The 72,089-nt window shown below is 46.3% G+C and overlaps 2 protein-coding genes across 2 annotated transcripts; both read right to left on the minus strand.

Annotated features, from left to right (window-relative positions):
• Positions 1–28,161: 28,161 nt before the first annotated feature.
• On the minus strand, positions 28,162–28,790 carry LOC147960966 (uncharacterized). Its single transcript, XM_087537753.1, has 2 exons — positions 28,714–28,790; positions 28,162–28,621 (listed from the first exon to the last, which is right to left on the minus strand). The coding sequence occupies exons 1-2, from the start codon at positions 28,778–28,780 to the stop codon at positions 28,251–28,253; spliced, it is 438 nt and encodes a 145-aa protein (XP_087393879.1). The 5' UTR covers positions 28,781–28,790; the 3' UTR covers positions 28,162–28,250.
• Positions 28,791–31,471: 2,681 nt separating this feature from the next.
• LOC147960967 (uncharacterized) lies at positions 31,472–35,127 on the minus strand. Its single transcript, XM_087532580.1, has 3 exons — positions 32,564–35,127; positions 32,379–32,469; positions 31,472–32,290 (listed from the first exon to the last, which is right to left on the minus strand). Exons 1-3 carry the CDS (start codon positions 34,975–34,977, stop codon positions 31,472–31,474), a joined length of 3,324 nt encoding a protein of 1,107 aa, XP_087388706.1. The 5' UTR covers positions 34,978–35,127.
• Between the last annotated feature and the right edge of the window lie 36,962 nt (positions 35,128–72,089).

Genomic DNA, 72,089 nt, shown 5'->3' on the forward strand with positions numbered 1-72,089 from the left:
GGACTCCGTTTGGTATTGATTTTCTGCGAAGTAAAAAACAACAACTGGCACTGGGCACTATGTCAATAGATTAGTCCAAAAAAATGATATAAAGTTGCTATAAAATGATTGTAAAACATCCAAGAATGATAATATAACAGCATGGAACGATCAAAAATTATAGATACGTTTGAGACGTATCAGCATCCCCAAGCTTAATTTTTGCTGGTCCTCGAGTAGGTAAATGATAAAAATCGATTTTTTTTGATGTGGAATGCTGCCTAACATGTTCATCAAATATTATTTTCTTTGTAGTATGGACATTTGGACTTTTATATGATTCAAGGCAATAGTCTAGTTTTGACATGAAGATTTCAATACTCAAGCATATCAACAAGCAACCATGTCTTTCAAAATAAATATAAACACTAAAGCAAGTTATCCCTAGCCCATCATGCTCAATCATTGATCCATTCATGAAACACACTCGCATATTAGCTACACCCAATGCTCAAGTACGATCATAGTGCCCCTTAGTTGGTGCTTTATTAGAGAAGATGGAGACTCAAATAAAAATAAAAATTGCATAAAGTAAAAGAGAGGCCCTTCGCAGAGGGAAGTAGGAATTTGTAGAGGTGTCAGAGCTCAAAGCAAAAAAGATAGAGATAAATACATTTTGGGTGGCATGCTTTTCCTATCAACGAAAACGATCGAGTATTTCCCAATACTTTCCATGTTAGATATTTCATAGGCGGTTCCCAAACAGAAAATAAAGTTTATTCCTTTTTCCACCATACTTTCGCTTTCCATGGCTAGCAATATCCACGGGTGCCTTCCATACCAACAGTTTCCAAGGAATTTATTATTTGACAACATATAGTAAATTAATTTTCCATTTCGGGACTGGGCATCCCCAATACCTTTGCCATACTCTTGTGCAATAACAAGTGAATAAACACTCATCTTGAGAATAACACATCTAGCATGGAAATATATCAGCCACCCCCTGCCGTTTCATGAGTGGTATGAGCACACAAAAGAGAAATTTATTTTAAAAATTAGAGATGGCACATACAAATTTGCTTAGAACAGCAAAATAATACCGCATATAGGTAGGTATAGTGGACTCGTTTGGCAAAACTAGGTTTAAGGATTTTGCATGCAAAAGTAGTGATCATACTCAGTGCAAATGAAGGCTAGCGAAACATTGAGAAGCATCCAACCAAGGAATGAAAAATCTCATAAGTGAGCATTAGTCATAACTAACACCGAATAATGCACCACAAGTAGGATGTACTTTCATTGCATTACTATTGACTTTCGTGCATGCATAGGGAATCACAAACCTTAACACCAATATTCTTATTAGAGCATAATTACTCATCATCATGACTAACATATTATATCAACACATCACAAAACTATTACAAGGAATCAAGTTTATTTTGTCTAATGATCATCATGAAAGTTTTTATTATATCCCTCTTGAATATCTATCACTTTGGGACTAATTTAATATGTTGCTTTTGATAGCTCAAACAAATCTAAGTCAAGAACATGAGCATAAAACAATTCTTCTCTCAAAATAATTTAAGTGAAGCAAGATATAATTTCCTAAATTTTTTACTAACTCTCGAATAAATCTAAGTGAAGCATGAGAGCATTTCTTCAAAAATACTAAAGCACATTGTGCTCAAAAGGATATAAGTGAAGTACTAGAGCAATTCCATAGCTCAAAAAGATTTAAGTGAAGCATAGAGAACAATTCTGACAAGTCATAGCAAATTTTGGCTCTCTCAAATAGGTGTGTCCAGCAAGGATAGATGACTTAAAATAAAATGAAAAATAAGAAAAGACTCATATCATACAAGACGCTCCAAGCAAAACTCATGATATGTGACGAATAAAAATATAGCTCCAAGTAAAATACCGATGGTTGTTAGAAGAAAGAGGGGATGCCACTCGGGCATCCCCAAGCTTAGTGATAAACGTTATTGTATGAGATGATCATGTTTTGTAAGTTATCGGCAACTGACAGGAGCCTTATGGTTGTCTTTTTATTGTATGAAATGCTAACGCCATGTAATTGATTTACTTTATCACTATGAGTTAGGAATAGTTCCATTTTAATATGTTTTTAAAACCAAATAAAACAATTCAAACAAAATTGTATGCACTCGAATATTTGTTACATTTTATTTTTGAAAGTAAAAAAAAAGTTACCGTTGGGTGGCAGCAAATGCCCGCTTTCAGCCCATCTGGACGGTCCGAGACAAGCGGCCCAAATGGCGCCTATGTATGCGCATCGCCGACCGAAATCTAACTTTAGTCCCACCTCGCCTAGCAAAGCTCGCCCTCACATGCTTAAATAGCAGGCGCCGCCCAATCCGCCATATCCCTTCTAATAAAAGGCCCCCTCGCCTACTCTCTCATCGCCGCCAAGTTGGGCTTGTGGGTCTTGGGGGGTCGAAAAGCCTTCCCTTTCGCCCTTGGCCTGGTCAGGATCGGCCTACTACGCCTCACTAGGCACCGGGCCGGCGATCTTTTATTTATGTCTTTTATTTTTTTTCCAATTTTATTTATTTATTTATTTGGTTTTGCTTCTTTATTTACTTTTGTAATTTTCAACTTTTATTTTTATGTAATCTTTAATGTCTTTTTGTTGTTTTTCACATATTCCATTTAAAATTAAATTTTTTATTTTAATTTGAAAATTTAAACAGTTATTGAACAACATCCATTCAAACAAGCGATATTTCATTCTAGTTAATAGAAATATTTTACATAATACTAGAACTTAAACTTAACTAAACGACATTACGAAAATAATTTAACTTAACTAACAACATTCCGAAAACGAAAAAACCCCTAAACTACTCGTCCTTGACGCAATCGAAGTCCTCCTCGTTGAACAGTAGCTCGTCCCTGTCGTCGTCGTCGCAGCCGCTGCTGTCGACGGGCACCACGGGCGACGCCATCGAGTCCGCCACCACGGCATGGTACCCGGGGAAATCCGGCGGGTCCTCTGGGTGCCTGGCGGCCGGGGCGAGCTGCATGTACTCCTGCAACAAGGGTGGCGGCACAGGCGTGTTCTCCGATGATACATCCCCGTCGTATCTACTTTTCCAAACACTTTTACCCTTATTTTGGACTCTAACTTGCATGATTTGAATGGAACTAACCCGGAGTGATGCTGTTTTCAGCAGAATTGCCATGGTGTTATTTTTGTGAAGAAATAAAAGTTCTCGGAATGACCTGAAAAATCAACGGAGAATTATTTTGGAATATATAAAAAATACTGGAAGAAAGATCCACGTCAGGGGGCCCACTACCTGTCCACGAGGGCGGGGGGTGCGCCCCCTGATGCTCCACCGACCTCAACCTTGATTCCATATATTCACTTTTGGGGAGAGAAAAAATCAGGGAGAATGATTCATTGCGTTTTACGATACGAAGCCACCGCCAAGCCCTAAACTCTCTCGGGAAGGCTGATCTGGAGTCTGTTCGGGGCTCCGGAGAGGGGAATCCGTCGCCATGGTCATCATCAACCTTTCTCCATCACCAATTTCATGATGCTCACCGTCGTGCGTGAGTAATTCCATCGTAGGCTTGCTGGACGGTGATGGGTTGGATGGGATTTATCATGTAATTGAGTTAGTTTTGTTAGGGTTTGATCCCTAGTATCCACTATATTCTGAGATTGATGTTGCTATGACTTTGCTATGCTTAATGCTTGTCACTAGGGCCCGAGTGCAATGATTTCAGATCTCAACCTATTATGTTTTCATGAATATATGAGAGTTCTTGATCCTATCTTGCAAGCCTATAGTCACCTACTATGTGTTATGATCTGGCAACCCCGAAGTGACAATAATCGGGACCACTCCCGGTGAGGACCGTAGTTTGAGGAGTCCATGTATTCACTATGTGTTAATGCTTTGGTCCGGTACTCTATTAAAAGGAGGCCTTAATATCCCTTAGTTTCCAATAGGACCCCGCTGCCACGGGAGGGTAGGACAAAAGATGTCATACATGTTCTTTTCCATAAGCACGTATGAATATATTCGGAATACATGCCTACATTACATTGATGAACCGGAGCTAGTTCTGTGTCAACCTAGGTTATGACTGTTACATGATCGATCGCATCCGGTATAATTCTCCATCACCGATCCAATGCCTACGAGCTTTTCCATATATTGTTCTTCGCTTATTTACTATTCCGTTGCTATTGTTACAATCACTACAAAACCCAAAAATATTACTTTTGATACAGTTACCTTTTGCTATCGTTACCACTACTATCATATTACTTTGCTACTAAACACTTTGCTGCAAATATTAAGTTATCCAGGTGTGGTTAAATTGACAACTCAACTGCTAATACTTGAGAATATTATTTGGCTCCCCTTGTGTCGAACCAATAAATTTGAGTTGAATACTCTACCCTCGTAAACTGTTGCGATCCCCTATACTTGTGGGTTATCATCCGACACACGGATCGCCGTCAGGTACCCCGGCATGTCATTCGGGTCGCTGGCCTCCGCCGCCAGACGCCTGTACTCCGCCACCAGAGGCGGTTATGGCTCCTACTCTGGCTTGGGCGGAGGGGCACGGCTGGACCCTGCGCCGTCCCGCGCTCCTCCTGCCGCCACAGAATAGCGATAGCAACTACCGAGGTGGACAGAGCCGCGGCCGCTGCGGTCACCGCCTGTGCCAGCATGGTGAGCACGCGCGCCGAGGACCACGCGGGTGGACTGCACCACACCGCGACGGAACAACTCGTAGCCGGCGCTCGTCGGGGCGGGGAGGGTGTCGGCGGCCGCCTGTGCGCGGTACGGGGTGATGACCTCCTCGAAAATGCGCCCATCCCAAAGCTGGGGCCGCCGAGTACGGTTGAGCTTGATGGGCGGCTGCGTGCCGGCGTAGGCGTGGAGGCGCTGCTCGCCGTCGTCGGTGAGCCGATCCGCCCAGCTGGGGTTATTGGGGGCGTAGTGGGGGTCCTCAAGCTCCTCCGGCGACTGCCGCACGCGATAGAGGCCGACGGCGCAGCGAAAAGGTTGATGCCAACCTCAGGCACCGGCACCCCGTCAACGCTCAGCCGCCACCCCGACGGCAGCCGCACGTCGGGCGCGGCCGGGATGGTGAAGTGGGCAAGCTCCTCCGCCTCCTCCAGCGTCAAGTTGGGGCGCGCCATCGCCGGCGAGAGAGGGAGAGGGAGGCGCGAGCTAGAGGAGCGATGAAGGCGAGGGGGAAGGCGAGGGTGCTGCGAGTGACGGCGCCCTGGTCGGCTTTTATAGCGACCTCGGCAGGGCGGGGCAGGTCGCGGCGATTAATGGCGCCCCCGGTGGCATGCGCAAGCTAGAGGTCGGCGTACGCAGGCGGTCAAAGCGCGTGAATCAACGTCGTACGCGGATCTATGCGCCCAGGTACGGCGGTCGATGCGACTCCTCGCTGCGCCACGCCCAGCTTGGGCGGTGATGCGACTCGTCGCTGCGCCGCGCCCAGCTATGGCGTTTCGATGTGACTCCTCGCTGCGGCGGCGTCATGGCTTCTCCGTAGTCCGCGCCCAAGTAATTAGGGCGGCGGGCGGCGACTAGGGTTAAGTGCGCGCGGGGGCCACCCACCGTTTTGACAAGGCGTACCGGGGCACGTACGGGCGTACAACGCATCGTACGACCACACGGGCCACGTACGGCGCGATACGCCCCGCGCACTGGATTTTCCATCCCGCCCTTCTTTACGAAGGGGTATCTTCTAATCTGGGCAGTTGAAGTGTATAAGGGGTTGTACCGAAGATGAAATGAAATTCATTAGCTTTTCAGGTCCAGGTCAAACATCTATTTTTTCCTGGCACAGAGACGAGGTCACAAACCAAACACACTCATAATCTGCACCAAACACACTCATAATCTGCGTACGGCCATTTAACCCCTCCGAAAGTGAGAAGTTTGTAGAAGTATGCCGTTGTTGCATCTGTAGCATAGATAGATATAACCCTGTGGTCAGCACCATTTTCATCTAGCTCAACCTCTTGCAGCCATTCCATAAGGGATTGATGCTCGTGTGTAGCCATGGTGGAAAGGTTTGGATAAAGTTGGATGCTCCACCCATGTTCGGCACTAAACTGGGAGGCGACAGTGCATTCTTTGTTCTTTGCAAAGGTCAACAGGTAAGGAAACAGTGAAGGAATCTGCCCTTACCAGGCCAGTCATTATACCAGAAGCTATTAGTCGTCCCCTTGCCGGTTCAGCAATTGGTGGCCTATGTGATATTACACTTTTGATGCATCTCCTGATTTCAGTAGTGCACGTTGTATATAGGTCAGCATATATATTGTAGGGTGTAAGAACGTACAAAAAAGAGTAAAATAGATGTGTACGCCGGGACGTATGTACGCGGCTGCTGCTGCTCCGAGTACGAATCCCAGTTTGATTTGGTTTGGTGGGGCCGGAGTATGCTGACGGGCAACCGGAATCGAAGTCCCATGTATATTAGCAGAGGCTTCGATGCACAGAGGCACAAAGCCACGATCAGGAAAGCTAGTACGCAACTCTGCCGATGGATCGATCAAGGCTGGACATGGACACGGAGGGGCAGCGGTTACAACGACATCCCTTGTTTTCGCGGCTCAAGTGCGGCGAGGAGGAGACGCTAGCACCTAGGAGCACCGACCAGCGCCTCTTCGTCACCGACGTCGTCCTCGTCCGCCCGGGGAGAGCAGCGGGCGGCCAGAGCGTCGTGGCCGCCTGCGTCGAGATCGGCACGCGGAACCTCATGCTCGGGACGCTGTCGGCGGAGAACCCCTGCGTGAAGCTGCAGACGCCGGTGGAGCTGGACAAGGAGTTTTGCTTTTACGTGGTACGTATGGAAGACGGCTACGCCGCCCACGATGACGCTGACGCCGACACCGACGTGGACGTCGATGCGGCAGTCGTCGAGTTCCAGGGTTTCGCTCTCTCTCCGCCGTCTCTCCACACGGAGGAGAAAGACAATAACGACCACAAGGAGGGGCAGAAGACTGACGGCGAGATTGACTCAGACGTGGCCAGGGCGAGCAGTGCCGGCGGCAACGGCAACGACGTTCGACAGGTTGTAGCTAGAGGAATCTTTGGAATTCTTACGCTTGTTGTTTCTATGCTGGCAATGGCATCAATTATGTAATCTTGAATTCTTCTATGGATGAATTGCATAGTACGTGTATAATTAAACGGATTAGTTATGGAGCAAGTACAAGGATTTGGGAGGACCCATGGATCCCATCTAAGTTCTAACCATGGGCTTAAGCCAGTTGTTCGGATAGCTAATGCTACTGTCATAAGGGTGGAAGAACTACTGGATCATGTAACAGGAGGTTGGAATGAAGAGGTTCTGGAAGCAAATTTTGTTCCCATTGATGCTCAGGCTATTATGAAAATTCCAAAAGGAAGGCTAGCTGAGGATATTTGGGCGTCGAACCTGGAGAGGCATTCTAATTTCTCTGTACGATCAGCTTACAGGGCCCTCCTAGCAGCGAACTCGACAGTTAATCATTTTATTGGTTCAAGAGGAGCTGAACAATCCTTCTGGAAGAAACTATGGAGAATGAATGTGCCTCCTAAGGTTCGTCTGGTGGCGTGTGATAAAAGGTTTTATTCCCTGCCGTGCTAGACTGAAGGAAAGACATATTGATAGGATCTCGTTCTGCCATTCATGAGGTCGGGATGAAACCATCATGCATGCATTATTTGAATGCACCTGGGCGCATCTTTTTTGTCAAGAACTAAAGGCAGCTACTTCAGTTAAGATTCCAGAGCTTCATTAGAATTCTTGGGCAATGGATATTATAGACAGTGAGAAAGTTTCTTCACATGATGCAGTGATCATATTGTGTGGTGCTTGGGCAGTGTGGTCCGAACAGTGACACAGTCGGTGAAATGGACAACTGATATTGTGAATGATCTTGTTGTGGTGAGTGGTAAAAATATTAGACATGATGTCAAGAAACCGGACAAATGGCAACCACCTCCAGTGGGAAGGCTGAAACTGAAAGTGGATGCATGTCTTCTAGAGACGTCAGGTGAGCGAGCGGGTCTGATATTGCGTAACCACGCTGGCGTTTTAATCAGAGGATAAACTGGTTGGTATGCTCAAGCTGCTAATGCTTTGATCATGGAGGCTCTTGCTGTTAATAAGGATGGATTAAAGCTAGTGTCTGAACTTGGTCTCAGGAATGTCATGGTGGAAACTGATGCAAGTGAAGTAGTCAAGCTTTGGAGGAATCGGGACGTTCGGAAATAGCAATGATTCGCCAGGAGATTGAAGAGCTCACTGGCAATTTGGACCTCTTCAAATTGAACTTCATTGGTCGGGAGGCTAATGAAGGGGCACATCTTTGTGCCAAGCAGGCGTGAGCAAATAGAAGGAGGTGTCTTTGATCAATTTTGTACCTACTTTTATAATTTCCTGTCTGCAGAAAGATTGTAAGCCCGCTGGTTAATTAATGAAAGCTCTTGATTCGCTAAAAAAAGTCCTGCTTCTTCGACGCCGGACCCTCAAAATGCACACAATTTATTGGTCCAAACTATCCGGACACAATTTGTCATTAACATGGTCTAGTATTTGTCCGCGACCGCATCTGCCTGTCCGTTTCCTAGCAAATCGGTAGCAAACGAAGGTGGCATTGCGGGAGTCCGGACCTCCGGCCGTGCATTGTTATAAGCAGTCCGTATTGTTTCGGCGCTAAAACCCGCACTTCCCCACCCTCTCCGCTCCAATTATTTCTGCGCCAAAAGTTGAAGCGGAAAGGGGCGCCAGTCAAGATGACGGGGAGGTCTGAGAACATCTTGGCGAAGAAGGAGGCATAAGCCACGCGCTATGATGTGTAGGGAGAAAAGAATGTGGAGAGGTTTAACATGTTGATGGCGGCGACTGAGAAGAAGATCAACCTCGAAGAGGAGAAGACCAAATTCGAAGAGAAGAAGGTTGAGCTCGCGACCGCTTCAGAGGATGTTGACGATGAGGAGTTGACGACTTGGATCTCGACGCGGTGATGATCGTGTGCTTCGTCCATGTTAAAATGTTGAAGCTTTTGGCAGCCGCGAGGTAGACGTCCCAGAAAGAGGTGGATTGTGAGGAGGAAGCGGTGGCAGAGTCAGTGAAGAGGGTCAGACAGCAGGTATAGGAGGGCAAAAATATCATTTTTTGCATGGACTGTCAGGTTCTTTTGTGATCGGGTGTATGTAGAAACTGTAAGCATCCATCTCTTTTTGCTTGTGATTGGGTGCTATGAATACCGCACTATTGCTCATATTGCTATGCATTTAAAATGAACGATAGTCAGACTTGGGCAGCTTTTAGAGGATGTGATTGGATCATCAGCTTCCGTATCCATCTTTGTGGACTGATACGGATAAATTCATAAGACAAATAATATGTCAATGTTAGGAACGCGTTGGAGATGCCATTACCACTTTTTTTTAAACGAGGCAAAAGATTTGCTATTTTTATTGATTAAGAAGGAGAGATTTGCCAGGTTAATTAGAGGAAAACCAAGCGAAAACCCATACACAACCCCACAAGGGGGGCACATAGCCGACCTGGCCACAAACAAATGCCAAACAGTTGACCGAAGCGTCAATGACAAGGCAGCTCTGATTTTGTTGAAGAGCTACATAGGAGAAAGTCGCAGCGTCACACCGATCTAATCCAGCGCATCGTCCGCTGAAAACCGCCCTCATGGAGTCATAGTTGCTGCAGAGACATCACACGCAGCTCAGACTTCTCTGTCACGGCCAGAAGCCAGCATAGGCACACCCATTGGCGCACTGGACCTCGACATCAGAAGGACAAGCCGCGAGCCAGCTTTGCATGCCAACATCGTTGTTTCCACACAAGTCACAACCCTAACCACTCACATCATTGGTTGCCCACCGGCCAACCGTGATTCCGCGCACGTCCAACCTGCAGGAAGTACAAAAGAGGCCAAGATCTTCGAAGACGGCGCGCCAAAGAGGGAAAACGACGTCGAAGATGACACCACCGCCCGATCCTTCACACGATCGTGACTTTCGCTCGCAAATCTTGACCAAAGAGCGTTGGAAGCGCAAAAATCCGCGACAGCGCTTCCAAGAAGGATAGCGACACCCACGGGCGCCGCCGCCGCCGGCCGGCAGTTGCCGGCGAGGCTTTCGCCTGGAGCAGCACGACCAACACTCCCACACAACATTCCATTGGCCCGCACACCTCTGACGCAACGAACATGACACCGCCGCACCAGAGCCACCTTCGCCCTCGCCATCTATCTGCCAAAACAGACGAGCCAGATCCAACATTTGGCACCCACCACCACCGCACGAGCACCCCTACGCCGGAGAATGGAGCTCCCAGCTACGGCAGAAGCTCCACGGACGCAAACAACCAGAACCAGCCAAAGCCGGCCAGATTCGACCGAAGCCGGCCAGATCCGGCGAGCTGGCACTCCATCGACGAGATCCCACGCGGGGATGAGCTCGCACAGGCAGGACCAGGGGGCCGCCACCGCGCCTAGACCAGAAGGAAAAGAACCGTCGGGCGACGCGAGGAGTCCGCGACTGCGTCAGACTTGCCAGGCCAAAGAAGAAAATGCCACGCAGAAAGGGGGCTGAGCTACCTCCACCGCGAGCAGACGGCGTGGCAGCAGCACCATGCCCACTGGTAGAAAAAGGGCCTATTGTCCCGGTTCGTAAGGGCCTTTTGTCCCGGTTCTGGAACCGGGACTAAAGGGTCGGTACTAATGCCCTGTCCCTTTAGTCTCGGTTCAATCCAGAACCGGGACAGATGGGCCTCCACGTGGCCTGTGCGCGGAGCCCAGGTAGGAGACCCTTTGGTCCCGGTTGGTGGCACCAACCGGGACCAATAAGCATCCACGCGTCAGCATTTCTGTGGCTGGGGTTTTTGTTTTTTTGAAAGGAGGGGGGTTTGGGGGGTTTTGGGGGGTTAATTTAGGTGTTTCATATATTGTGTTACCTAGCTATAATTAATAGAGAGAAGTGTCCTCTCTTATGTCCGTGCTTGGTCGACGCTACGTACTATACATACGTATAGAGAGGACTAGACACGCTAGCTAGCTAGTAAGCAAACGAAGGAAACAGAAGATCGTCATGAACATATATGCATACAGAGAGAAGTGATATCGACCACCTCTCCTTCTCCGAGAGATTGGTCGAACAACAAGTTCTCGTATATCTATCCGACACTACCAGCTACACATATACAATAATTATCTCTTATAAATATAATCATACCGACTCAGGGTCCACATAGTATTCTCCGTCTTCAGCGATCACGTGGTCAAGAAAGAATGCCGCCAATTCCTCTTGAATTGCTCGCATGCGAGCTGGTGCTAGGAGTTCATCCCGCTTCCGAAACATCTAATTTAAAGAAGGGGGTCAATACATATATATATGAATGAATGAAACTCAACACAAATGATGGTAATAAAATAAAATTGTGAATGTTGTTATTTACGTACTTCATATTGTTCGTCAGTGTAGCCCCGCTCACAGGTCGTGTGGCGGATGGACTCGCAAACGTAGTATCCACAGAAATCATTCCCTTATTCCTGCCACAACCACTTTACAAGAAATAGGGTCAATCAAACTGATAAGCAAGAATGCCAAATGGTATTGATGAAACTAGCGCTTGAATCACTAGTAGATGCGCGGAACATGCTACTATAGTACTTACTTTCGGGTGTCTAAATTGCAGCTCCTTCGGCAGTCCCGAAGCTTTTCTGGTGAATTTTCTCCAAACCCTGCCGGACAAAGAAAACAATTACTTGATATATCAGGAAATGAACAAAGTTGCTGATATGGTGGATAATGATCGATTTAACTTACTTCTCGAGTATTTGAGTCATGTCTGCATAGTCCTGGGGATCTTTTCATCTTGATTCTAAGACGGTTACTAGTCCCTGCTCAAGCTTAATCTCTAGGAGAATATAGTGGAAACTGCACACGCATGCATAACTCATCAATTACATTACTATAACCTTGACTAATATATAAGGGAAACCGAATACGCACAAGACAGTAACACTCACTTGAAGTTGTAAGGAAAGAGTATTATATCTTTGTTTTCATTTATTACCAACGATCGTAGCAAGTTGGCCTCGGTAGCCGCGGCATGAAATTTAATCTGAGTTGCATCTATGAGATATGTGTTAATGAACCAAATATCACCGACTTGTCTTTTCTTCAATTCGGCGATCTTCAATCTGCATAATATAGTGAGGATGATTATAAATACATGCAATGAAAGAGCTGAGCTATATAGAGAGACTTAATGACAGAAGTAGTACTACTTATAGACAGTAGCAGGCGACCGTTGTTTTATCGAGGGCCAATTGATTGAAAAACTGAAAGAACTCCTCAAATGGAACAGGCAACAGTTCAATTCCAACGAGGTCACGCTCCTTTTTAACTTTCACATACAAAGCACTCCTCCCCCAGAGTCTCTGCAGATTTTCAAGTACCAATCATGCAATCTTCGCATCATCGTTGATAGAGATCTTTCATCTTTGACGAGAGGCTTCCCGTACTCGTATCTTTGTATCTGCACCTCCATGGGTTCATAATGTACATCGTCGGGCAGGTAATCGGCAAGATTGCTATAACCGGGCACCATCCTCGGATCTTTAGCGACGTTGTCGCTAGGCACCTTGAGCGGGGGGCACGATTGCTTCGCTTGTTCGCCGAGCTGGGCAATTTGTTTCCCAGCTCGTCGTTCTTTCAGCCTTTGATCACTGACAGTACTTCCCGACCGCTCCGCTTCGGCAAATTCCTTTCCAATAATGCGCTCATAGTTTCCTTTCGGCGGAGACTTGGGTGGTTTTGTCAGGGCAGCCAGAGTGCGCTTCTCTTTCACCGGATCTACCTTCTCCTCCGGAAGTGGATGTCTCTTTGCTTTCAACCCTTGAAACCAGTCATCCACTTCGGTTCGTGCGATCTCGGCGTTCTCCTCCGGGGTCCTCTCGTATGGTAACTTCTCTGGAGTCTTCAGAGAAGGACCGAATCCGTATGTCCTCCCGCCTCTAGCTGTACTGCTAGACGCCGGCCGAGCAGACGGAGCGGTTGTCTTCTTTACTTGCTTACGAGGCGGAGGAGAAGGACTACGACGCGCCGGAGCAGCCGGAGCGGTGGCAGGTCTCTTCCGCCCTTGCTGACGAGGCGGAGAAGGAGGAGGCTGGCTGCTCGGGCGCGTCGACGCAGGCAGAGAAGGAGGCGGAGTGCCGCCACGCGCTGGAGAAGGAGCCGGTCGAGTGCCCTGATCATCACTCGCCGGAGGAGGAGGCGGTGGAGGAGGCGGAGTGCCCTGACTCGCCGGAGGAGGAGGCGGTGGAGGAGGCGGAGTGCCCTGACTTGCCGGAGGAGGAGGAGGAGGCGGAGGCGTCCAGTTCGGAAGGTTGATGAGCTCCTTCCGCCATAGGCATGGAGTCTTCAGAGCAGACCCCGGCCTAGTCTCCCCTTCACCGGTAGGGTGGTCAAGCTGGAGGTCCTCAAATCCCTCCGTTATTTCATCCACCATCACCCTAGCATATCCTTCTGGAATCGGCCGGCAGTGAAAAGTTGCGCCGGGTTCAGTAGGATAAACAGAGCCAACAGCCGCCTTGACCTTCAAATTCATCCATTGTGTCATAAGGTGGCAATTTTGAGACTCCGTGATAGCATCCACGGGATAGCTGGCAGGAGCCGTCAAGGCATGCTCCGGCTGAAGCAGCTCGGTGGAAGCCACGCTGCTTCTCCGCTGAGATGGCGGGGTAGCTTCGGGGGAAGCTTCGGCAGTACGTTTGCTGCGATTTGCTTCTCGTTCCTCTATCGCTTGTACCCTTGCTTGCAGCGCCTGCATTTGGGTCTGCTGCACTTTTTTCCTCCTCTCATGGGATTTGTAACCGCCTGCGTCCGGAAACCCAACCTTCGACGGAATGGAGCCTGGCGTGCCTTGTGTCCGTCCAGGGTGCTCAGGATTCCCGAGGGCCATTGTGAGCTCGTCGTTCTCTCTGTCTGGAAAGAATGTCCATTGCTGCGCTACTTCGATATAGTGCTGAAGCTTCCTGACTGGTATGTCCATTTGATCGTTCGTCCAAATGCACTTCCCTGTTACAGGGTCCAAGGTTCCGCCAGCCCTGAAGAACCAAGTCCGGCAACGGTCTGGCCAGTTAATTGTCTCTGGTTCGATCCCTTTATCAACCAGATCATTCTCAGTCTTGGCCCACTTAGGCCGGGCTACGAGGTAGCCACCTGACCCCGTGCGATGGTGATGCTTCTTCTTCGCAGCATTTTTCTTGTTTGTCGCCGACATCTTCTTACTCTTTTCTGATGTCTTGTGGGCCACAAATGCGGGCCAGTGATCTCTGATCTTCTCATATTTGCCCTTGAATTCTGGTGTCTCATTATTTTTGACAAACTTATTCAGCTCTTTCTTCCACGTCCTGAATAGTTCTGCCATCCTCTTAAGAGCAAAAGACTTGATTAATTGCTCTTTAACTGGATTCTCTGGATTATCCTCTGGCGGTAGGGTGAAATTTGACTTCAGCTCAGTCCAAAGATCATTTTTCTGCATATCATTGACATAAGACACCTCAGGGTCTTCTGTAGCCGGCTTAAACCATTGCTGGATGCTGATCGGGATCTTGTCCCTAACCAAAACCCCGCACTGAGCAACAAATGCGCTCTTTGTCCGGAGGGGTTCAATCGGTTGGCCATCGGGCGCGATTGCTATGATCTCAAACTTTTCATCCGAGCTCAACTTTTTCTTCGGGCCTCGTCTCTTTACCGAAGTTGTGCTTGATCCGGAGGGCTAGAAAAAAGAACAAAGACATAATTAATATGTGTACATACCAAAACAATGAATGCATCAATTAGCTAGTTAGCAGAAGCTTAACTAATATATATACCTGGCCGGACTCGGTTCGGTCACGGGAGACGTCATCATGGTCTCCTTGCACCGGCATTGGGTCACTGGAGCCGTCCTCACGGTCTCCTTCTTGCACCGGCATTAGGTCACCGGAGCCATCATAATCATAGCCAGCTGCTTCCAGACCATCGGTGTCGTTGAGAAACAACGAGCAGATGGCATCACTTCCTCGTGCGATTATGTCCCCCAACAACTCTTCTTGTACTTCGTCTCGGGCGGTGTCCATAGTTTCTACAAATATTGACAACATGGCAATTATTATTCAAACATGACAGATGGAGATATTAGTGGCAAAAACGTAGAACTAATATTAATTAGTGGCCTCGACGCTGCTTCTCTAGGGTTTGGGGTGGCCTCGACGCTGCTTCTCTAGGGTTTGGGGTGGCCTCGACGCTGCTTCTCTAGGGTTTGGGGTGGCCTCGACAACGCTTCAAGGATAAAAAAAGAAGAGGAAGAAGAAAAAAAAGAGGAGAAGAAAGAATAGAGGAGTAAGAACTCCTCTATTCTTTCTTCTCCTCTTTTTTTCTTCTTCTTCCTCTTTTTTTTATCGGGAATGAGGGTCGTCGAGGGTCATCGAGCGATAGAGGAAACCCTAAATAGCAAGTATCGTGGGTGTGAGATACATGTGGCCGTCGGTGTCGGACACTACATCCACGTCCCACAAGTGACGTGGGCGTCGAAGCCCGCGCCACTTGTGGGACGTGGATGTAGTGTCCGACACCGACGGCCACATGTATCTCACACCCACGATACTTGCTATTTAGGGTTTCCTCTACCGTTCGGCGACCCTGACCCTCGACGACCCTCGTTTCCGATAAAATAAAGAGGAAGAAGAAGAAGAAAAAAAGAGAAGAAGAGAAGAAGAAGAACTCCTCTATTCTTTCTTCTCCTCTTTTTTTCTTCCTCTTCTTTTTTTATCCTCTTCTTCCTCTCATGTTCGAGAGGATCGCCGAGGGGTCGGGAGGTTGCCTAGTGTCAAAGGATTCAACAAAACCATGTCTTCATCATTAGGCGAAAGTAACAGGTGCATGATGGTACGAAGCTCTCGAAAGTTATTTTGGAATGGAGTCCCAGATAAGATAATTCGCTTTTTGGTACAAAGTTCAGCAAGAACCTTCCAAATATCGTTATTTGGAAGGCCTTTGCTGAAATTCATACAAAAAGCAAATTATCCTATCCGGGACACCATTCCAAAATAACTTTGGAGGACTTCGTCATGCCCTGGTTACTTCCGGCTAATGATGAAGCCATGGATTTCTTCAATACTTTGACACTAGGAAACCTCTCTCGACCCCTCGGCAATCCTCGACCCCTCGAACCCTCGACGACCCTGGAACCCTCGACCCCTAGAGGACCCTGGAACCCTCGACCCTCGATCCCTCGACCCTATAGAACCCTCGAAGAAAGGAATAGCTAGAGGAGAAGATCGAAGAAAAAAAAGAAGAAAAAAAAGAGGAGAAGAAGAAAGGAATAGTGAAGAAGAAGAGAAAATAGAATATTCTATTTTCTCTTCTTCTCCACTATTCCTTTCTTCTTCTCCTCTTCTTTTTCTTGTTTTTTCTTCTTCTTATTTATTTCTCCTTTTCTTCCTCTCCTCTTGTTCTTTCTTTCCTCTTCTTATTTTCTTCTTTCCTATCCTTCTTTTCCTTCCTTTCTTAATATCACTTAGCAAATGCACTAACCTAAAATGCAACAAACATAAAATGCAACAAACATAAAATGCACTAAATCGATCAACTAACCTAAAATCAGTGATAAAATGCACTAACCTAAAATCGATATCTACTAACAAGTTAAAAAAATTAATACATATATGAAAAAATGCCTATATGAAAAAAAACATCATCATATCATCAACAAAAAAACAGTATTTTTTTCTAAAAATCTATCTTTTCAGCACATACATATACTCATACATACACTCATATATATACATATAATCTGCAGGAAAAAAACATATATGTGTTTGCAAAAAAAAGGGGGAAGAGGGGGCCGGCGCCGACCCAGACCATAGTGAGGCAGAGGCGACGGCGGCGCGGGGCAGCTTGGGCGCGGCGAGGCAGAGGCGACGGCGAGGCAGAGGCGGGGCGGCGACGGCATCGGGGCGCGACGCGGGGAGGCGACGGCGACGGGGCGGCGCGGAGAGACTGCGACGGCGTCGGGGCGGCGCGGGGTGGCGACGGCGTCGGGGCGGCGCGGGGCGGCGTCGGAGGCAGGGTGACGACGGCGACGGCGAGGCGCAGAGGGGCAGCCTGGCGGCGTCGTCGGGGCGCGATGGAAGAACTGAACGAAATTTTTCACAAGTCTTGCTTATATAGACGGCGCATTGGTCACGGTTCGTGGCACCAACCGTGACCAATGCCCCCCTTTAGTCCCAGTTGGTGCCACCAACCGGGACCAAAGGCCGCCGGAAAAGAGGCCTTTGGTCCCGGTTGGTGGCACCAACCGGGACTAAAGGGGGGCATTGGTCACGGTTGGTGCCACGAACTGTGACCAATGCCCCCCTTTAGTCCCGGTTTGCGCCACCAATCGGGACCAAAGGCCTTGTGCTGCCCCACGCACAAATGTTTAGTCTGACCTCGCTAGTTGAGAGGGAGCCGCACCTGTTTATAAGGTGCGGTGCGCCTTCCCTCTCGAGCTCCTCTCTAAAGCGGGCTTTCGGGCCTAACCATGCAATGTGTGCCTGTGGGCCTACTAGGCCTCCTGCGGGCCTGAATCCTGGCCCATGGTAGGGTTTCTAGTCGTATTCAGGCCGTGGGTGCCTAGTAGGTGGCACTTTTTTTTGTTTCTACTTACAACAAAATACTTATTGTTGCTATATTTAATTTTTTCCAGTTTTTTTGTTTTGTTTTCTGCATTATTTATTTTCTTTTGTTTTTTGCTTTTAGTTTTAGTGCCATTAGTTTTCAAATTTGTATACACTTTTTTGTTTTTTTGTTGCTTTATTTATTTTATTTTGTTTCTACTTACAACAAAATACTTATTGTTGCTATTTTCATTTTTTTCCATTTTTTTGTTTTGTTTTCTGTATTATTTATTTTCTTTTGTTTTTTGCTTTATTTTTTAATTCTTTTTGCTTTTAGGTCAGCAAAATTATAAACTTTCTGTTGCTTTATTTATTTTATTTTGTTTCTACTTACAACAAAATACTTATTGTTGCTATTTTTTCCAGTTTTTTTGTTTTGTTTTCTGCATTATTTATTTTCTTTTGTTTTTTGCTTTAATTTTTAATTCTGTTTGCTTTTAGGTTAGCAAAATTATAAACTTTCTGTTAGTGCCATTAGTTTTCAAATTTGAATAGTTAAAATTTGAATTCTTTGAAAATTGTTTGAATCACAAGTTTGTGATTAACTTACTAAAAAATGAGAATAGATGCGCTTATAGAGAAAATTCAACCTAAATTCCTAGTTAATTTCTATGAATTTCAGAGAAATTCACTATGAATTTAGGTTAAACTTTTCTCTATTAGGGCATCTATTTTCACTTTGAGAGGAGCTCAACAAGGCAGAGAGGGAAGGGCTTATAAACCGGTGTGAGCCCCCTTCGGTTGGCGAGATGGGACTAAACTCTGCCCGCAACGAGGACCAACCCTTTAGTCCCGGTTTGTGGCAGAAACCGGGACTAATGGTCATGGGCCAGGGGCGAGGAGCAAAATTATAAACTTTCTATTAGTGCCATTAGTTTTAGAAAGTTGAAAGTTGGCATGGGCCAGGGACTAATGGTCATGGTATTACGAGGGCCGAACCATAAGACATGAAAGCATTTCAAATGAACTCTGAAAAAGTTGAAAGTTGGCATGGTATCATAATTTCACCCAAATAGCATGTGCATGTACAAAACGGGCAATGGTAGCATGTTCGTGTGTTACAAAGTTGGCATGGTATCATCATAATAGTTGCGGGAGAAAGTCTTCACTTTTTCTTCGCTTGTGTCATTTGCTTATTGCGCCGTAACCATGGATAATCTTCATTGTTTATCAGGATGCTTGGGTCAGCCTTGACATTGAAGGGAAGAATTTCATGAAACTTTTCATAATCTTCAGACATGTCTGTCTTGCCGTCCACTCCCAGGTTGTCATTTTTTCCTGAAAGAACTATGTGGCGCTTTGGCTCATCGTATGATGTATTCGCTTCCTTATCTTTTCTTTTTCTCGGTTTGGTAGACATGTCCTTCACATAGATAACCTGTGCCACATCATTGGCTAGGACGAACGGTTCGTCAGTGTACCCAAGATTTTTCAGATCCACTGTTGTCATTCCGTACTGTGGGTCTACCTGTACCCCGCCGCCTAACAGATTGACCCATTTGGACTTAAACAAATGGACCTTAAAATCAGGTCCGTAGTCAAGTTCCCATATGTCCACTATGTAACCATAATATGTGTCCTTTCCGCTCTCGGTTACTGCATCAAAGCGGACACCGCTGTTTTGGTTGGTGCTCTTTTGATCTTGGGCGATCGTGTAAAATGTATTCCCATTTATCTCGTATCCTTTGTAAATCAATACAGTCAAAGATGGTCCCCTGGACAACAAGTACAGCTCATCACAAACAGTGTTGTCACCTCTGAGACGTGTTTCCAACCAACTGCTGAAAGTCCTGATGTGTTCACATGTAATCCAGTCGTCGCACTGCTCCGGGTGTTTGGAGCGCAGACTGTTCTTGTGTTCATCGACATACGGGGTCACCAAGGTAGAGTTCTGTAGAACTGTGTAGTGTGCTTGAGACCAAGAATATTCGTCCCTGCATATTATTGAGTCTCTTCCAAGAGTGCCTTTTCCAGTCAGTCTCCCCTCATACCGCGATTTAGGGAGACCTATCTTCTTAAGGCCAGGAATGAAGTCAACACAAAACCCGATAACACTACAAGAAATATGTCAACTTGTGACCACCACTATTGGTCACTGAATGGTCACAAATTTCCATTTGTGACCTTTTTGTAACCAAAAACATAAGGTCAAAAGCTGGCCGTCATAAACTGACTATAGCAACCTTTCTTCTGGAATGGTCGCAAACATTTATGACCAAAAAATGTCGTAGATTTAACGACCAACTGTTTTGGTCACTAGCAATCCGACCACACCACGTCAGATCCACCGTGGCAAGCTGACGTGGCAGACTTACGACCAAATGAAAAGGTCGTAAAATAGAATCAGCCCGGTCCATTTCAGCCGTCTTGATGGGCCAAGCCCAATAATTCAGCCCATTTAATTTTTTCCCCTTTATTTTGCTTATCTGCATGGGCCTGGCCCAATAATTTGGCCTTTTATTTTTTGGGAATGGAGCCTTTTTCTGATGAATTTTTTTTATATTCCACTATTGTTTTGGGGCACAGCCTTTTTAGTCTAGTTCGAATTTGGGCCTTGGCCTTTTTATTTTGTGTTATGCAGCCTTTTGTAAATTTTTTTCTTACAGTCATTTCTTTTGTTAGGCCCAAGCCTTTTTAGTCTAAATCTTGTTTGGGCCTCGGGCTTTTTAGAGCCCAGGTTCTTATTTTGCATAACTATAAACAGAAAGGCCCAGGTGCACAAGTGATCCACAAGCCCAGGTTCAAACAGCAAGGCCCAGGTGCGCAAGTGATCCACATAACTTCACAGAAAATAAACAGAGGTTCACAAGATCACATAACTTCACAGGTTCACATAACTTCACAGGTTCACTAGATCACATAACTTCATAGGTTCACATAACTTCACAGGTTCAAACTAGGCAGCAATGCAACAAAATGCTCAAAGACAAAGAGGTTCACAGCCATCAAACTAGGCAGCAATGCAACTACCTTAGCAGCTCAAAGACAAACTGCACAGCCATCAAACTGCCTTAGCTCCAAAGAGAGCCATCCAGTGGGCTAACTGCTCTTCCTGCTCTTGAGACTTCTTGCGCAGCAGCTCAAGTTCCTTGTCGCGTGCAGCTTCAGATTCTTCCGCCTTCATCTTGATTGCCGCCAATTCTTCTTGCATCACTTCAGCTTGAAGCTTAGACCTCTCCAGCTTCTGCTCAAGGTCACGAACATGAGCAGCAACTTCAGTTGTTGCTTTGCGGGAGTTGTTCCTAGATGACTAGAGCCCAACATTCCTAAGGAATGTGCTTTGCTTGACTTCGGTCTTGAGGACTTGTTCAACAATTTCAACAGCAGACTTTGGCTCTTCACCTTCTGGTACCGGCGCGTCCTTCATTTTTTCCATCTCAAGCTAGCATATGGAGGAAAATGATAGGCATTAGTGGGAGATCTATTTCACATTTTGCAAACCAAACCAAGCAAGAGAAACCAAACCAGCACACAAATGGATTATTTGAAGTAACCAAACCAGCACACAAAATCTATACAAGAAGATGATGACTAGTGACCTGGAGACATGCAATTGGAACAATATGATCACTTCATTAAGCCTAGAATGGTGGTTCTATATAAGATGGCTTCCCGAGTGAGCCGATCATCAAACTAACATTCAGATCAAATTTCATCATATCATAAAAAATGCATCAAATAGCTACAGCAAGTTCTGATATCTTTGTTGAACTATCAAACAACATCAAAGCATGGAACATAGCGTGTGTTCTTGACTGGCTCCGAATCAAACAACATCAAATCATCAAAGCATCAAAGCTGGCTGTGAATCAAACAGGGCAAAGCATGGAGTGACTTACTATAGCAGTCTTGACTGGCTCCGAAAACCCGTGCTTCTTGCTGTTGTGGGTGGCCTTAAACAAGTCAATTGCAGATAGCTCCTCACCCTTACGCTCTTCTTTCTGCAATGTTTTTCAACAAAAATCAAAATGCTATTCAGCAAGAATCAAAAATGTTATTCAATGAGGATCAAACGGTAAGGTCTCTAGAGAAGAGTTCTCACAGTGGCAAAAATGTGTGCTGTGTAGTGCCTGGAACCAGTTCTGTGATTGTACACGACTTTTTCTCGATTCATCTTGTTCGACACACAGGTTTCCTACAAAAAAGCATACTGTCAGCATGATCTAGCACTAGCATATCATGTGCAGAACATAAAGCATCAAACAAAGCAGAGACAAACCTTGTGTCTTGGGGTAGACCACATCTCCACCAGAGCTTGCCATTCACCATCCATTAGATCAGGCACCAGAGAGTTAATGCTGACTTTATTTGCGGCTACGGTATCAAAATACTTCTTCTTGATCTGATGGCGTCTGTTCTTTGAATATTTCTGAAGAATATCTTTGCACGAGGTCTTGATGGTCTCCGAGTCTGGGTTCATCTCAAAATTTGCCTACCAAGATAGCAAACAAGGTAGGAACAATATTAGTGATCATGCATAGGTGTAACAGAAAATAGATAGCACCTTAACTATGAAACAAGTAGCTTACAACAACTTTCCTAATGTAGTTCTCCAATAGACTAGCATTTTTTTGTATAGCTTGAAGTGAGGAAGAACCGAAAGATGGCTTTTTGCAACAAGTCCACACTCAGAAGCAAGCTTTGCTGCCTGCAGAGGCTTCTCTGGACGAATCATCCCTTCGGCAATTTGGATAGGCACCTTGCTACCAAGCGACTTGGTGATCCTCTCTAGCCCTTTGCCCTTTCTAAGTCTAGTCTTGGGAGTCATTGCATCTGAAAATGAAACTGAACTCATAAATTAGAATAGAAATCGACAAATGCAGGAAACGACAAAAGCATACATGATCGTTCCATTTGGAAAATGCACTAGTAAAAGATAGCATTGCAAAGGTCAACTTGCCTGATTGAAGCACAAGCTGCTGTTCTTCTTCATTGATGATAGCGTTCCTATCAATAGAAGGTGCAACAGGGCTGAGGTCTGTGTGGACAGTGCCTGCTTCATCAATGCAGATGGTTCCTGCTTCATCTAGGCAGACAGTGCCACTTCCATCCATGCTGAGAGTGGTTCCTTCATCCATGGGCGGCAACTCATCACACGTTTTCACCGAGGTCTGAGAGTCCATGCGCAACATACTTTCCTGATGGTCCGTCGCAGTCGCCATCCTTGCTTTCTGCCTTGTGACTCTATCAAGGGCAGGTTCATCAGGTTCTAGGATCCTCTTTTTTTGTCCTGGAGCTGGGGCCATCACCCTTCCTGGAGGCATTGCAGCAGATGTTTCTGAGCTCTTGTTCTTCTTGCTGACTGTCTTCTTAACACCAGGCCTCTTCGTCCTAGATTCCTTCAGCGCCTCGTATAAACAGCACGGAAAAAAGCATTAGATCATAAGAGAAATATGTGAGCACAAGGAATAACATAGAATAACAGAACCCCAACCCTCAAAGCAAGACAGAGTTTGCACCTTAACAATCTTGTTGACCACAACATCATCCACTTCCTCTCCATCAATAACTTCATCCTCCTTAGGATTGTACTCTAGGTCATCATTGATAACTCCACTACCCTCTTGAACCTCATCACGTCTACCTTCTTGTACACCATTTGTTTTCCTAATCATCGACGCTATTGCACCGATGCCAAGGGACTGGAACATCCGATTGTTCCTCATGATATTTCTAGCCCTAACCTTCTCGTACTCGGTGAGAGGCTCTTCTTTGCATGATAAAGGAAACGTAACTATTAGGTGAATGTTTGGAATGCATGGACAGACAGCCAAACATATCTTATGAAATTTTATTATCATTTAATCCTAGTTATTCAGGTAAGGAAGACTAATAGCACACAGGCACAATTAAGCCAGCTTATTCAGATTGCAGCAATACATTTCACTTAGCATATTAAGACCCAGATTTTATGAAACTGGCAGTATAACCACAAGGAGCAAGTTGCATACCAACGGTTGGCCTCATGCTTGACCTTGTCCTCCTTGCCATGGATGATCTTGAGGTGGTGCTTGCAAAATAGAATAAACAACAATCAGATACAACAGGGATAAAGTAAAATGATGCACTTGTATCAATAAAGGAAAGCATTTGGACCATCATGCACATACATGTAATACATGTGAAACAAACTTGATGGATAAACAATACAATGATCTAGTGTTATTAATTAAGAAAACATGTAAGTGCACTAAACAAGCATGCATGTACACTAGTAGCAAGTAAGCAAAGTGCATAAGTGCTACTAATACAAGCAAGCAAGCAAGCAAAGTGCTACTGATAGAAACAAGCAAGCAATGAAGGAAATTGAAGAGAAGCAAGCAAGTACTATTGATACAAACCCTAATTAATAAGCAAGCAAGTAGCTTCTTCTCCAAGTTATACTAATACTAGCAAGTACTGCTGATGGAAACCCTAATTAAGCATGTACTGCTGATAGAGCGCACCCCGCGCTCTCTTTCCTTCCCCAGTCCCCACATGATCACATATACATCATGTGGTAAATCTGACAACGTCTCGTGCTAGTATTAGTATAGCACAATGGTCTACAGTATATGATTGGTACTGTGACAACACTATCAGGTACACCATGAATGGCAGATGGACTTAATCATTTAGTATTAGTATAGCTCGCAGGAATGGCAATGTCTCATGCTAGTATTAGTATAGCTCACAGTAATGGCAGATGGACTTAATCATTTAGTAATGAACACCATGAATTAACTAGACCAACCCAGAGAGCATATATCACACCTACATGAACTAGTCTAGTAGTATAGTGAGCAGAAAGCTTTCTATATGTAAACCAAAGCATGGCAGGAGCTCACAAGATAGAAACCAAACATGAATGGGAACCTACAAACCCTAGATAGCATGGGAACAACAACTACAGAGCTTTAGATTTAGTGGCGACCATAATCAAGAACAAATAACAGAGTGCCACAGCAAGATTTCTCAAAACAGGGAGAAGGCTTCAAAGGAAGATTTCTCAAAGAACATGTAGCCATTTCTACGAAGATGCAAATGGATATCAATACTTCACACAATGGCACAACAATTACATCACAATAGCTTACTCCAGGTTCTTATTTAACTCAAGAGATGGCACTAAACTAGCCAAGTAAATTTTAAAGGAGTATGCAATATAATCCAAAACTTTAGTACCTGCTAGGGATTCCAAAGAGAAAACTACTACATCATGTTAACTATTAGTATGGCTACAAACGAACTCTTACAGACATCAACTTCAATGTCATCAAGCAAGAAAATCGCTATGACTACAGATTAACAAAGCATAACAAGGATTAACAAAGCAAATGGCTCTGAAGTAATACACTCTGACAAGTAAAGATTAACAAACCATAACAAGGATTGGCAGTAGAGGGAGATGGAGATGGACAAAAACCTGCTTTTGTGGTAGCCGTGCTTGAGCTCCTCCTCCTGATGCTGCTCAATGACCTGCATGACAAACAAGGCCATGGATGAGCTGCCACAGGGCATCCACATGACAACACAAAACATCAAGCAACGACATTGACAGGGATGCAAAACCAAAATAGAGCATACAAAATCTAGATTAAAGAACCACCTCCCCACAAAACCCTAACCCCATGAATCCATCCCCATCTCAAAATCACATTACCAACGACATGAGCCCTAACCCCATGAACAAGAAGGATATCATCCCATGAATCCTAACCCCATGAATCCATCCCCATCCCCATCCCCATGAAGAAGAACCCTAACCACCAAGAGATCCTAACCCTAACCATCAGGAGATCCTAACCCTAGAAGATGCACCATGAGATCCTAACCCTAAAAGATGCACCATGAGATCCACCGAACCACTAGAAAATCCTAACCCTAACGAGGGGAGTACTTGTCGTCGCAGTCGTCGCTCGCGTCTACCCTCTTGTCACCACCGTCGTCGATGTAGAGGAGCGGAGCGGCGATTCGTCATCGGGGAGCAGAGCGGGGCGGGGCGGAGCAGAGGAGGAGGGGCTAGGTTTGCGGGGTGGGGAGAGGGGAGGGGGGATTCGTCTGGGCGGAGCAGAGGATGGGCGGCGGGCGGCACGGAGCAGGGGAGGGAGTGGTCGTCGGCGGGGCGGCTCGGGGAGGAAGAAGCTAGGGTTCGTCGGGGAGAGGGGAGGGGAATGGGGAAATTTTGGGAGGGGAGGGGAGGGGATCCCGCGTGTTAGTGGGAGAGGGAGTGGTGGGACCCGCCTGGTAGTGGGAGAGGGAGTGGAGGGATTGGAGGGAAATTTTGGGAGAGGGAAATTTTGGTGGAGGAAAAATTTTGGTGTGGGAGGGAAATCCTTTTGGCTTTGGGTGTAGAAAAAAATAGGGTTTTTTTGTAAACTTTGTAGAAATCATGGTTAAAAGCATACAAAATCAAGAAAACACTAGTATTGCAAGTTTAGTATTTTTGCTAGTTGGTAGGCCACATTTGATGATGTGGCGCGGAGGTCTCCCATTTTTTTGATTTTTTTTGAATTTTTTACGGTGTTTTCAAAATCCGGCCGATTTCGTCACGGCGACCGTCCGTGGCTAGGGTTTGAGCCGTGCAAATCTGTTGTCAATTCTGTGATGAAATGCCTACATGTGAAGCTAAAAAGCATTTTTAGTGAAAATAACGGGCAAGCTATGGAGGACCCGCAGTTCAAATTCCAGCCGGTTCCAACTGAATCGGCCGAAGGTGGTCCGAATTGCCAGGAGTAGCTACGAGGGTCGAAAATGCATGCTTTTTGGCGACCGTCCGTAAAATAGGGTCTACTTTGAGATAGACATGGAATGGCGATGTTTGGGGTGCCCCTCCTTGTAGCCGCTTCACGAAAAATGCATGTCTTTTGCATTCAAAAAATGAAAAACGGTTTTTTTTGATAAACAAGTTGGAACCTCGCTTTGGCAACATTGTTTGCCATCACAGGACGGAGGCATGCGCCCAATTTGGGCATATTATCAGAAACTATTCAATGGATGCGGCCATATCATTGCTAGTTTGGCTTGAAAGCCATGAATCTTCGTTCATGGTAGATCGTTTTTGAGAACACTTTTTCAAGAAAACGCCGGTATTGCAAGTTAAGTATTTTTGCTAGTTGGTAGGCCACATTTGATGATGTGACGCAGAGGTCTCCCATTTTTCTGATTTTTTGAATTTTTTACGGTGTTTTCAAAAACCGGCCGATTTCGTCGCGGCGACCGTCTGTGGCTAGGGTTTGAGCTGTGCAAATCTGTTGTCGATTCTGTGATGAAATGCCTACCTGTGAAGCTAAAAAGCATTTTTAGTGAAAATAACGAGCAAGCTATGGAGGACCCGCAGTTCAAATTCCAGCCGGTTCCAGCTGAATCGGCCGAAGGTGGTCCGAATTGCCGGGAGTAGCTACAATGGTCGGAAATGCATGCTTTTTGGCGACCGTCTGTAAAATAGGGTCTACTTTGAGATAGACATGGAATGGCGACGTTTGGGGTGCCCCTCCTTGTAGCCGCTTCACGAAAAACGCATGTCTTTTGCATTCAAAAAATGAAAAACGGTTTTTTTATTAAACAAGTTGGAACCTCGCTTTGGCAACATTGTTTGCCATCACAGGACGGAGGCATGCGCCCAATTTGGGCATATTATCAGAAACTATTCAACGGATGCGGCCATATCATTGCTAGTTTGGCTTGAAAGCCATGAATCTTCGTTCATGGTAGGTCGTTTTTGAGAACACTTTTTCAAGAAAACGTCGGTATTGCAAGTTTAGTATTTTTGCTAGTTGGTAGGCCACATTTGATGATGTGACGCGGAGGTCTCCCATTTTTTTATTTTTTTTGAATTTTTACAGTGTTTTCAAAAACCGGCCGATTTCGTCGCGGCGACCGTCCGTGGCTAGGGTTTGAGCCGTGCAAATCTGTTGTCGATTCTGTGATGAATTGCCTACCTGTGAAGCTAAAATGCATTTTTAGTGAAAATAACGGGCAAGCTATGGAGGACCCGTAGTTCAAATTCCAGCCGGTTCCAGTTTAATCGGCCGAAGGTGGTCCGAATTGCCGGGAGTAGCTACGAGGGTCGGAAATGCATGCTTTTTGGCGACCGTCCGTAAAATAGGGTCTACTTTGAGATAGACATGGAATGGCGACGTTTGGGGTGCCCCTCCTTGTAGCCGCTTCACGAAAAACGCATGTCTTTTGCATTCAAAAAATGAAAAACGGTTTTTGAATTTCAGTTTTGCTAAAGCACATCTAGATGTGCCATAAGTATTGCACATCTAAGTCCTATGGCATTGATCTTACGTCGAGATTCGTGTGGATATTTTCCTTTTTCTTTTTTTTCTCTTTATGCTTGATTCACTCACTTAGATGTGCAATAACTAGAGCACATCTAGATGTGCCCTAGACACACCCTTTTGTTAAAAACATGACTTGTTTAGATGACACTGCCATACAGCATCCATGGGCATGCACAAAATTAAACCTGACATACTTAACATTGACATGTTCATATTACACTAACAAGCTTAAACCTAACATGCTGAACACCTTCTTAACACCTTCACTCCTCCTTCTTCTCCTTCATCAACCTGATGCGCTCAGAGTGGCGAATCCCAACGCGGATGTACTCCTCTACCACAATTGGCATGGTCCTGTCGCCAAGCTGTGGGATTGCAGGCGCCGCCACCATCACGAGGTCGTCGTCCGCCACCACCATCGCGAGGTCGTCGTCCGCCACCACCATAGCAAGGTCGTCGTCCGCCACCACCATAGAAAGGTCGTCATCCGCCACCACCATAGCAGGGTCGTCGTCAGCCACCACCATAGCATGTTCGTCGTCAGCCAGAATAGGCTGCTCCTCGTCATCCCCGCTCTGCTCCTCATCGTCATCCCCGCTCTGCTCCTCGTCATCCCCGCTGCTGCTCCCATTGCCTGGCCAAATGCAACGAAGTGTGAACATGGTGTTGTCGTCATGCAGGTAGAGGAAGCCAAAAGGACAGGAAGAAGAGAGGCAGAGAGCTTACTGGCATCGTCGTCGTGCTGGTAGTACATGCGGCACATGGTGTTTTCGAACATCTTCACGGTGAACATGGTGTCGCCGTCGTAGCGGAAGACAAGGAAGTACCCGAGCTGTAGCTCATGGGCGCGGGCGAAATGCTCCTAGCCGGGCCCTAGGTACATGTGGCCTTCACCATCAAACACCACCAACACTTCCCACAGCCTGTGAAGCCCTCTGCCGGCCTCCCGCAGCTTCACTTTGAGGGGCTCACGGCCAGGGAGCATATTCGCAAACTTGTCAGGCAGCCTCTGCAGCGAGGGTCAAGCAGTGGTTAATTGTGGCAATCAAGCACTAGACAACAGAGTGATGATAAAGAAATGAGTGATGATAAACATACCTGCCTACTGTAAGATTTCTCAATTATGATCTCGAAGAACTCGAAACCTTCCAAGCCAGCCATCTCACTTATCTGAAAAGCAGCATTGTAAATTAAACAAGCACATCAACATCAGTAGCATAGTAAACTAACACTAAAACAAGCACATCAACATCAACAGCAACATCATCAGGTGACCACCAACAGCAACAACATTAAAATCTACTATAAATTGACCAGAACACAGCAATATAAATTGACCAGAACCATATCTACTATAAATTGACCAGAACCATATCTATTATAAATGGACCAATAGTGTACAGCAAAACAACAGTTTCAATATTACAGTAGAAAGAAGTCTCAGGTTTATCAAGCACAGCAAAACAACAGTGTGACTAAAGAAAATTATAGTAGGAAATACTTCATGCATCTCAGGTTTATCAAGAAAATCTTAGCAGTGCAAACACCTAGATAGAATTGTATTTGTACACATCAGAACATAAGCACCAACATAGCAGTGCTTAGCATGATCACATTGTATTTGTACACATACATAGCAGTGCTTAGCCACTCGGGTAAAACATTACAAAAAGAAAAACAAATTAGAACACACTAGTGTCTCACTGCCTCAATATAATCCTCTTGCTAGTTGCTTCAATGCAACAACACATCCATTTGTTTGTGATGCCTCCAGTTTCTCAAGATAAAACTAGCAGCATACAACATGCTTTGGCATTCATCTCTTGATCATCAAAATAAACCATACAGAATTCCACAAAAAAAATTCAGAGACCACGGCCCATGATTCTAGGCAAAAGAAACAACAATGTGTACAGAGACAAGCTTCTTTTTCACTTAATATTCAGAATATGCCAGATACACCCAAGGACAAACATGCATTACAACTTATCTTAAGAGAATTAACTACTATACAAATGAAGTTCATATGTACAAATGGACAATGAAGCCCTTCTATAACGACAACACTGGATGATGAAGGACAACACTGGTTAAAGCAAGCCATAGTAATAACTCACCTCCAATGCTATATTAGCTGGAAAGGAGCATCTATCTATTAAAGAACATCTGTGAGGAAACATAATCCAATCCCTAATAATCCAACCCTAATCTAATCTAATGTAGTCCCAATCAAACCCTAACCAAATCAAACCCTAATCTAATCCAATCCCTATCTAATCTAATCCAATCTAGGCGATGGTAAGAACCCTAATCTAACCAGTAGCAGAAAACTAATCCAACCAGGAAGGAGAGAGAGAGGAAGGATGCATACCGAGAGAGAGAGGAAGGAGTCGGCGGCGGTGGGAGAGGAAGGAGCCGGCGGCGGTGGGGAGGCCGGCGGTGGGAGAGGAAGGAGCCGGCAGCGGTGGGTGGCGCCGTCGATGGAGAGGAGGAGCGGGTCGAGTGGTGAGGAGAAGTGGGGAAAAGAGAGGGAGCGGGTCCACTTATCAGCGAGTTCGGTGTTTGCTACGTGACTGGTTTGATATATTAAAAAGAGTGGGCATAGATTACAAAACCAACAGCCTTTTCCTAGCCGAGTGGTCGAAACACAGTGAAATAAGCACACGGTCGTGGGTTCGAGCCCCCCACGCGCATATTTTTTGGCCACGCGCATATTTTTGGTAGCTTGGGTACAATAGCAAAATGGCCCACTTGTCAGCGAGTGGGTCGAGTGGCCCACTTGTCAGTGAGGTGTGTGTTTCATACTTGACTAGTTTGATATATTCAAAAAGGTTGGCATAGAGTGGAAGACTAATAGCCTCGTCCTAGCCCAGTGGTAGAAACAAAGTGAAACAAGCGCACGGTCGTGGGTTCGAGTCCCCGCTGGCGCATATTTTTTTGCTCACAATGAAATGGGTTCAGTTGAAGCAAAATTCAGTTAAAATAGCATCTTTAGTTCTGACCAAAATTCAGTTAAAATAGCATCTACAAGACAACAGTCTGACCAAAACAATTACAAGATGATCACAACAACTACTAAATGATCACAACAACTACAAGACAACATTCTGACCAAAACTTGAACTAAAGATGTTCAAAAAATCTTCTATATGATCATTTTGCAATCTTTTGCATTACAAGACAACATTTTGACAGCAAGCATAACAGCTACAATAACATCTTAATTCAGGTCAAAACAGCAAGCATAACATCTCAATTTTGCTGCTGGAATCTTAAAGCACTGTGAATCAGGATAACTACATCACTATTGCTACAACCATCAGGATCATCATTTTGCTACAACCATCAGGATCATCATTTTGCTCCTAGAATCTTCAAGGATTTTTCTACCTGGAGAGAAGATTGATCACATCAGGTCACCAGTCCCATAGATACCAAAACAAAGAACATTAAGTAATAGTATTTACCTTTGCCAGTCCATTCGCTACTCATCGTCGTCGATACGAAAACAAGGAACTCTATGCCCACTCCTGTTTTCCTCATCATCACTACAATATTGCAGCATAGTATGATCAGTCCGGTTTTCCTCATCCTCGCTTTCATGTCCATCCTCAACCACCTTTCTTCTTTTCTTGATGCCTTCAACTGTTGCAGCACCAACGATCACACGTTCCCGGTCCCTTCGCACTCTGCTTTGCACCGGAACTTCCATAGAGTCATCATCAGCTTGCAATGGAACTTCCGTAGAGTCATCATCTTGGTATGTTAGTCCACCATCACCGGGGCCCTTTTCCACTTCAGTTTCAGTCACACTCCACAAGTGTCTATGCTGAAAGTTTTGCACAACTCGCCATTTTCCGTGCAAAAGAGTGTCTGGCAGATAAAACACCATTGTTGCTTGTGTTGTTAGAATAAAGGGATCACTCTTATACCAGCACCTTACAGTGTTGATGCTTTTGAAGTGGCCATCATATTTGACAAAAGAGTCTCTCCTCTTCTTGCTACCAAGCTCAAACCAGTCACATCGAAATAAGACAACCGAGCGATGGATGCCTCCACTAGAGTTGTACTGCAACTCTACGATGCTTCTCAACTGACCATAGAAGTCAATGATCTCACCATCATGTGACCCCTCAGTGACGATTCCACTATTCTGTGTCTTCCTTTTTTCCTCGCGGTCAACGGTGTGGTACTGGACACCGTCAGCAATGCATGCTGAATACACTCTCACTCGCTTATCCGGTAAGCATGCCAAAGCAAATAGATCATCACTGACCTTCTTCTCCTCATGCAACTTTCCAATCTGCACAAATAAACTATTTAGCAAACAATGGTATTTAACAATGGGTGAATAACACAGAAAACATAAAACATGTGGCTAAAGATCTCACATGATTTTTAAACCACTTAGCAAACACCTTGGCAACCCTTTTATCAACATTGATATTGCTTTCTTCCTGATTTAACTCTTCCTTGCATTTCCTGCAATGCCAGCAAAACATGTGAATTAAAACATTAGGCTGGTGCCAACCCAAGCAAAAAAATATATATAATGAGTGAACAAGATATAACGTACTCGATATATGGTAGAACCTCGGCGCAATTGCTGAGCACAAACAAAACCATCTTGTCATACTCATCACCAGCCTCCAAGTATTGTGAGGCTCCAAGAAAGTTCACACCATGGTTGAAAACAGAGACATCACCACTTTGCGAATCAGACCGCTCTCTATTTCTGCCCGGCTGGTTCCATCTTGTTTCCACATCACCAAAGTATCTAGAGCAAAAAGTCAAGCACTCGTCAACGACATATGCTTCAGCAATAGAACCTTCAGGTCTTGCCGTGTTTCGCACATAACGCTTACAAGTAAGAAGCCTTCTTTCGATTGGGTACATCCAACCGTATTGCACAGGGCCTCTAAGCATTGCCTCTTTGGGTAAGTGCACCGCCAAATGGACCATCACGGTGAAGAAAGCTGGAAGGAAAATCTTCTCGAGCTTGCAAAGAATAATTGGGATTTCTTTTTCAAGTCTTTCCAAGACAGTTAACTTGAGGGTTTTGTAGTACAGTTCTCTAAAGAAATTTCCCAGCTCAGCAACCGCTTCATATATATCCTTGTGCATGATTCCTCGGAGGCCCGCCGGTAAAATCCTTTGGAGGAGGATGTGACAATCATGGGTTTTCAGTACTGAAAGCTTGAATCCATCAGAAGTAACACACTTTGCTAGGTTAGCAGCATAACCATCTGGAAATTTCACCGCTCTTAGGAATTCACAGAATGCAAGCTTTTGTTCTTTATTCATTGTATACCATGCTCGTGGAATTTCAAATGAATCTTCATCTTCATTGTGCTGTAGATGCAAATCTTCTCTTATGCCCATGTCCTCCAAATCAAGCCTAGAACTAACCATGTCCTTTGTCTTCCCTTCAATGTTCAGAAACGTCCCTAGCAGATTCTCGCATATGTTTTTCTCAATGTGCATTACATCGAGATTATGCCTTAATTTCAGATCAGCCCAGTATGGCAGGTCCCACAAACAAGACCTCCGGTCCCAACATTGACCTTCCTCACGCTTTCTTTTCTTCGCCAGCTTTCCTGGTCTCACATCTTTCACCTTTTCAAGTTGCTGCTCCAGCTCTTCTTTAGTGAATTCAGCTGGCTTGTCACGGGTTTCATTCTCACCATTAAAATCTTTGCTTCTTCTCCAGCGATGGTTTTGGGGAAGAAAGCGGCGGTGCCCAATATAGCATATCTTGCTCCTTATTATCTTTGAGCAAGGGTCTTTGTCACAATGGACACAAGCCTGATAACTCGCTGTGATCCTCCCAGACAGAGTGTGCAGAGCCGGGAAATCATGGATGGACCATATGATCACAGCACGTAGATTGAACTTTTCTGCCGGACTCAAGGCATCGTATGTAGGTACACCAGTCCAGAGCTGGAGCAGTTCTTCTACGAGGGGCTCCATAAAGACATCAAAATCCTTTCCTGGAGAATCTGGACCCGGGATAAGCAATGACATCATGAAGTTGGACTGATCCATGCATGACCATGGTGGCAGGTTGTACGGCACCACAAAAACTGGCCACATGCTATAAGACGTGCTCATGTTCCCAAACGGATTAAACCCATCTGTGGCAATGCCAAGTTTTATGTTCCTTGGATCTGCAGCAAAATCTAAATGTATACGGTCAAACTCTTTCCATGCTTCTCCATCCGCTGGATGGCTCAGCTCATTGTCCACAGGTTGCCACTTCAGCTTGTGCCACTGTACCTCACGCGATGATTTCTTCGAGATGAACATCCGCTGCAACCTTGGTATCAAGGGAAAGTGCCTCAGTACCTTCTCCGGTATTGACTTCTTCCCATCAGCATCTTTCCACCTAGATGCATTGCATTTTGGACAGTTATCATGCTTTGCTAAATCCTTCCGAAACAAGACACAGTTATTTGGGCACACATGTATTGACACATAACCTAACCCCAGCCTGCGGATTATGCTCAATGCTTCATCATAATATCTGGGAACACAACTATTAGGGAATTGCAAGCTCAAAAGACGGAGTATTGCGTTGAATGCGGCATTGTTAATCCGGTAGAAAGACTTGATGTGGAGTAACTTCACGGTGAAGGTTAATCTTGAAAATTTACCCCCTTCATGAGCTGCGCACTTCGCCTCCTCTAACACCTCAGCAAACAACGATTTCTGTCCATCAGCACGATCTTCAGCATCGTACAAATCCTTCAATAGGTCAGGAATCCTATCATCTTCATGCCCATCCTCTTCCTCCAAAATAGCATTATCTCGCAAAACCTTTTCCATGAAATCAATGCCAGCATCACCACCACCCATCATATGAGGGGCCTCTGCATCAGCTTCAAAATGTTGAGGTTGTCTGTCTAAAGGTTCTCCATGATATATCCATCTATCATATGTGCTGGACATCCCATTAAGAAGCAGATGATCTTCCACTCTTCCTTGCGCCATTCTTGGACGGTTGAGGCATTAACAACATGGGCAAAGAATGTGAGCATTGTTGGAAAAATTTGCCCGAACAAATGCCATGAAATCATCAACTCCTTTCATATGTTCTTTCGAAAACTTTCTAACTCCTTCTCTAATCCAGCTTCTGTCCATCTGCCAAAGACAACAAATTGTTGCAACTTAGCAAATCAATCTAAGTGCATCAACATTAATTAATGAAAATGGATGGAAGTAATGGAAGCTAAAATTCCAGAAACTTTTATATGCTAATTGCCTAACCACAAGGCCTGAAGAATTCTTAACAAACAAGTTGAACAATTCCTAACAGCACAGCAAGAAAATTCATCTATGCATTATCTACCAAACAAGCAAGCTATCTCCTAACTACTAACAGTGCATCAACAAAATTCATCTATGCTGAAGAACATCTGACTGAAATCCATCTCCCACTGCTCGGGTGACGAGAGAGGAGAGGGGGGAAGAGGTGAGGGGTGCATACGGGGAGGTGTGCTTGCGGCGGCGGCGAGTCCCCCATGCTCGGCGAGCCCCCACCACCGTCGGTCGCCTACGCCCTTGCTGGCCCCCGCCTCCATGCCCTGCCTCGCCTCCGCCCCCTGCCGGCCCCGCCCCCGCCTCCGCTGCCGGCCCCGCCCCCGCCTCCGCCCCCTGCTGGTTGCTTCCGCCGCGAGGCCGTGGGCGAGGTCACCTGCGGCGAGACCGTGGGCGAGGTCACCTGGTTGCTTCCGCCGCCACCCGCCGCCACCTGGTCGGAAGACCTAGAAAAAGCTAAGTGTTGCTCTGTTCGATGCCACCCGCCGCCAGCTGGTCGGAAGCTCCCACTTGTCACTGGTACGTGAGAGCCGTGGTTTTATATACTATATGGAAAACTACCCACACATTAGCAACAATCTCTCTCTAGCCCAGCGGTAACAAACGAGCGAACCCAGCGCGAGGTCGTGGATTCGAGTCCCCGCTAGCGCATATTTTTTAGGGAATTAAACACTCGCTCACCCACCTGTCAAATGGGTCCCGCCTGTCAGTGTTGCAAATCATTGCTCTGTTCGATGCCACCTGGTCGGAAGGTCCCACTTGTCAATGAGACGAGAGAGCCGTAGTTCTATATAATGTATAGATAAACTCCCAGATGTGAGCAACTGTCCCTCTCTAGCCCAGCGGTAGCATGCGAGCCAACCAAGCGCGAGGTCGTGGGTTCGAGTCCCGCCTCGTGCCTCTTTTTTGGGCGAATTAAGAGCTCGGCCCCACCTGTCAAATGGGTCCCGCCCGTCAGTGTGTGCCCCGTCTGTCTGTTGAATATTAAAACTCAAGCAAAAATGACACCTAGACAGTGACACATAAGCGAGGTTGCTGAGGTGGCTGCCTAATCATCCTAATTCATTCGAACTCAAGTGTAGTGACCATTTTATATTGGTCGTTATCAGCTAGGCATGAGGCAGTGGACAGTGCTACTAGCTTTACGACCATTTCCTCTAATGAAATTATGACCTTTCTGACCAAAATGGTCGTTATGGTTTAGGGTTTAGAGCCCCCCAGACAGCTTTTGACCAATTGGTCTAAAATGGTCATAAATTTATGACCAATTCTTCGAGGGTCACTGACAGAAGGTCATAAGTTGACATATTTCTTGTAGTGTAACATCCTCTGTTTGATGGCCCATGGAGATGCTTCCTTCTGGCCTAGCGCGGTTACGGACATATTTCTTTAGGACTCCCATGAACCTCTCAAAGGGGAACATATTGTGTAGAAATACGGGCCCCAGGATGACAATCTCGTCGACTAGATGAACTAGGACGTGCGTCATGATATTGAAGAAGGATGGTGGGAACACCAGCTCGAAACTGACAAGACATTGCGCCACATCACTTCTTAGCCTTGGTACGATTTCTGGATCGATCACCTTCTGAGAGATTGCATTGAGGAATGCACATAGCTTCACAATGGCTAATCGGGCGTTTTCCGGTAGAAGCCCCCTCAATGCAACCGGAAGCAGTTGCGTCATAATCACGTGGCAGTCATGAGACTTTAGGTTCTGAAAATTTTTCTCTGGCATATTTATTATTCCCTTTATATTCGACAAGAAGCCAGTCGTGACCTTCATACTGAGCAGGCATTCAAAGAAGATTTCTTTCTCTTTTTTCGTAAGAGCGTAGCTGGCAGGACCTTTATACTACTTCGGAGGCATGCCGTCTTTTTCGTGCAAACGTTGCAGGTCCTCCCGTGCCTCAGGTGTATCTTTTGTCTTCCCATACATGCCCAAGAAGCCTAGCAGGTTCACGCAAAGGTTCTTCGTCACATGCATCACGTCAATTGAGGAGCGGACCTCTAGGTCTTTCCAGTAGGGTAGGTCCCAAAATATAGATTTCTTCTTCCACATGGGTGCGTGTCCCTCAGCGTCATTCGGAACAGCTAGTCCACCGGGACCCTTTCCAAAGATTACGTAGTGTAAATCATTGACCATAGCAAGCACGTGATCACCGGTGCGCATGGCGGGCTTCTTCCGGTGATCTGCCTCGCCTTTGAAATGCTTGCCTTTCTTTCGACATTGATGGTTGGTCGGAAGAAATCGACGATGGCCCAGGTACACATTCTTCCTGCATTTGTCCAGGTATATATTTTTAGTGTCATCTAAACAGTGCGTGCATGCGTGGTATCCTTTGTTTGTCTGTCCTGAAAGGTTACTGAGAGCGGGCCAATCGTTGATGGTCACGAACAGCAATGCCTTAAGGTTAAATTCCTCCTGTCTGTGCTCATCCCACGTACGTACACCGTTTCCATTCCACAGTTGTAAAAGTTCTTCAACTAATGGCATTAGGTACACATCAATTTCGTTGCCGGGTTGCTTAGGGCCTTGGATGAGAACTGGCATCATAATGAACTTCCGCTTCATGCACATCCAAGGAGGAAGGTTATACATACATAGAGTCACGGGCCAGGTGCTGTGATTGCTGCGCTGCTCCCCGAAAGGATTAATGCCATCCGCGCTTAAGGCAAACCATACATTCCTTGGGTCCTTTGCAAACTCATCCCAGTACTTTCTCTCGATTTTTCTCCACTGCGACCCGTCAGCGGGTGCTCTCAACTTCCCATCTTTCTTTCGGTTCTCACTGTGCCATCGCATCAACTTGGCATGCCCTTCATTTCTGAACAGACGTTTCAACCGTGGTATTATAGGAGCATACCACATCACCTTCGCAGGAACCCTCTTCCTGGGGGGCTCGCCGTCAACATCACCAGGGTCATCTCGTCTGATCTTATACCGCAATGCACTGCATACCGGGCATGCGTTCAGATCCTTGTATGCACCGCGGTAGAGGATGCAGTCATTAGGGCATGCATGTATCTTCTCCACCTCCAATCCTAGAGGGCATACGACCTTCTTTGCTGCGTATGTACTGTCGGGCAATTCGTTATCCTTTGGAAGCTTCTTCTTCAATATTTTCAGTAGCTTCTCAAATCCTTTGTCAGCCACAACATTCTCTGCCTTCCACTGCAGCAATTCCAGTATGGTACCGAGCTTTGTGTTGCCATCTTCGCAATTGGGCTATAACCCATTTTTGTGATCCTCTAACATGCGATCGAACTTCAGCTTCTCATTTTGACTTTCGCATTGCGTCCTTGCATCGACAATGACCCGGCGGAGATCATCATCATCGGGCACATCGTCTGGTTCCTCTTGATCTTCAGCAGCTTCACCCATTACAGCATCATTGGGCACATCGTCTGGTTCCTCTTGATCTTCACCAGCTCCCCCTGTTGCAGCATCACCGTATTCAGGGGGCACATAGTTGTCATCGTACTATTCTTCTTCGCCGTCTTCCATCATAACCCCTATTTATCCATGCCTCGTCCAAACATTATAGTGTGGCATGAAACCCTTGTAAAGCAGGTGAGAGTGAAGGATTTTCCGGTTAGAGTAAGACCTCGTATTCCCACATTCAGTGCATGGACAACACATAAAACCATTCTGCTTGTTTGCCTCAGCCGCATCGAGAAACGCATGCACGCCCTTAATGTACTCGCGGGTGTGTCTGTCACCGTACATCCATTGCCGGTTCATCTGCGTGCATTATATATAATTAAGTGTCCAAATTAATAGAAGTTCATCATCACATTAAAACCAAAGTGCATACATAGTTCTCATCTAACAACATATAGCTCTCCAGAGCATCTAATTAATTAAACCATACATTGAAACTATGTAAAACATTTCAATGCGAAAACAAATGCGATCATAATCGCAACCAAGGTAACAATTGATCCAACGGCATAATGATACTAAGCCTCGGTATGAATGGCATATTTTCTAATCTTTCTAATCTTCAAGCGTATTACATCCATCTTGATCTTGTGATCATCGACGACATCCGCAACATGCAACTCCAATATCATCTCCTCCTCCTCAATTTTTTTTATTTTTTCCTTCAACAAATTGTTTTCTTCTTCAACTAAATTTAACCTCTCGACAATAGGGTCGGTTGGCATTTCCGATTCACATACATCCTACATAAATAAAATCTATGTCACGTTGGTCAGCATAATTTTCATAAACAATAAATGAACTAATAGTTATAAAGATAATATATATACCACATCCGAATCATAGACAGGACGAGGGCCGACGGGGGCGGATACCAAAACCATCGCATTATATAAGATGCAATAATAAAAGTAAGAAAATAATACAAGTATCTATGTAAACATACAAGTAAGAATATTTTTCCTTTCAGAAAAAAGATAAGAACAAGAGGCTCACCATGGTGGTGCCGGCAATGAGCTCGGCGCGGGTGATCGACGGCGGTGAAGACGGGGACGGGGCGTGACGGACCGCTAAACCTAGACAAATATTATGGAAAATGGAGCTTGGAGGTCGAGCTTGGAGAGGAGAAAGCTTAAGTAGTGTGGCTCGGGCATTCCATCGAACACCTTGTGTGCATAGGAGGTGAGCTAGAGCACCACCAAGCCCTCTCCCCCTCGGCCAGAGAAAAACAGAGCACTGGGGTGCTCTGCTCGCGAGCGAGGGATATATATATAGGCACTTCATTGGTCCCGGTTGGTGACTTGAGCCGGGACTAAAGGGGAGCCTTTGGTCCCGGTTCAAGCCACCAACCGGGACCAATGGTGGTGGGCCAGGAGCGAGGCCCATTGGTCCCGGTTCATCCCACCAACCGGGACCAAAAGGTCCAGATGAACCGGGACCAATGGCCCACGTGGCCCGGCCAGCCCCCTGGGCTCACGAACCGGGACCACTGCCCACATTGGTCCCGGTTCTGGACTGAACCGGGACTAATGGGCTGACCCGGCCTGGACCAAAGCCCTGTTTTCTACTAGTGGCCCAGGCCCGACCACCACGCCGCCCAAGCCGCCGCAACACCCGTCGTCGCCACGAAGACCGAGGCCGCCGTCCCGGGGCCTCCGACTTGCCCTTCACTATGACCGAAGGTCCCCCCTCCACTTAGATGAACGGGGCCGGCGGCAGTGGCGGCAAGGGAGGAGCAGGAGACTGGACCTGGACACGCTAGTGGGGGTGCCTGGGCTGCTTCGGAGGAGACGACGCGAGGGAGAGTACCTTACACCATCATACAAACTACATAAACCACGGTCTAAGATCACACGACTTAAAGCAACTCCATAGCGTCCCTACTAATAAAAAGACTACCGAAGTAGAGGCAAAAATGCAGCGCGGGAGCAGCGTGTAAGTTAGATGAAAAGCGCAGGAAAAAGGACGTCCGAACCACCGAGCGGACGGATACAGGACCACATCGGATGTCCAAACTCGTCCAGACGGGGTCCATGTTAGATATGCCCTTAGTACGTATAGATATAGATATAAGATATACTCCCTCCGTCCGCGAATAAGTGTACTTCTATCATTTGTCCTAAGTCAAAGTTTTATAATTTTGACCAACTTTTTAGAAAAAAGTAGTGGTATATACGACATCAAATTGGTATATTATATGGAAATACATTTCAAACCGAATCTATTGGTACTAATTTAGTGCCATAAATGCTGCTACCTTTTTCTAAAAATTTGGTCAAAGTTTAAAAGTTTGACTTAGGACAAAAACTAGACGTACATTTATTCGCGGACAGAGGGAGTATTTCTTAATTGTATTTATAATTTTATTACTGTACAGTATAAGAAGAACGTATACTTCCTATAAAAAAGAGTAAAAAATAGATGTGTACACTTGGACGTAACGTAGGCGGCTGCTCCGAGTCGGAATTTCAATTTGAATTGGTTTGGCGGGATCGGGCATGCTAACCGCCAATCGGAAACGAAGTCCCGTGTATATAAGCAGAGGCGTCGATGCACAAAGGCACAAAGCAAGCTGAGGTCTCGTCCACGATCAGGAAGCTGTACGTGCAACTCTGCCGATGGATCAAACAAGGATGGACATGGACACGGAGGGGCAGCGGTTGCAACGACATCCCTTGTTTTCGCGGATCAAGTGCGGCGAGGAGGAGACGCTAGCACCTAGGAGCACGGACCAGCGCCTCTACGTCACCGACGTCGTCCTCGTTCGTCCGGGGAGAGAAGCCGGCGGAGAGAGCGTCGACGTGGCCGCCTGCGTCGAGATCGGCACCCGGAACCTCTTGCTCGGGAGGCTGTCGGCGGAGAACCCCTGCGTGAAGCTGCAAGCGCCGGTGGAGCTGGACAAGGAGTTCTGCTTTTACGTGGTACGTCTGGAAGACGGCTGCGCCGCCGACGATGATGCCGACACCAACGTGGACCCAGATGCGGCAGTCGTCGAGTTTCAGGGTTTTGCTCTCGCTCCGCCGTCTCTCCACACAGAGGAGAAAGACGATGACAACCACAAGGAGGGGCAGGAGAACGGCGAGATTGACTCAGACGTGGTCAGGGCGAGCAGTGCCGGCGGCAAAGGCAACGACGTTCGACAGGTTGTAGCTAGAGGAATCTTTGGGATTCTTACGCTTGTTGTTTCTATGCTGGCAATGGCATCGATGATGTAATCTTGAATTCGTCTATGGATGAACTGCATATATACTATGTTTTATTTGACTATAGTCAATCATCTTCAACGTGGACCGTCAAAATGCACGCAATTTTCTGAACCAAACTGTCCCGACGCAATTGTCATTAACACGGTCCTGTATTTGTCTGCGAACATATCTGGCTGCCTATTTTCCTGTAAATCAGAAGCAAACCAGGGGGCATTGCGGGAGTCTGGACCTCCGCCGCGCCGCGCCACGCCAAAACCCGTACTTCCGCACCCTCTCTGCTCCGATCATTTCCGGGCCAAGTTGAAGCGAAAAGAGGTGCCGGTCAAGATGATGGAGATGTTCGAGGATATCTTGGCGAAGAGGGAGGCATATGTCAAGCGCTATGGTGCGTAGGAAGAAAGAAATGTAGAGAGGTTCACCGTCTTGATGACCGCAACCGAGAAGAAGATCAACCTCGAAGAGGAGAAGACCAAACTCGTAGAGAAGAAGGTTGAGCTCGCGGCTACTTCAAAGGATACCAAGATGATGTTGACAATGAGAAGTGGACGAGTTGGATCTTGATGTGACAATGATCGTGCACTTCGTCCATGTTAGATGTTGAAGCATTTGGCGGCCACGATGGAGACGTCCCAGAAGGAGACGGATAGTAAGGTGGCAGATGGTGAGGAGGCGAATGATGAGTAGGAAGCGGTGCAGAGTGAGCGAAGAGGTTCAGACAGCATATCTGGGAGGGAAATAATGTCATCTTTTGCAAGGACAGCCGGACAGGTTCTTTTGTGATCGGGCGCATGTAAAAACTATAAGCATCCATCTCTTTTTGGTTGTGATTGGGGTACTATGAATACCACATTATTGCTCATATTGCTATTGTTGGGGAATATAGCAATAATTCAAAAAAATTCCTACATGTCACCAAGATCAATCTAGGAGATACTAGCAACGAGAGAGAGGGAGTGCATCTTCATACCCTTGAAGATCTCTAAGCGGGAGCGTTACAAGAACGCGGTTGATGAAGTCGTACACGCAGCGATTCAGATCGCGGTCGATTCCGATCTAAGCGCCGAACAATGGCGCCTCCGCGTTCAACACACGTACAGCCCGGGGACGTCTCCTTCTTGATCCAGCAAGGGGAGAGGAGAAGTTGAGGGAGAATTCCGACAGCACGACGGCGTGGTGGTGATGGAGCTCGTGGTACTCCGGCAGGGCTTCGCCAAGCGCTACGGAGGAGGAGGAGGTGTAGGAGAAGGGAAGGGGCTGCGCCAGGGGATGTGTCTAGGTAGTCTGGCAGAACTCCCACCTCCACTATTTATAGGAGAAAGGGAGAGGGGGCCGGCCCCTTCAGATCCCATCTAGGGGAGGGGCGGCGGCCAGGGAGGGAACCCTAGATGGGTTTTGGGCGCCCACTACTAGGAAAAACACTACCAGTAGTGTGGGTTTTTTGCATACCAGTAGCATGGGTTCCCGTGCTACTGCTATGACGATACAGCTAATTTTTAGCAGTAGCGCGTTTTTTACCCCACACTACAGCTAAAAAGTTTGTAGTAGCGACTACTAACCTAAAACCCACGCTACTACTAACCTAACTACTAGTAGCCCTCACTTTTGACCCACGCTACTACTAACTCACAGAACTATCTCAAGATTCCATTTAACATCAGATACACACAAACATCACACAACCATCATCGTAAGGTGGGTACCTTCCCTAGTGGCCACCAACTTAAACAGACCACCTCTCTAGATGTATCTACAAGGCTAGGAGTTCTGACGCCGCTGGACACGAATCCTCCCTCTCGCGGATGGTGGCGTCGAGGTCCTCCACATTGGCGACTTCTGGCGTCGAAATCACCTGCACGATCATCTGTGCAACGTGGCCACCGGACTTCACGGCGAAGTCCGCCTCTGAGTGGTTGAAGAGCGCAGTGCCACCGAGCCGTGCTTGTCAGCGTCGATCACCTCTGCGCCCACGTCGGGAAAGTGAAAACTTGTTAGTACGCAAATTGCATCAGTTCAATGAAATAGTACTATTAACAGTGTCCTGCAAGAATAAGAAAGCTAACATTAACAGTCAAACATCACTTTGGTTGTTAAAAATATCATTCCTTCATCATATAACATTATTTTTTGTTGTCAAATCCTGTACACCAAATTCACATTTACAAGAAGTCAACTTCTCATTTCTAAATGGCTGAAAAGTGATCTATTTGGTAACAACAAATGCCAGCAGTCAAATTCATATTGGCAGAGATCAGACCATAAGAATCTAAGACAAACATACAAGCACTGAAGTATATGGGGCGTCCTTCAAAAGTTCAGTCAACCCTTCATATGAATCCGACCAAATCTAATAACATAAAAGGTTTTGAGTAGAGAAGGCACCTTTGGGAATGATAACTTTGGTGGAGCTTCGACAACTTCACCAAATTTAACCTTTTCACGTCCAGGGAATTCAAGATGAGTCTTGACCTTACCAGCCTTGCACTTCTTTTTCTTCTCGTCCAGATGTCTGAAACCAATGATACAACATACTTCATTATCATACATTGCCATGAGTGAATGTGGAAGTTCTCTTAGAATATTTTGTCCCAGTTCAAAAATAAAAGCTGAAGCAAGATACATGGTTTATTCTTTACACGAGGCAACATTGGATCCAAATGAATTGATGCAAAAGCTAAACAATTAGAGTCAAGCAAACCAAGACAGATCAAATGGTTAGACAACTTACTTCTTCACTTTCTGCTTCTTCGAAACCAAGACATTCGCCTCGAGTTCCTTGAAAAATATTCTCAATAGTATTTCAAAAACCGCCGTCGAATACACCAAGATACTCTATAACAGAATTACTAATAACAGCTATAGAATCGTACAATATATTATATGTACAAAATAGACACTCCAAGATGCCATGTCAAAAAAATGGCAGGGTCAAAGTTCCATGACATATAGAACATCCACAAAGTACATTTTCAGTTTCCACAAAGTCCTACTCTAAGGGGAAGATATTATATTGAACACAAAAATAGAAGTGTGTGCAGTGCAAGCCTGAAAGGTATTACTCCACTACTTACCAGAGTGCGGACAACATGGTGAACTGATTGTATTTCCTCCTGAAAGGCACTTAGATCTCCATGTATAACTGTAACTTGTGAAATACGTATTATTTTTGCACCCGCATCTTTCAAAATACACTAAAGCCTGGAAACAATAAATATGCGGACAACATGGAAACCGAGAGAGAGGGAGAGGGAGGAGACCTTGAGATGGTCCATCCATGGAGGCGGCAGTGGGGTCGGAGCTCCATGGAGGGGGGGCGTCCCGAGAAGAGGTACGCGGGGGAGGTTGCATGGTGGCGACCCCATCAATCCTCGTCTCCCTGCAGCGGCGACGGCGGTGGTTGCGGAGAAGTAGCGCGGCGTCCCGAGAAGAAGTAGGCGGGGTGAGCTCAATGGTGGCTGCCCCGTCAATCACCTCCTCCCTGCGGCGACGGTGGTTGTGGGGAAGGAGCTGACCTTGGCGGCCCAGCTCGACGGCGGCGCGGATCCAGGAGCCCCCGATATGGCCGCCGCCAGGGAGATAAGGAGGTGGGAGAGGATGGGGGCGTCGGCGTCGGCGGTGGAGGGGAGGTCGGCAGTGGGTGTGGCTGTGGATGAGAGATCGCCGTCCGCGGTGGGTGGGTGCCCCGCAGTGGAGGGGATCTGGATCGGGGTTGGGTAATTTTTTTTAGATAAACGGGGGCGCAGGTGGACTCTGGGGGTAGGACAGTTGGTGGGGTGGGGGTGGGGATATACTTGTAGCGCGGTGGTCTCACCTGCGCTACAGCTATCCACATAGTAGTAGCGCCGGATTTAGAACCCGCGCTACTACTATGGTCTGTTCGCGGGGCATGGTTAGAGATATTTACTAGTAGCGTGTTTTTTTGGCCACGCTCTACTAGTAAGTAGCAGTAGCGCGGGGCAATATAGCGCGCTACTAGTAAGCGTCTGTCTATAAGCTTTTCCCTAGTAGTGGCCTCCACCCCTAGGAGACTTGCCCCCCAAGCAAGGAAGGGAGGCCTCCCTAGGGGAGGCGCCCCCACCTCTCCTGGTTACGTGAGATGGGGTGGGAGGGGCGCACAGCCCCTTAGTGGCCTGGTGTGCCCCTTTCCCTTGGCCCATAAGGCCTCCCAACACTTGTCGGGGCCTTCGAAACCACTTTCGGACACGTTGGTCGTCACCCGGTACCCCCGGATCAATTCCGGACTACAATACCTTTCGTCCAATATATCGATCTTCACCTCCGGACCATTCCGGAACTCCTCGTCACGTCCGGGATCTCATCTGGGACTCTGAACAACCTTCAGTAACCACATATTATTTCCCATAACCACTCTAGCGTCACCGAACCTTAAGTGTGTAGACCCTACGGGTTCGGGAACCATGCAAACATGACCGAGACATCTCTCCGGCCAATAACCAATAGCGGGATCTGGATACCCATATTGGCTCCCACATGTTCCACGATGATCTCATCGGATGAACCACGATGTCGGGGATTCAATCAATTCCGTATACAATTCCCTTTGTCAATCGGAATGTTACTTGCTCGAGATTCAATCGTCGGTATCCCAATACCTCGTTCAATCTCGTTAACGGCAAGTCACTTTACTCATTCCGTAACGCATGATCCTGTGGCTAACTCCTTAGTCACATTGAGGTCATTATGATGATGCATTACCGAGTGGGCCCAGAGATACCTCTCCGTCATACGGAGTGACAAATCCCAGTCTCGATTCGTGCCAACCCAACAGACACTTTCGGAGATACCTGTAGTGCACCTTTATAGCCACCCAGTTACGTTGTGACGTTTGGTACACCCAAAGCATTCCTACGGTATCTAGGAGTTGCACAATCTCATTGTCTAAGGAAATGATACTTGACATTAGACAAGCTTTAGCAAACGAAGTACATGATCTTGTGCTACGCTTAAGATTGGGTCTTGTCCATCACATCTTTCTCCTAACGATGTGATCCTGTTATCAATGACATCCAATGTCCATGGTTAGGAAACCATAACCATCTATTGATCAACGAGCTAGTCAACTAGAGGCTTACTAGGGACATGTTGTGGTCTATGTATTCACACATGTATTACGGTTTACAGTTAATACAATTATAGCATGAACAATAGACAATTATCATGAACAAGGAAATACAACAATAACCATTTTATTATTGCCTCTAGGGCATATTTCCAACAGTCTCCCACTTGCACTAGAGTCAATAATCTAGTTCACATCACTATGTGATTGTAATGAATCCAACACCCATGGTTTTTTTTCATATCTCGCTTGTGAGAGAGGTTTATTAGTCAATGGGTCTGAACCTTTCAGATCCGTGTGTTCTTTACAAATCTCTATGTCATCTTGTAGATGCAGCTACAAGGCGCTACTTGGAGCTATTCCAAATAACTGCTCTGCTATACGAATCTGGTTTGCTACTCAGAGTCATCCGGATTAGTGTGAAAGTTTGCATCGACGTAACCCTTTACGACGAACTCTTTTACCACCTCCATAATCGAGAAAATTCCTTAGTTCACTAGTTACTAAGGATATGTTCGACCGCTGTCATGTGATCCATTCCTGGATCACTCTTGTACCCCTTGACTGACTCATGGCAAGCACACTTCAGGTGCAGTACACGGCATAGCATACTGTAGAGCCTACGTCTAAAGCATAGGGGACGACCTTCGTCCTTTCTCTCTCTTCTACCGTGGTCAGGTCTTGAGTCTTACTCAATACTCACACCTTGTAACACAACCAAGAACTCCTTCTTTGCTGATCTATTTTGAACTCCTTCAAAATCTTGTCACGGTATGTATTCATTTGAAAGTACTATTAAGCGTTTTTGATCTATCCTTATAGATCTTGATGCTCAATGTTCAAGTAGCTTAATCCAGGTTTCCATTGAAAAACACTTTTCAAATAACCTTGTATGCTCTCTAGAAATTCTACATCATTTCTGATCAATAATATGTTTACAACATATACTCATCAAAAATTCTATAGTGCTCCCACTCACTTCTTTGGAAATACAAGTTTATCACAAACTTTGTGTAAACCCAAAATCTTTGATCATCTCATCAAAGCATACATTCCAACTCCGAGATGCTTACTCCAGTCCTTAGAAGGATTGCTGGAGCTTTGCATACTTGTTAGCATCTTTCAGGATTGACAAAAACTTTCTGGTTGTATCACATACAACCTTTCCTCAAGAAAATCATCGAGGAAACAACGCTTTGACATCCTATCTGCAAGATTTCATAAATAATGCAGTAACTGCTAACATAATTCCAATAGACTATTAGCATCGCTACGAGTGAGAAAGTCCCGTCGTAGTCAACTCCTTGAACTTGTTGGAAAACATCTTAACGACAAGTCGAGCTTTCTTAATGGTGACACTTACCATCATTGTCTGTCTTCCTTTTAAAATCCATATGCACCCAACAGTCTTACGACCATCAAGTAGTTCTTCCAAAGTCTATAATTTGTTTTTATACATGGATCCTCTCTCAGATTTTATGGCCTCGAGCCATTCGTCGGAATCCGGGCCCACCATCGCTTCTCCATAGCTCGTAGGTTCATTGTTGTCTAGCAATATGACTTCCAAGACAGGATTACGTACCACTCTGAAGTAGTACGCATCCTTGTCGACCTATGAGGTTTGGTAGTGACTTGATCCGAAGTTTCATGATCACTATCATAAGCTTCCACTTCAATTGGTTTAGGTGCCACAGGAACAACTTCCTGTGCCCTGCTACACACTAGTTGAAGTGACGGTTCAATAACCTCATCAAGTCTCCATCATCCTCCCACTCAATTCTTTCGAGAGAAACTTTTCCTCGAGAAAGGACACGTTTCTAGAAACAATCACTTTTGCTTCCGGATCTGAAATAGGAGGTATACCCAATTGTTTTGGGTATTCTATGAAGATGCATTTATCCGCTTTGGGTTCGAGCTTATCAGCCTGAAACTTTCCCACATAAGCGTCGCAACCCCAAACTTTAAATAAATGACAGCTTAGGTTTTTATAAACCATAGTTCATACGGTGTCGTCTCAACAAAATTGCGTGGTGCCCTATTTAAAGTGAATGTGGTTGTCTCTAATGCCTAACCCATAAACGATAGTGGTAATTCGGTAAGAGACATCATTGTATGCACCATATCCAATAGGGTGCAGTTATGATGTTCGGACACACCATCACACTATGGTGTTCCAGGCGGTATTAGTTGTAAAACAATTTCCACAATGTCTTAATTGTGTGCCAAACTCGTAACTCAGATATTTATCTCTATGATCATATCATAGACATTTTATGCTCTTGTCACGACGATCTTCAACTTCACTCTGAAATTACTTAAACCTTTCAATAATTCAAACTTGTGTTTCATCAAGTAAATATACTCAGCATCTACTCAAATCATCTGTGAAGTAAGAACATAACGATATCCACTGTGTGCCTCAGCACTCATTGGACTACACACATCAAAATGTATTACTTCCAACAAGTTGCTTTCTTGTTCCATCTCACCGAGAAAGAGGCCTTTCAGTCATCTTGCCCATGTGGTATGATTTGCATGTCTCAAGTGATTCAAAATCAAGTGAGTCCAAACGATCCATCTGTATGGAGTTTCTTCATGCATATATACCAATGGTCATGGTTCGCATGTCTCAATCTTTTCAAAAACAAGTGAGTTCAAATATCCATCAACATGGAGCTTCTTCATGCATTTTATACCAACATGACTCAAATGGCAGTGCCACAAGAATGTGGTACTATCATTACTATCTTATATCTTTTGGCATGAACATGTGTATCACTACGATCGAGATTCAATAAACCATTCATTTTAGGTGCAAGACCATTGAAGGTATTATTCTCCTTAAATGAATAACCGTATTGCGATAAACATAATCCAATCATGTCTATTTTCAACGCAAACACCAAATAACAATTATTTAGGTTTAACACCAATCTCGATGGTAGAGGGAGCATGCGATGCTTGATCACATCAACCTTGGAAACACTTCCAACACATATCGTCATCTCACCTTCAGCTAGTATCCGTTTATTCCGTAGCCTTTTATTTCGAGTTACTAACACTTAGCAACTGAACCGGTATTTTAATACCCTGGTGCTACTAGGAGTACTAGTAAAGTACACATTATAATGTATATCCGATATACTTCCGTCGACCTTGCCAGCCTTCTCATCTACCAAGTGTCTAGGGTAGTTCTTCTCCAGTGACTGTTCCCCTCATTACAGAAGAACTTAGTCTCGGGTTTGGGTTCAACCTTGGGTTTCTTCACTAGAGTAGCAACTGATTTTGCCGTTTCATGAAGTATCCCTTCTTTCCCTTGCCCTTCTTGAAACTAGTGGTTTAACCATCAAAAATTGATGCTCCTACTTGATTTCTACTTTCACGGTGTTGCAAATAGCTCAAGGATCATCATATCTATCCCTGATATGTTATAGTTCCTCACGAAGCTCTAATAGCTTGGTGGTAGTTACTATGGAGAACCATCACTATCTCATCTGGAAGATTAACTCCCACTCGATTCAAGCGATTGTAGTACTCCGACAATCTGAGCACATGCTCAACGATTGAGCTTTTCTCCCTTAGTTTGCAGGCTTAAGAAACTTGTCAAAGGTCTCATACCTCTTGACATGGGCACTAGTCTGTAATCCCAATTTCAGTCTTTGGAACATCTCATATGTTCTGTGACGTTTCAAAAAGCGTCTTTTGTGCCACAATTCTAAACCGTTAGCATTACGCACTGAACTATCACGTAGTCATCAAAACGTGTATGTCAGATGTTTCCCAACATCTACAGACGACGCTCGAGGTTCAGCACACCGAGCGGTGCATTAAGGACATAAGCCTTCTGCGCAGCAATGAGGATAATCCTCAGTTGACGGACCCAGTCCACATAATTTCTACTATCAACTTCAACTAAATTTTCTCTAGGAACATATCTTAAACAGTAGAACTAAAGTGTAAGCTACGACATAATTTGCAAAGACATTTTGACTATGTTCATGATAATTAAGTTCATCTGATTATTTAATATACTCCCACTTAGATAGACATCCCTCTAGTCATCTAAGTGATACATGATCTGAGTCAACTAGGCCGTGTCCGATCATCAGTGAGACGGACTAGTCATCATCGGTGAACATCTTCATGTTGATCATATCTACTATACGACTCATGTTCGACCTTTCAGTCTATTGTGTTCCGAGGCCATGTCTGTACATGCTAGGCTCGTCAAGTCAACCTAAGTGTTTCGCATGTGTAAATCTGGCTTACACCCATTGTATGCGAACGTTAGAATCTATCACACCCGATCATCACATGGTGCTTCGGAACAACGAACCTTCGCAACGGTGCACAGTTAGGGGGAACACTTTCTTGAAATTTTAGCGAGGGATCATCTTATTTATGCTACCGTCGTTCTAAGCAAATAAAATGTAAACATGACAAACATCACATGAAAATTATAAAGTGACATGATATGGCCAATATCATCTTGCGCCTTTTGATCTCCATCTTCGAGGCGCGTCATGAACACCATCGTCACCGGCATGACACCATGATCTCCATCATCATGATCTCCATCATTGTGTCTTCATGAAGTTGCCTCGCCAACTATTACTTCTACTACTATGGCTAACGGTTAGCAATAAAGTAAAGTAATTACATGGCATTTTCATTGACATGCAGGTCATAAATAAATTAAGACAACTCATATGGCTCCTATCGGTTGTCATACTCATCGACGTGCAAGTCGTGATACCTATTATAAGAACATGATCAATCTCATACATCACATATATCATTCATCACATCCTTTTGGCCATATCACATCACATAGCATACCTTGCAAAAAGAAGTTAGATGTCCTCTAATTGTTGTTGCATGTTTTACGTGGCTGCTATGGGTTTCTAGCAAGAACGTTTCTTACCTACGCAAAACCACAAGGGTGATATGCCAATTGCTATTTACCCTTCATAAGGACCATTTTCATCGAATCTGATCCGACTAAAGTGGGAGGGACAGACACCCGCCAGCCACCTTATTCGTCAAGTGCATGTCAGTCGGTGGAACCAGTCTCACGTAAGAGTACGTGTAAGGTCGGTCCGAGCCGCTTCATCCCACAATAGCGCCGAATCAATATAAGACTAGTAACGGTAAGAAAATTGAACAAATCATCGCCCACAACTTCTTTGTGTTCTACTCGTGCATAGAATCTACGCATAGACCTAGCTCATGATGCCACTGTTGGGGAACGTAGCAATAATTCAAAAAAATTCCTACGTGTCACCAAGATCAATCTAGGAGATACTAGCAACGAGAGAGAGGGAGTGTATCTTCATACCCTTGAAGATCGCTAAGCAGAATCGTTACAAGAACGCGGTTGGTTGAGTGGTACACGCAGCGATTCAGATCGCGGTCGATTCCGATCTAAGCGCCGAACAACGGCGCCTTCGCGTTCAACACACGTACATCCCGGGGACGTCTCCTGCTTCTTGATCCAGCAAGGGGAGAGGAGAAGTTGAGGGAGAACTCCGACAGCACGACGACATGGTGGTGATGGAGCTCGTGGTTCTCCGGCAGGGCTTCGCCAAGCGCTACGGAGGAGGAGGAGGTGTAGGAGAAGGGAAGGGGCTGCGCCAGGGGATGTGTCTAGGTAGTCTGGCAGCCCTCCCACCTCCACTATTTATAGGAGAAGGGAGAGAGGGCCATCCCCTTCAGATCCCATCTAGGGGAGGGGCGGCGGCCAGGGAGGGAACCCTAGATGGGTTTTGGGCGCCTCCACCCCTAGGAGACTTGCCCCCCAAGCCAGGAAGGGAGGCTGCCCTAGGGGAGGCGCCCCCACCTCTCCTGGTTACGTGAGATGGGGTGGGAGGGGCGCACAGCCCCTTAGTGGGCTGTTGTGCCCCTTCCCCTTGGCCCATAAGGCCCCCCAACACTTGCCGGGGCCTCCGAAACCACTTTCGGACACGCTGGTCGTCACCCGGTACCCCCGGAACAATTCCGGACTCCACTACCCTTCGTCCAATATATCGATCTTCACCTCCAGACCATTCCGGAACTCCTTGTCATGTCCGGGATCTCATCTGGGACTCCGAACAACCTTCAGTAACCACATACTATTGCCCATAACAACTCTAGCGTCACCGAACCTTAAGTGTGTAGACCCTACAGGTTCGGGAACCATGCAGACATGACCGAGACATCTCTCCGGCCAATAACCAATAGCGGGATCTGGATACCCATATTGGCTCCCACATGTTCCACGATGATCTCATCGGATGAACCACGATGTCGGGGATTCAATCAATCCCGTATACAATTCCCTTTGTCAATCGATATGTTACTTTCCCGAGATTCGATCGTCGGTATCCCAATACCTCATTCAATCTCGTTACCGGCAAGTCACTTTACTCGTTCCGTAATGCATGATCCCATGGCTAACTCCTTAGTCACATTGAGCTCATTATGATGATGCATTACCGAGTGTGCCCAGAGATACCTCTCCGTCATACAGAGTGACAAATGCCAGTCTCGATTCGTGCCAACCCAACAGACACTTTCGGAGATACCTGTAGTGCACCTTTATAGCCACCCAGTTACGTTGTGACGTTTGGTACACCCAAAGCGTTCCTACGGTATCCGGGAGTGGCACAATCTCATGGTCTAAGGAAATGATACTTGACATTGGAAAAGCTTTAGCAAACGAACTACACGATCTTGTGCTACGCTTAAGATTGGGTCTTGTCCATCACATCATTCTCCTATTGATGGCTACTCCACCTCCCACCTCCCCTCCCACCTCCCCTCCCACCTCCACCCACTCGTATGGCGATCTCTAACTTTGATCCATGGAGGGGCTTCTACACTGGGATTTCTCCCCCGGGCAAGCGGTGGAGGCGCAGGTGCATGCAAGGTTTGGATCCACATTGCATTTTTCCCCTCTGCTTCGGCCAAGGAATTCTTTCTGGTCGTGGCCTTCTCTTCTGCCTCGTTTTCTTTGACTGAAGAATCGGTGGGAATTGCTCTTCAATGTTGTATTGGTGGATCGTCCAATGGTTTTTGTGTTAAACATTTGGCTGGCAGACACTTTCGGTTCTCTCTGGCTTCCAACAAAATGGGGCATTTCATATATGGGGTTAAGGACCGCATTTGGCCAGATTTCATCTGTCATTTCAATCGTTATCGTCACAACTCTTGGAATTTCTCTCTGGAGAAATCTATGTGGCATTCAGACCAGGAACTCAATGAGATATCTGCATGCTCCCCTATGGCTATCAAGTCTAATCTTGCTTTTTTGCAAGCTAATCGTTCTAAGGTTGATCGTTCTTCAAAAGAGCTAGATAAATTCAGTTTTCCTCATTCACAAGTCTATTCATGGTGATGTTCTTGAGGATTCTATGTTCATGCCTAATAATTCGGGCATTTCTCCATCACAGCCCAATATTATTTTTGGTAAATTTCATTCACGAGCTGTCAGTGATCCGGCCTTAGTCAGTGGCATTCGTTTTGGTAAATTTGAATCAGTCATTACTACCGACAAGCCATGCAAGGAAACAACATTTATTGGCAATAAATACCGAAATGAATGCTGGAATTCTATCCCATCTATTATTCTGCTGTATATCATGGACTATAGACAGGCTGGCTATAATGACTTGGATATTGCCAAAACGTGGGATATTGGCTCGGTCCCACCATCAACCTTTATCTACAACAAATTGAATATTTTCTCAAAGTGCAAGTCTATGGGCCATCTGGCTGTCAGGACCCCGATTCTAAGTATCACTTTGCGGCCTCACGCACGGTATTCCCATGGGTGTCGCCTTACCATGGCCCGGGACCGTTTGCGCCTTTTGGCTCACGTATATGATAGTGTCGCTAGCATCCATATGATAGAGAACCCGGGCCGACATGACTAATCGTGAACCCAAAGTGGCACTAACTTACGGGGACAGGCATACATGAATCAATATCGAGCATGTCGGTCAGCATCGTGTGAATGCGGGCTATAGCACTGGGCTAACAGGACTCCGGTGAACCGGGCTGTAGCAGGCTAGGCAGGACTCCGGATGTCACCGCGTGACATTTCCCCGAAGGGACAGACACAGGAACGAAGTGAATCACATGCTGGCCAGTCAAGTGTTCCGGAGCAGTAGTGCTGGGCTAGCAGGACTCCGGTGAACCGGGCTGTAGTGGACTACTATGGCTCATGGAAGCACAAGACTACATTTCCCCATAAGATAGGCTACCAAGGGTAAACAACTAGGTTGTTGGATCCCACACATACCAAGCATTTCAATCATACACTCAATATGTGCAATACAACATGGCATCACAACAAGAATCTACGACTCAGAGTATTTATTCATTAGGCTCCGAGGAGCCAAGCATTACAAACATGGGTCTCATGACCCCAACATACAGAGCATACAAGCAACAAGCACATGCGGAAGCTTAACTTGTCTGAGTACAGACAACTACAAATGAAGAAGGCTAAGAAGCCTGACTATCTACAAGACCCTAGCGAGGGAGATCGTAGCTGAGGTATCAAGCTAAACGTCGAAGTATGCAGAACTACTAGTGAGACTGAAGTGTCTCTGCAAAAACATAAAATAAGCAAACGTGAGTACAATTGTACCCAGCAAGACTTACATCAGAACTAGCTACATATGCATCGGTATCATCAAAGGGGTGGTGGAGTTTAACTGCAGCAAGCCAGCTTTTACTCAGTGGCTAAACTGAACTACGACTGCAAGCAACTCTTTTGAGGTGGCGCACACGAGTCCACATATTCACCATACCAATACACCACTATGGATCCGCTCCCGTCTCCCTGCGAGAACGCCATCCATAGCACTCACACTTATCTTGCGCATTTTAGAGTATCCACTTTCACTTGTCTATGAACTATGCAAGGGGTCCAAGTTTCCATATCCGAGGAATCCGGCTATTCGAATAGATAATGATAACCCTGCAGGGGTGTACTTCTTCACACACGCTCTCGCCACTTACCACCATGTACACATCATGTATCTCGGCAACCTTCAAGCGGAAGCCTGGCGAGGGAGTAGGCCACGACCTGACTAACCGACAAGTCTCTAGTCCAGGTTTATCGCCTATTCGGGTTCCATCCGCAAGGAGATCCGGCCGGGGTGTCGCTCACGGCCCCAAACGATGTGTGCAGGGTTCCCAAGCCCTCCATCCGGGTGCCACTTGGTAGACTACTAACACTACCTACAAACACCAGAAACTAGTTGCAACTCCTGGACAGAGATCAGGTTGATTAATAAGTCGAGAGAGCTTGGAGTGCCCGGAGCCCAATGTGTGGTAGTAACTGTTCATGGATCACAAACACAGAACTCAGTTCCTAAGGACGGCTGCAATGAGACAACCCACCATGTACTCCTACATGGCCTCTCATGGCTACCTTTACCAAATCGTGTTCACACACTTAGCTCACACACAGTAGGACATGTTCATCACCATTCCAATTCATTCCCGATGAATTAGACCTGACTCAACTCTAAGCAATAGCAGGCATGACAAACAAGCATGAATGAGTAGGCACACCAGGGCTCAAACAACTCCTACTCATGCTAGTGGGTTTCATCTATTTACTGTGGCAATGACAGGTCATGCAAAGGAAAGGGGTTCAACTACCGCAGCATGTAACCGTTGAATCGTTGTGTCTTAATGCAGTAAAAGAGAACAGGAGCGAGAGAGTGGGATTGTATCGGAATGAACAAGGGAGTTTTGCTTTCCTGGCACTTCTGAAGATAATATAGTTCTTCATCGGTGTCATCGATCTCATCATCGGAACGTCGTCTACTAAGAGGTGACAATTACCGGCAAACAAGGAAGAACACAATCAATGCGATGCAACAATATGATGCATGATCATGACATGGAAATATGTTGTTGATTGAGCTAATGCAACTAGCAACAAGTTAAATGGAGTTGGTTTGAACACTAGGTTCAAATTCATACTCCATATGTGCTTTCTTAAATGCCATTAATTCAAATTCTCATATACAGTGGCTGTAAGTTGTTCAAACATGCATGCGAATGGTACATATGGATAGATTGATTTTTTCTGATCATTTTTCATATATAAAATATTTCATTTGGAGCTACAGTTGATTTTCTATGAATTTTTGAAGTTTATACTAATTTCTGGAATTTTCTGAATTATTTTAAAACCCAAAAGTCAATTCCTGCATCATCACTGTGTCATGCCTACGTCAGCAGGTCAACAGCGCAGACCCAGGTCAACCTTGACCAGTGGGTCCCGCATGTCAGTGTAACAGCGTCAGTAGCAGAGGCTGACCAGTGGGGTCAGTCAACGCTGAGGTGGCAAGGTCAAACAGACCGGTGGGGCCACGGGCATTAGCTTAAATTAAACAGGTGTCGGTGTCAAAACCGGCGGATCTCGGGTAGGGGGTCCCGAACTGTGCGTCTAGGCCGGATGGTAACAGGAGGCAGGGGACACGATGTTTTACCCAAGTTCGGGCCCTCTTGATGGAGGTAAAACCCTATGTCCTGCTTGATTGATATTGATGATATGGGTAGTACAAGAGTAGATCTAGCACGAGATCAGAGAGGCTAAACCCTAGAAGCTAGCCTATGGTATGATTGTTCGTCCTATGGACTAAAACCCTCCGGTTTATATAGACACCGGAGAGGGCTAGGGTTACACCGAGTTGGTTACAATGGTAGGAGATCTACATATCCGTATCGCCAAGCTTGCCTTCCATGCCAAGGAAAGTCCCTTCCGGACATGGGACGAAGTCTTCAATCTTGTATCTTCATAGTCCAGGAGTCCGGCCGAAGGTATAGTCCGGCTATCCGGACACCCCCTAATCCAGTACTCCCTCAACAGGGAATAACCCTGTGGTTAATTAATGAGTGGGGCCCGTCTGTCAATGACGTTAGGGGTTAACTAATCGGTGGTTAGTGCTAATTAAGCCTGGGCCACGTCATCTAATCTGGTGACTAATCGCTAGCGGTAAGCAGATGCGACGGCGCTCCTCGTCCGGCCATCTCCGGCGTCGGATGGACGAGTGGCTGGGCGCGCTAGAAAGCCCGCGATGTGGCGCATCCAGTGGTGGCCGCGGTGTGTGCTGGGGCAGCGTGTAGCAGCGGCGGCGGCGAGTCGGGCAGCGGCCAGAGCTCGGGTGCTCACGAGTTTAGCACTAGCACGCAAGTTAGAGCGCGAGGAGTGATGGGGAAGACGGAGGAGATCACTGGGATTCCAATGGAGGACTTAACGGGCTCGGGGAGGCGGCATGGACGACGGACGGGTGTCGACGATCTTCGGCAGCAGAGGAGGAAGAAGACGAGGTAGCCAGCGATGCAGGGCGTCCGGTGTCGCGTGGCTCCTCGTAGATGATGAAGACCACCCTGCGGTTCTCCTGGGCGGGTCGGCGTGGCGAGGGGAGCTCGGCGGGCACGGCTATGGCAAGCGGCGGCGACGGCGGCGCTGGGGAAGAGAGGGGGAGGGAGCCAGAGGAGGGGATGAGCATGGGGAGAGTGAGAGAGCGTCGTGGGGGCCGCGTGTCGTCTCCAGGGGGTCGAGGAAGCAAGCAGGGAGGTAGAAGGAGGTGGAAGCAGGAGGTGGCCGCGGCTCGGCTGTGCGCGCACCACGCACGATGCCAGAGGGCATGGGGAAGACGACGCGCGAGGAGGTGGCCTAGGCTGGCCAACCGGGCCGGCCAGGTGGGCTTTGGTGGGCGCCAGGTAAGTTCCAGGTGAGCCTCTGTTCTTTTCCTATTTTTATTTCTCTTTTCTATTTTCTGTAGTTGTGTTTGGCTTTATTAAAAGTACTTAGGCACACTCAAAAATCACCAAACTGCTCATGGCCGGTGTTTGGAATATATCCAACATGGAACATTTTAGTTTAGTATTATTTGGACATTTTAAATATTTTATAGTATTTAAGTGCCCAAATTCAAATAGAGTATGATTTAATTCAGAGCCCAAATCTGTCATGGAAAAATGTGCATCACCTACGGCTACTGCTTACAGTATTTTCCATAAATGATGAATATTTTTGAAAGCCATTTGGACTTACTGAAAATATTTTAGGTGAACCTAGTGAATTCCTTGAATGCTAGGGTTTAGGCAATCCCCATTTCAACTTTAATTGAAAAATTAACATGATGCACACAGGAAGGGCTAGCGTAGTGCATACTAGAACTAGGGATGTCACAACTCACCCCTACTAAACAAGAATCTCGTCCCGAGATTCAAGTCGTGAGGTAAGAAGACAAAGGGACACAAGCTAACTCAATCTTCATGATCCAGATGTCTTCTCGAGGATGTTGATTCATTGCATCACCTTGATCTCGACGTCTTGCTTTCAGAACTGCATCCAACATGACAACGAGTAGAAAGGGAGAATTTAAGAAGAATCGATCTTCCTGAGGTTCGAGCAACTTAGGATCATCTTAATGATCACAAGATCAACTCATGGAATGAGACATAGAAACATCTCTGGAGCTGAGAGGCAAAACAGGCATCAGGAGGGATGGAAGAAACAATGTAACAAGGGTTTCAAAGTAGCGAGGAAAATTGCCATGATTCCATAACGGGGCACCTCAGGAAACGTGACTCGTGGAATTATTCCTTTAAGTGGCAAAAAGAATTACTTTTGATACAAAGATCATTGAAACTCTTTATACTAGCCTGAGGTAATCACAATCGATCGTTGGAAGGGGTTCGAAAGAATGGCATACTCCGGCTAGGATGGATGATGTGGACTACCTTGTTGAAGACAACGTAATTGATGATTTTGCTTATCATCGGAGATGGAAGGGACCATGGCAGACTGACACAATGACGGGTGCAAGCTGGGAGCAAAATGCAAATACTGGGAATGACCCAACCATCATATTTGCCTGAGATTCAGATCTGGTTGGTAACATGTCAGGACCCCGATTCCAAGTCACATCGATCTAGCCGGTAACACCTCACGTCACTTTGTGGCCTCACGCACGGTATTTCCACGGGTGTCGCCTTACCATGGCCCGGGACCGTTTGCGCCTTTTGGCTCACGTATATGATAGTGTCGCTAGCATCCATATGACAGAGAACCCGGGCCGACATGGCTAGTCATGAACCCAAAGCGGCACTAACCTATGGGGACAGGCATACATGAATCAACCTCAAGCATTTCGGTCAGCAGCGTGTGAATCCGGGCTGTAGCACTGGGCTAACAGGACTCCGGTGAACCGGGCTGTAGCAGGCTAGGCAGGACTCCGGATGTCACCGCGTGACATTTCCCCGAAGGGACAGACACAAGAACGAAGTGAAACAAATGCCGGCCAGTCAAGTGTCCTGAGCAGTAGTGCTGGGCTAGCAGGACTCCGGTGAACCAGGCTGTAGCGGACTACTATGGCTCCAGGAGGCACTAGACTACATTTCCCCATAAGAGAGGCTGCCAAGGATAAACAACTAGATTGTCGGATACCACACATAGCAAGCATTTCAATCATACACACAATATGCTCGATATGTGTAAATACAACATGGCATCACAACATAACTCTATGACTCCAGTATTTATTCATCAGGCTCCGAGGAGCGAGATATTACAAACATGGGTCTCATGACCCAACAATCATAGCAAACAAATCAAAGCACATGCGAAAGCTTAACATGTCTGAGTACAAACATCTACAAATGAAAAAGGATGAGAAGCCTGACTATCTACCAGATCCTGCCGAGGGCACAAGATCATAGCTGAGGTATCACGCTAAACGTCGAAGTCCACGCGAAACTACTAGCGAGACTGAAGTCTCTCTGCAAAACATAAATTAAGCAAACGTGAGTACAAAAGTACTCAGCAAGACTTACATCAGAACTAGCTACATATGCATCGGTATCAACAGGGGGGGGGGGTGGAGTTTAGTTGCACCAAGCCAGCTTTGACTCGGTGGCTATCTTAAACTACGACTGCAAGTAACTCTTTTGAGGTGGCGCACACGAGTCCACATATTCACCATATCAATACACCACTATGGATCCGCTCCCGTCTCCCTACGAGAACGCCATCCATAGCACTCACGCTTATCTTGCGAGTTTTAGAGTATCCACTTCAAGTTATCTATGAACTGTTATAGGCAACCCAGAAGTCCTTTACCGTGGACGCGGCTATTCGAATAGTTTTATACCCTGTAGGGGTGTACTTCATCACACATGTTTCCACCACTTAGCGTCTGCACACGACATGTGCTCCGCAGACTTCAAGCGAAAGCCGACGTGGGTGTAGACCACGACCTGACTAACCGCACAAGTCTCTAGTCCAGGTCTGTCGCCTATTCGGGTTCCATCCACGAGGAGATCCGGCCGGAGTTTCGCTTACAGCACCAAACGATGTGTGCAGGGTTCCCGAGACACCAAACGGGTGCCCGGTACACCGAGCCACGGTGTATCTACCACATCATAGCCCACCCCTAGGGTCAGCGCTACGCACGGCCGCCAACACATATCCTATAAACAACGGCAACTAGTTGCAACTCCTAGACAGAGGACGAGAGGGGTCAGTAAGTCGAGCGGGGTCATATTTCAGGGCCCAAAGTGTGGTAGTAGATGTTTCATGGATCACAAACACAGAACTCAGTTCCTAAGGACGGCTTCAATGAAACAACCCACCATGTACTCCTACATGGCCTCTCATCGATACCTTTACCAAAACATGTTCACACACTTAGCTCTCAACAGTAGGACATGTTCACACACCTCCGATTCATCCCCTATGAATCAGACCTGACACAATTCTATGCAATAGCAGGCATGACAAAAAAGCATGAATGAGTAGGCACATTAGGGCTCAAACAACTCCTACTCATGCTAGTGGGTTTCATCTATTTACTGTGGCAATGACAGGTCATGCAGAGGATAAGGTGTTCAACTACCGCAGCAAGTAACAGATGAATCGTTGTTGTCCTAATACAGTAAAAGAGAGCAGGAGCGAGAGAGTGGGATTGTATCAGAATGAGCAAGGGGGTTTTGCTTGCCTGGCACTTCTGAAGATGATATAGCTCTTCATCGGTGTCATCGAACACGTCGTCGAAAAATACGTCTACTGGGGGACAAATACCAGCAACAGAGAAGGAGAGCACAATCAATGCAATGCACAATATGATGCATGATCATGACATGTCAATATGCCGTGTTTTGAGCTAATGCAACTAGCAACATGTTAAATGGAGTTGGTTTGAACCCTAGGTTCAATTCAAACTCCATATGTGAGGGTTTAGATGCCATTTATATGATTTGGCCTAAACAGCAGCCATAAGTTGTTCTAACATGCATGAAAGTGGTACAGATGTATAGATTGTATTTTCCTGATCATTTTTCATATATAATTTATTTCATTTGGAGTTACGGTTGAATTTCTATGATTTTTAGAAGTTTTGGGTATTTTCTGAAAATAAATAAATCATTTCTGACTTATTTAAAATCCCAGAAGCATATACTGTGTCAGCATGACGTCGGGGTGACGTCAGCAGGTCAAAGGCGTCGACCAGGTCAAACCTGACCAGTGGGACCCACTGGTCAGTGACCCAGTCAAATAACTAAGTTAGTTAGCCCTAACTAACTGGGCTAGGCCCACTGGTCAGCGACTAACCTAACTAACCTAAATAGGATTAGCCCTAACTAACTTAGTTAGCCGGGCAGGGCCCACATGTTAGTAGCTAAGCTAAATTAGCTAGGTTTAGTTAATCCTAATCTAGGTTAGTTAGCAGGGCGGCCCCACCTGTCATTGAGCCAGGGGAGGTCAAACCCCTTGGTCAACTGGGGTTAACGCACCGGTGTTTAGCCGCCGGCAGCAGCAAACGTGGCGAAGGGCACGGGATTTGAACTCCGGCGACCAGCATGACGGCGGAGGCCATCTATGTGAAGCTAGGGAGCTGCCACATCCAGTGGCGCAAGTTGCTGGGCACGGGGACATCGTAAACGACGACGGCGAGATGAACAGCGGTGGTCGGAGTTCGGTTGTGCACGGGAAAGCGGCTGCAGCGAGCAAACACGCGAACTAATGCGCGGGCAAGGCACTACGTGATGCGGCGGCGTCGTTTCGCACATTGGCGCGACCAAATTGGCATCGGAGCGGCGCCGGTGACGAGCCCGAGCGGCGTTGAGCTCGGTCAGCAAGGAGTCGGCGGTTTGAGCATGAAATAAAGGCGGGGAGGAGGGGGATTCGGAGCAGGAGCTCACTGGCGTCACGTAGAGCAGCTCGGTGGGCTCGGGGAAGGGTTGGTGACGGCGTGCGGTCGTCGGCGATCTCGGCAGACCGAGGTTGAAGGAGACGGCGTGGCTAGCGTTTTAGGGCTTCCGGCGTCACACGGCTCGGTGAGGAGGAAGAGGGGGTCGGGGCGGAGCACGGGGACACGTCAGAGAGGCGCGGGGGAGGCGGTGGCTGCGTCTACGTTGAGCGGCGGCAACGGGCGTACTCGGGTGTGTGTGAGAGAGAGAACAGAGGAGGGAGATGAGCTCGAGGGAGTGAGCGAGAGGGGCCAGGGGGTGCGTGGCGACGCCCTGGGCGTCGGGGCAGCGACGGGAAGCAGGACGTGGCCAGGCGCGTGGGCGGGCGCGTCGGGCACACGCCCTCCTGCCTACTGGCAGGAGGTTGAAGACGGTGGCGGCTGTGGTGGTGGGCTGGGCTGACTTTGCCTAGCTGGGCTGCTACAGTGGTGGGCTGGCCTCTCTGGTGGGCTACACAGGTGAGGCCAGGTCAGCTCTCTCTGTCTTTCTATTTCTCTTACTGTTTTCTATTTTTATTCCTCTGTTTTGATTTAGTTTCTAAACCAAATCATTTTTGTAGCTTCTGAAAATTATCATGTGGCCTGATACAACATATTCAGAGCCACTCACAAGTTTTCAGAATTATTGGAGTTACAAAAGTATTTATAGGAACTTATCTCCAATTCAAATAATTATTGACTTAATTCAAAGACCCAAATAAATATTTATGTGATTCCAAAAATATTGGTTTGAATTTTACCTCTTGCCAATATTTTCAGAAATGATCAGGAACATTTTCTTGGGTTTATTTGAAGCAATTTTTTAATGTTGATCATTTTTAGAAATGATTTCTGAGGCTTTCCACTTTCCCCAATTCAACTTTCATAATTTTAAACATGATGCAAGAAGATTGATGCAAGGACAAGCAGTGACTAGCTAGGGATGTGACAACTCACCCTCACTATACAAGAATCTCGTCCCGAGATTCAAGACGTGAGGTAAGGTAAAAGGTGGTCACAAAACTATCACAATCCTCATGATCATTTTGCCCTTCTGGTAGCTGTTGATACATTGCATCATAATGATCTTGATGTCTTTGTTTCGAGATCTTCATTCAACACGATGATGGCGGAAGGAAACTCTACATGATTGATCTTCTCGAAGATCGAGCTATTCAAGATCAACTCACGGAATGAGATGTTGAGCATCTCTTGAGCTGAGAGGCAAAACACACCTTAAAAAGGATGGAAGAAACAATTGACGAGGGTTTCAAAGTAGCGAGGAAAAATTGCCATGATTCCATAACGGGGCACCTCAGGGAAGGTGACTCGTAGAATTATTCCCTTAAGTGGCAAAAAGAATTACTTTTGATTCCGAGATCATTGGAACTCTTTATACCAGCCTAAGGAAATTCACAACAATCGTTTGGCGGAGTAAGAAGGGATGGCATACCCAGACTAGAATGGATGATGTGGACTACCTTGTTGAAGACAACGCAATGGATGATTTTGCTTATCATCAGAAATGGATGGGACCCATGGTAGTACCGCTGTTGAAGATGATCTTGAGCAGGAATTACCGAGAAGGTAGTCCAAGATAGAATGGCACAACGGCGGTGCAAGCTGGGAACAAAATGCAAATGTTGGGAATGATTTTAGTAACTGGGTATAAACTCAATAGTAGAGAGTGATTCCACTGTTTGAATGGTTCTAGCATAATCGAGGAAACCGAGAGCACAACGACCCCTGAGGAACAACTTCTAGAATAAGTTGTACTAAATCCTCATGGGGAAGATGGTCAAATAGCTCAATCAAGATACTACAACGATAGATCTTCCGGCTAGATGTGTCGGCCAGAACATCAACCTTGTCGGGACCTACATCATAAATCTTGGAATAGCTCCAACCATCATATCTGCCTGAGATTCAGATCTGGTTGGTAACGGGATATTTCAGACAACATGTCCGGAAAGAAAGTTTGCAACACAAACCATGAGACGATGTAGCGAGATTCTCAGGAATTGAACTACGATAGCAAGCTCCAAAATATGAGCTGGTTCTGCTACACACCTGTGAACACACTGTCCTAGACAAGCATGACCACATGGTAGTCTTATAATAAACACTACCGAGTTCAGATGGGGAACCGTCATCGAGGATATCGAAGTCGTTGTATAAGTCTTGCTCTTAAGAAGGAACTTCTTCTCCTTGAACAAACCAATCAGTGGCTTGGTGTGCTAGGAACACATATGGAGTGGAGGTAATTAATCTACCAAACCATAGAATACTTCGCACGTATGCATGACTGATTTGGGATGATTCCAAGGGAAACAAACCAAACCTTTCTCAAATTCATGGCGGCAACTTACACCAAATGCACGTGAACCGGAGAAGGTCACTTCTTTCATCCAACATATGCTTCATGAACGGGACACTAAGGCATTGCTTACAAGTTTTCAACACTAGGTTGATGTTCAACATGAATCATGGGGGAGACAAAATGCTGCTGATGGTCTCAACAGCAACTCATCGGAATTTCCATATCACTGGACTTCCACCATCATGTGAACACGGCGATAGCATTGGTCAGACCAAAGGATGTAATGGTGTATGCTCGAGGGATCAACCACGAGTAAGACAACATTACGAACATCGTTGGTTCTGATTTGACTTGACGATAGCCCATACTCAAGTCAAAGTTTTGACAAGACAATAGATCTAACAACTGATCACAAGGACCAATTGGTGAAGATATCATCTTTCTTCAACACACACACACACACAAAGATATCCCTTAACATGAACTAAGTCAGACAAGCTTTTATCTTCCAACTCTCCAAGTTGTTGTTTAGCTCAACCAACTAGCTCAGGGATATCCAACAAAGATTCTTGGAGAATGGGTGGTTTAGAGGAAAGACAACATGATCACGAACTCACCATAGCGGTCAGGTGACAACCAGGTAATACTTCCGAGAAGATCTTCGGAAAATCACGAACCACCGATATGTTACTAAGCTTGAGAACAACCTTGCTTTTCAGGGCAAGATGATATGATCAAAAGAGTGAGGGATTGACATAATCCTAACTCATTGATCGAGGAGTGTACCAAAAATAAGGACTAGATAGCATGATTAATCTTAGGATGATGATTTAATAACCAACACGCTAAGAATGAGAATATTGTCCACTAACTACCAAGCAACGGAGTTGCTAGGAGTATTGATTTCACACATCATGACTCACTTGCCAGCATTCCGGTTACAATAACACGGGAGCCGAGGAATGAACAATGATGGCAAGAAGTATCACTGCGTCAAAAATTAATAAGAGATGGTGCAATTCCTATGATATTCTTGACATGAATAGGGTAATACTCCAAGGTAGAACAGAACAAAAGCTGGTTTGGCATTTGATCTGCGATACACAACTATTTTGACCCAATCCTGGATTTGGACGAGGTACTGGAGTTTGTTTCTCCTAGTCATTCTGGAATAGAATGGCTTGACAGATCACAAGAGTAAAAGGCATCGATGAACATGAATGCACAACTACTCCTGACTATCAATTGATAGACGAAGGTCAGAAGACAACTAAAGAGGGACAACTCAAAAGAACATCTGATTTTCTGAGTTGTGGATGCATAGATTAGTGTGTCGAGCATAGCTCAATATTTCTTCTAGATAACCCATGCAGAAAGGTAGAACTGGCAGATTCACAAGGTAGAATGGAGAACTCATTGAAAGCACTCCTGTTGTGATCTTTTGGTTCAAGAGAACTCTTGCCGTATTGGTTCATGGTATTGGAAGAACGATGTACCACGGACCTCGAGGACTATCAGAAGGTTACTAATATCCTAAAGGAACTAGCAAACACTTTCAACACGAGGTAGGTAGTGTGAATCTCGGTTTTAAAAACCCAGGAGTAGAGTGCCTACTACTAAGTGGCATCCCGGGATGCTTTCGAGAATGGTGGCCAGATTCATCACACTGGGAACACAAAACATGGATAGATTACTAGATGGTTTCATAAGACACCTAGAGTCATAATAGTAGCTCCAACATATACGCCAAGGCCACGAAGTACCTCACAGACCGCGTAGTGTGCTTAATCTGGCCCAAAGGAACATCGAGAACGGGAAGAAGGAATTTACAAATGCATCAGCCTATTTAGAAACCTGGGATGACTCGGACAGCATAACGGCTGTAAATGCTCAAAAATATTTGAGACATCCTGCAAAATAGTGGCATAACCACTTAACATCACAATATCAAGGTTCTGAGGCCAGCTATGAACATACAGAAGTAATAGAAACTAAACTGAGACTTGAATCCAACAATCCTACAAGTCTACGGATTAGTAACACGTGATCCTGATAGAAAGATGAGAAGCCTAGTTCTTAATCCCCGTAGAAGAGAAGAGGGTGACTCAGATCAGAAGGGCATAAGGTAAAGGAGTAAAAAGAGCCTTACGTTCCCTTCCAAAATCAATTCCCTTATATAGCTAAAGCATTTCTAGACTCAACTTCGACCAGTTTGGCTTGGTAATCCTACAGGCAGTCAGGCTCTGATACCAAAGCTGTCAGGACCCCGATTCTAAGTCACATTGATCTAGCCGTTAACACCTCATATCACTTTGCGGCCTCACGCATGGTATTTCCACGGGTGTCGCCTTACCATGGCTCGGGACCATTTGTGCCTTTTGGCTCACATATTTGATAGTGTCGCTAGCATCCATATGACAGAGAACCCGGGCCGACATGGCTAGTCGTGAACCCAAAGCGGCACTAACCTATGGGGACAGGCATACATGAATCAACCTCGAGCATGTCGGTCAGCAGCGTGTGAATCCGGGCTGTAGCACTGGGCTAACATGACTCCGATGAACCAGGATGTAGCAGGCTAGGCAGGACTCCGGATGTCACCGCGTGACATTTCCTCGAAGGGACAAACACAGGAACGAAGTGAAACACATGTCGGCCAGTCAAGTGTCCTGAGCAGTAGTGCTGGGCTAGCAGGACTCCGGTGAACCGGGCTGTAGCGGACGACTATGGCTCAAGGAGGCACTATACTACATTTCCCCATAAGAGAGGCTGCCAAGGATAAACAACTAGATTGTCGGATCCCACACATAGCAAGCATTTCAATCATACACACAATATGCTTGATATGTGTAAATACAACATGGCATCACAACATGACTCTACGACTCCAGTATTTATTCATCAGGCTCCGAGGAGCGAGATATTACAAACATGGGTCTCATGACCCAACAATCATAGCAAACAAATCAAAGCACATGCGGAAGCTTAACATGTCCGAGTACAGACATCTACAAATGAAAAAGGCTGAGAAGCCTGACTATCTACCAGATCCTGCCGAGGGCACAAGATCGTAGCTGAGGTATCAAGCTAAACGTCGAAGTCCATGCGAAACTACTAGAGAGACTGAAGTCTCTCTGCAAAACATAAATTAAGCAAACGTTAGAACTAGCTACATATGCATCGGTATCAACAAGGGGGTGGTGGAGTTTAACTGCAGCAAGCCAGCTTTGACTCAGTGGCTATCTTAAACTACGACTGCAAGTAACTCCTTTGAGGTAGCGCACACGAGTCCACATATTCACCATATCAATACACCACTATGGATCCGCTCCCGTCTCCCTACGAGAACACCATCCATAGCACTCACGCTTATCTTGTGAGTTTTAGAGTATCCACTTCAAGTTATCTATGAACTGTTATAGGCAACCCAGAAGTCCTTTACCGTGGACGCGGCTATTCGAATAGTTTTATACCCTGCAGGGGTGTACTTCGTCACACATGTTTCCACCACTTGGCGTCTGCACACGACATGTGCTCGGCAAACTTCAAGCGAAAGCCGACGTGGGTGTAGACCACGACCTGACTAACCACACAAGTCTCTAATCCAGGTTTATCGCCTATTCAGGTTCCATCCGCGAGGAGATCCGGCCGGAGTTTCGCTCACAGCCCCAAACGATGTGTGCAGGGTTCCCAAGACACCAAACGGGCGCCCGGTACACCGTGCCACGGTGTATCTACCGCATCATAGCCCACCCCTAGGGTCAGCGCTACGCACGGCCGCCAACACATATCCTATAAACACTAGAAACTAGTTGCAACTCCTGGACAGAGGACGAGAGGGGTCAGTAAGTCGAGCGGGGTCATATTTCAGGGCCCAATGTGTGGTAGTAGCTGTTTCATGGATCACAAACACAGAACTCGGTTCCTATGGACGGCTTCAATGAAACAACCCACCGTGTACTCCTACATGGCCTCTCATCGATACCTTTACCAAAACATGTTCACACACTTAGCTCTCAACAGTAGGACATGTTCACACACCTCCGATTCATCCCCGATGAATCAGACCTGACACAATTCTATGCAATAGTAGGCATGACAAACAATCATGAATGAGTAGGAACATTAGGGCTCAAACAACTCCTACTCATTCTAGTGGGTTTCATCTATTTACTGTGGCAATGACAGGTCATGCAGAGGATAAGGAGTTCAACTACCGCAACAAGTAACAGATGAATCGTTGTTGTCCTAATGCAGTAAAAGAGAGCAGGAGCGAGAGAGTGGGATTGTATCGGAATGAGCAAGGGGTTTTTGCTTGCCTAGCACTTCTGAAGATGATATAGCTCTTCATCGGTGTCATCGAACACATCGTCGAAACATACGTCTACCGGGGGGACAAATACCGGCAACAGAGAAGGAGAGCACAATCAATGCAATGCACAATATGATGCATGATCATGACATGTCAATATGCTGTGTTTTGAGCTAATGCAACTAGAAACATGTTAAATGGAGTTGGTTTGAACACTAGGTTCAATTCAAACTCCATATGTGAGGGTTTAGATGCCATTTATATGATTTGGCCTAAACAGCAGCCATAAGTTGTTCCAACATGCATGAAAATGGTAAAGATGGATATATTGGATTTTTGTGATCATTTTTCATATATAATTTATTTCATTTGGAGTTACGGTTGAATTTCTATGATTTTTAGAAGTTTTGGGTATTTTCTGAAAATAAATAAATCATTTCTGACTTATTTAAAATCCCAGAAGCATATACTGTGTCAGCATGACGTCGAGGTGACGTCAGCAGGTCAAAGGCGTCGACCAGGTCAAACCTGACCAGTGGGACCCACTAGTCAGTGACCCAAATAACTAAGATAGTTAGCCCTAACTAACTGGGCTGGGCCCACTGGTCAGCGACTAACCTAACTAACCTAAATAGGATTAGCCCTAACTAACTTAGTTAGCCGGGCGGGGCCCACATGTCAGTAGCTAAGCTAAATTAGCTAGGTTTAGTTAATCCTAATCTAGGTTAGTTAGCAGGGCGGCCCCACCTGTCATTGAGCCAGGGGAGGTCAAACCCCTTGGTCAACTGGGGCTAACGCGCCGGCGTTTAGCCGGCGGCGGTAGCAGACGCGGTGGAGGGAGCGGGATTTGCACTCCGGCGACCAGAATGACAGCGGAGGCCATCTACATGAAGCTGGGGAGCTGCCGCATCTAGTGGTGCAAGTTGCTAGACACGGGGACACCATAAACGACGCCGGCGAGCTCGACAGCGGTGGCCGGAGTTCGGCTGTGCACGGGAAAGCGGCTGCAGCGAGCAAACACGCTAACTAAAGCGCGGGCAAGGCACTACGCGATGCCGCGGCGTCGTTTGGCACGTTGGCGCGACCAAATGGGCATCGGAGCGGCGCCGGCGACGAGCCCGAGCGGCGTTGAGCTCGGTCAGCAAGGAGTCGGCGGTTTGAGCTTGAAATAAAGGCGGGGAGGAGCGGTATTCGGAGCAGGAGCTCACTGGGGTCACGTAGAGCATCTCGATGGGCTCGAGGACGGGTTGGTGACGGCGTGCGGTCGCCGGCGATCTCGGCGGACCGAGGTTGAAGGAGACGGCGTGGCCAGCGCTTTAGGGCTTCCGGCATCACGCCGCTAGGTGAGGAGGAAGAGGGGATCGGAGCGGAGCACGGGGACACGTCAGAGAGGCGCGGGGGAGGCGGTGGCTGCGTCTACGGCGAGCGGCGGCGACGGGCGTACTCGGGTGCGTGTGAGAGAGAGAACAGAGGAGGGGGATGAGCTCGAGGGAGTGAGCGAGAGGGGCCAGGGGGTGCGTGGCGACGCCCTGGGCGTCGGGGCAGCGACGGGAAGCAGGACGTGGCCAGGCGCGTGGGCGGGCGCGTCGGGCACACGCCCTCCTGCCTACTGGCAGGAGGTTGAAGACGGTGGTGGCTGTGGTGGTGGGCCGGGCTGACTTCGCCTAGCTGGGCTGCTACAGTGGTGGGCCGGCCTCTCTGGTGGGCTACACAGGTGAGGCCAGGTCAGCTCTCTCTGTCTTTCTATTTCTCTTACTATTTTCTATTTTTATTCCTCTGTTTTGATTTAGTTTCTAAACCAAATCATTTTTGTAGCTTCTGAAAATTATCATGTGGCCTGATACAACATATTCAGAGCCACTCACAGGTTTTCAGAATTATTGGAGTTCTAAAAGTATTTATAGGAATTTATATCTCCAATTCAAATAAGTATTGACTTAATTCAAAGACCCAAATAAATATTTCTGTGATTCCAAAAATATTGGTTTGAATTTTACCTCTTGCCAATATTTTCAGAAATGATCAGGAACATTTTCTTGGGTTTATTTGAAGCAATTTTTTAATGTTGATCATTTCTAGAAATGATTTCTGAGGCTTTCCACTTTCCCCAATTCAACTTTCATAATTTTAAACATGATGCAAGAAGATTGATGCAAGGACAAGCAGTGACAAGCTAGGGAT

The sequence above is a fragment of the Triticum urartu genome, chromosome 7A, assembly GCF_056163025.1.
Source record: "Triticum urartu cultivar PI428250 chromosome 7A, HENAU_Tu73, whole genome shotgun sequence".
In the NCBI taxonomy this organism is placed as follows: Eukaryota; Viridiplantae; Streptophyta; class Magnoliopsida; order Poales; family Poaceae; genus Triticum; species Triticum urartu.

Excerpts from the sequence above, each read along its gene's own strand:
- LOC147960966 (XM_087537753.1), bottom strand. The coding sequence starts at position 28,780 with ATGTTCACCGTGAAGATGTTCGAAAACACCATGTGCCGCATGTACTAC. Across the intron at positions 28,622-28,713 it reads CCAGCACGACGACGATGCCA|GCAATGGGAGCAGCAGCGGG; the intron begins GTAAGCTCTCTG and ends GCATTTGGCCAG.
- LOC147960967 (XM_087532580.1), bottom strand. The coding sequence starts at position 34,977 with ATGGCGCAAGGAAGAGTGGAAGATCATCTGCTTCTTAATGGGATGTCC. Across the intron at positions 32,470-32,563 it reads GAGGTTCTACCATATATCGA|GAAATGCAAGGAAGAGTTAA; the intron begins GTACGTTATATC and ends CTGGCATTGCAG. Across the intron at positions 32,291-32,378 it reads CTAAGTGGTTTAAAAATCAT|ATTGGAAAGTTGCATGAGGA; the intron begins GTGAGATCTTTA and ends TTATTTGTGCAG.